General features: G+C 45.9%; 6 protein-coding genes and 1 long non-coding RNA gene across 14 annotated transcripts in view; 4 read left to right on the top strand and 3 right to left on the bottom strand.

Annotated features, from left to right (window-relative positions):
- Window positions 1–14,354: 14,354 nt before the first annotated feature.
- Window positions 14,355–27,277, bottom strand: orc1 (origin recognition complex, subunit 1). Of its 3 annotated transcripts, XR_009921974.1 has the most exons (19): window positions 27,068–27,277; window positions 26,230–26,357; window positions 25,418–25,590; window positions 24,659–25,109; window positions 24,160–24,442; window positions 23,573–23,680; window positions 22,887–22,949; window positions 22,484–22,591; window positions 21,828–22,086; window positions 21,062–21,168; window positions 20,550–20,651; window positions 20,290–20,461; window positions 20,024–20,131; window positions 19,457–19,606; window positions 15,721–15,840; window positions 15,481–15,635; window positions 15,314–15,401; window positions 14,697–14,990; window positions 14,355–14,490 (listed from the first exon to the last, which is right to left on the bottom strand). XR_009921974.1 is itself a non-coding variant. In XM_062396306.1 (18 exons), the coding sequence occupies exons 1-18, from the start codon at window positions 27,160–27,162 to the stop codon at window positions 14,796–14,798; spliced, it is 2,865 nt and encodes a 954-aa protein (XP_062252290.1). In that variant the 5' UTR covers window positions 27,163–27,277; the 3' UTR covers window positions 14,355–14,795. The 3 variants fall into 3 exon arrangements, 2 of the variants coding, with proteins under 2 accessions (XP_062252290.1, XP_062252291.1); XM_062396306.1 differs by having other exon boundaries at window positions 14,355–14,990; XM_062396307.1 differs by lacking the exon at window positions 23,573–23,680 and having other exon boundaries at window positions 14,355–14,990.
- Window positions 27,278–27,810: 533 nt separating this feature from the next.
- On the top strand, window positions 27,811–31,167 carry prpf38a (pre-mRNA processing factor 38A). Of its 3 annotated transcripts, none has more exons than XM_062395240.1 (10): window positions 27,811–28,021; window positions 28,832–28,991; window positions 29,509–29,630; window positions 29,743–29,828; window positions 29,904–30,014; window positions 30,197–30,312; window positions 30,417–30,443; window positions 30,534–30,628; window positions 30,807–30,855; window positions 30,973–31,167. In XM_062395240.1, the coding sequence occupies exons 1-10, from the start codon at window positions 27,892–27,894 to the stop codon at window positions 31,013–31,015; spliced, it is 939 nt and encodes a 312-aa protein (XP_062251224.1). In that variant the 5' UTR covers window positions 27,811–27,891; the 3' UTR covers window positions 31,016–31,167. The 3 variants fall into 3 exon arrangements, with proteins under 3 accessions (XP_062251224.1, XP_062251222.1, XP_062251223.1); XM_062395238.1 differs by having other exon boundaries at window positions 27,812–28,021; window positions 30,534–30,640; XM_062395239.1 differs by having other exon boundaries at window positions 27,813–28,021; window positions 30,200–30,312; window positions 30,534–30,640.
- Window positions 31,168–33,641: 2,474 nt separating this feature from the next.
- LOC133960767 (interferon-induced protein with tetratricopeptide repeats 1-like) lies at window positions 33,642–38,740 on the bottom strand. Its single transcript, XM_062395605.1, has 2 exons — window positions 38,736–38,740; window positions 33,642–35,406 (listed from the first exon to the last, which is right to left on the bottom strand). Exons 1-2 carry the CDS (start codon window positions 38,738–38,740, stop codon window positions 34,119–34,121), a joined length of 1,293 nt encoding a protein of 430 aa, XP_062251589.1. The 3' UTR covers window positions 33,642–34,118.
- A 2,217-nt stretch (window positions 38,741–40,957) lies between these two features.
- LOC133960555 (interferon-induced protein with tetratricopeptide repeats 1-like) lies at window positions 40,958–46,163 on the bottom strand. The gene is made up of 2 exons (XM_062395245.1): window positions 46,138–46,163; window positions 40,958–42,928 (listed from the first exon to the last, which is right to left on the bottom strand). Exons 1-2 carry the CDS (start codon window positions 46,140–46,142, stop codon window positions 41,632–41,634), a joined length of 1,302 nt encoding a protein of 433 aa, XP_062251229.1. The 5' UTR covers window positions 46,143–46,163; the 3' UTR covers window positions 40,958–41,631.
- Window positions 46,164–46,633: 470 nt separating this feature from the next.
- On the top strand, window positions 46,634–47,029 carry LOC133960556 (uncharacterized). Its single transcript, XR_009921930.1, has 2 exons — window positions 46,634–46,717; window positions 46,835–47,029. It is a non-coding gene; the product is annotated as an uncharacterized LOC133960556 (long non-coding RNA).
- A 1,807-nt stretch (window positions 47,030–48,836) lies between these two features.
- trmt1l (tRNA methyltransferase 1-like) lies at window positions 48,837–55,929 on the top strand. 4 transcript variants are annotated; one of them, XM_062395241.1, is made up of 16 exons: window positions 48,837–48,921; window positions 49,914–50,015; window positions 50,098–50,160; window positions 50,879–50,992; window positions 51,315–51,379; window positions 51,674–51,830; window positions 51,894–52,032; window positions 52,156–52,235; window positions 52,590–52,845; window positions 52,936–53,148; window positions 53,221–53,411; window positions 53,620–53,686; window positions 53,863–54,023; window positions 54,109–54,171; window positions 54,754–54,880; window positions 55,550–55,929. In XM_062395241.1, the coding sequence occupies exons 1-16, from the start codon at window positions 48,861–48,863 to the stop codon at window positions 55,731–55,733; spliced, it is 2,043 nt and encodes a 680-aa protein (XP_062251225.1). In that variant the 5' UTR covers window positions 48,837–48,860; the 3' UTR covers window positions 55,734–55,929. The 4 variants fall into 4 exon arrangements, with proteins under 4 accessions (XP_062251225.1, XP_062251226.1, XP_062251228.1 ...); XM_062395242.1 differs by having other exon boundaries at window positions 51,912–52,032; XM_062395244.1 differs by lacking the exon at window positions 48,837–48,921 and adding an exon at window positions 49,102–49,119.
- A 1,406-nt stretch (window positions 55,930–57,335) lies between these two features.
- niban1a (niban apoptosis regulator 1a) overlaps window positions 57,336–69,549 on the top strand; it is a 15,766-nt gene continuing 3,552 nt past the window's right edge. The window contains exons 1-9 of the mRNA XM_062396305.1: window positions 57,336–57,449; window positions 65,466–65,596; window positions 65,754–65,882; window positions 66,000–66,114; window positions 66,349–66,513; window positions 66,928–67,043; window positions 68,221–68,325; window positions 68,500–68,662; window positions 68,835–69,019. Coding sequence (XP_062252289.1) covers window positions 57,395–57,449; window positions 65,466–65,596; window positions 65,754–65,882; window positions 66,000–66,114; window positions 66,349–66,513; window positions 66,928–67,043; window positions 68,221–68,325; window positions 68,500–68,662; window positions 68,835–69,019 — 1,164 coding nt within the window. The 5' untranslated portion in view covers window positions 57,336–57,394. The remainder of the gene's footprint in view (window positions 57,450–65,465; window positions 65,597–65,753; window positions 65,883–65,999; window positions 66,115–66,348; window positions 66,514–66,927; window positions 67,044–68,220; window positions 68,326–68,499; window positions 68,663–68,834; window positions 69,020–69,549) is intronic.

Consider the following 69,549-nt stretch of genomic DNA (forward strand, 5'->3'; position numbering starts at 1 on the left):
ATATTAAAGTCACCAACAATAATAATTTTATCGGTCTTTAGGACTAAGTTTGATAAAAACTCAGGGAATTCCTTTAAAAATTCAGTATAAGCCCTGGGAGCACGGTAAACTACGGCAAATATGATTGGCTGTTGGTGGTTCCTTGATTGGCGTGGAAGACTAAGAACCAGACATTCAAATGACTTGTAGCTGAGTTTAGGTTTAGGATTAATTGATAGACTGGAGTTAAAAATAGCAGCAACTCCACCTCCTCGCCCAATTTCTCTAGGAACCTGTGAATTGATATGACTGGGGCGAGTAGATTCATTTAGACTGACATAATCATCAGGATGCAGCCACGTCTCAGTGAGGGACAATAAATCTATGTTGTAATCAGAGACTATTTCATTAACTAAAAGAGCCTTTTTTTCCAGTGATCTAATGTTTAAAAGACCACATTTAAAAGTCTGGGTTTCCTGTATTGTTTCAGAGGTTGTTTTAATTTGTATTAAATTTTTGTGTGGAGTTCTCGCTCTGTTATTGTTTAATTTCAATAATTTAATCGGACGGTGAACAGACACAATCTCTATGGGGTTTTGTGACTGATCCAGAGGGAGCGCAGAGAAGTGTTTAGCACTGCAGCTCTGCTTCCTGGTCCCAACTATGGGTTGTCATGTTATAGACTTAGTAATATTCCTAGATAAGAGAGCTGCTCCATCCCAAGTGGGATGGACGCCGTCTCTCCTAACAAGACCAGGTTTTCTCAAAAAAGTTAGCCAATTATCTATAAAGCCCACGCCGTTTACAGGACACCACCTCGACAGCCAGCGGTTAAAAGACAACATGCGGCTAAACATGTCATCACCTGTTGTGTTAGGGAGCGGGCCAGAGAAAACTACTGTGTCCGACATCGTTTTAGCAAAAGCACACACCGACTCAACATTCAATTTAGTGACCTCCGACATACGAAGCCGGGAGTCGTTGCTGCCGACGTGAATTACGATTTTATTGTATTTACCTTTTTTAGATTTAGCCATTAACTTAAGTTTAGATTCGATGTCGCCGGCTCTGGCCCCTGGGATACAATTAACTATGGTCGCTGGTGTCGCTAACCTGACGTTTCTCAGAACCGAGTCGCCAATAATCAGAGTTTGTTTATCAGCGGGTGCCTCGCTGAGTGGAGAGAATCTATTTGAAACGTGAGCTGGTGGCTCTTTAATCGTGGGCTTTCTAAGTCTAGCACTATGCCCCCTCTGGAACGTCACCCAGCTGCCCTGGGCTCCCGGCTGCACGGGACTAGTCTGGGGACTGCTCGTTAAGGCTAAGCTACGTGCTAAGCTAGGTGGCTCCGCGGCTAGCGGGAGCCGGCTAACTACAGCTAACGGAGTTTCTAAGCTGCTGAGCCGAGCTTCTAAGTCGCTAAGCCTCGCCTCCATCGCTATCAACACACTACATTTATTACATGTACCACTACTGTTAAGGGAGGCAGAGGAGTAGGTAAACATTAGACACTCGGAGCAAGAGAGAGCAGTAGAGCAACAGGGAGAGAGAGAAGACATCGCTGCTATAGAGCTACGAGGGTGAGCTCAGACAGAACACAGAATCACTAAGCACGATAGAATAAGGGTTGGTATGTGCGAGTGTTTAACTACAGACCGGTGATTTTAGCCGTAGTGCTACAGGGAATCAGTTGTGTTTAGCAGCGGAGCTAATTCGCAGAGCGACCACCACCAGTGGCAAGAAAACAGGAAATGACGCAGCACCTATATGAATCCTATACTTTTCATTTCCCTGCTGTTCTCCTGGAGTTGACAATCGGAGATCTCTCCAACTTTACCAGGGCCGGCCCTGATTAAAACACCAGTAGGAACCATTGTGTCTGTTGATGGTTCAGTTATACAGGCATACTGGGATAGTTCAGTTAAACCAGTGCATCAGAGTTTTACCAGTGAGATCCGTTCCTCCTTTGCAGCAGAATCGTACATTTCATATCCTCGTCCTTGTCTCTCGTCTCCTAACCTGTCCACTTCAGTCTGTCTTCATGTCTTAACCCTGTGGACTTGACCTCTGACCCAAGACCCAAGTGGACAGTTGATAACTCATAAGACTGCAGATTAATAATCATCCTCTACTTATGTGACTGAACTTCTCCTGAACTGTCTCCAGGGCTCATGTCTTCTTCGTCTGTTTCAGACCTTGTAGCTGGTTTCATTTGGTGACATCACGTCCTTGTGAAGCTGTGTCCCTGACTGAAGTGTCTGTGACCTTGTGATTGGTTTTCAGGAGTTTCTGCTCTGTGGGTGTTTCAGCTTCCTCTGGTTTCCTCACATCCAAACTATAGCGTCATGTGACGCTGTGAAGATCGTAACTTCAGTGTTTGTGTGTAGTTCTTTCACCTTGTGTTTAACATGGAACGGGACATGTGACAGTGTTGATGTGTGAGGTGACATCACAAGGTTTTTGTTGTCTTTACACTCTCACTTATCTTCATTCTTTGTGGAGGATATATATAAATATATATATAAACAGCTGAGGAGAAAATAAACAGTAGTGCAAATATGCAAATATGTCACGGATGCAAATACGTCACGGCCCGGTTCTCAGAGGCGGCATGCAGTACGAGGGCTCATACCGCCTCATAGGAACTCAATGAGCCTGATGTCCCATCGTGCCATCGTCGCGTTTGAATGACGTGAGGGAAGTGGGGTCAGTGGACACGTGGCAAAAGCCACGTGTCCACTGACATTTTATTTCAAGACTCCAACCCGAAGAGTCCAGACCTGAGGATCCAGTAGAGAGATGTGTGTTGCTGGATGGATCCTTCTAGGTACGTTCACAAACCTCAGGTGCTGCACACATGAACTTTCACTGATCACACAACTGTCACATACTCTTTAAACATTGAGGATCACACTAACACACTAACACACTAACACACACGTTCTCATCAATGTTGTTCATATCATTATGTGTCTGGCTGGCAGAGGAACATGTAGCAGCATCATTCAGTGGATGATTTATTGTTATTAATCATTTTTAAGTATTGGTTAAAGATGTGAAATGGATTGAGGTGAAGTGTCTGGAACCTGCAGCTTCCTCTTTCCTCTTTCTATGTGAGGGTGAAGAACAGAGGAGGTCACAGAATGATCTATTAAAATAAGATTTGATTGAGCTGCATTTCTGTTGCTGTTACACATTCAGACAATGAGACTGTGTTGAGTCAGTGAGCTGAAGAACAGGAACCAGTTCAACTCCACTCTGTGACTGGCTGGCAGGTTTCCTCACTGGGAGGCCGACGTCTGTCAGAACTGGAACTAGAACATTTAACAGCTTTGTGGTGAACACTGGTGAAATTAAGCACTTTATTTTAAGATGACTTTTTTAAAAGCTCTTTATTTTTTAGGCAAACATTGTTTTATTTATTATTAAATTAAATTTTATACATTTTATTATTAGAGTCAGCTTCAGTTCAGTGTGAACATTAATAAAAATCATTATTGAAATGCTATTGAATTATACATACCTTATTATATTTGTTATTTGTCTGTATTTGACTTCATGATATTGACACAACTGCTAGGCTGCTTCAGGATGACTTTTATGAGAGATTGTTAAACTTGAATTTACAGTGTTTTAATATTCCTCCAGAAACTGACTTCAGTTTTACTTTGGTTTTCATTTATTTTGTTGGTCGACAGTGTAGATTGATATATAACCTCTTCTTGAATGGAACATGCTCTTGTTCAAATTTTATTTTGGAGAGATATGTGACTGTAAAAGACAAATTAGAAGATTATTAAATAACTACAAAAAGTTTAAAAAAAATTTATTTGATAAATTCCTTATTATACAATTCGAGTAATAAAAAAAATCTTTGGATTAATCGAGTAATAGAAATATTATCATTAGATTAATGAATAGAATAATAATAGATAGCTGCAGCCCTACATTCATACGACTGTGTTGAAATGTGCTGAGGACATTGGACTTATCCCCCGTGGCGTGGAAACAGCGTATGGACGTGAGGTGGCCGGTCTGGTGACTGGTGTGAAGAGAACCATCTCACCCTCAACACGGACAAGACCGAGGCCGTGATGGTGGACGAGAGAAAGGAGAGGACTCATCGGCCACTGCTCATCCGTGGACTCCAGGTGGAGCAGCTCCGAAGGAACCAAAGATCCTCAAAAACTTTTACAGCTGCATCATTGAGGGCATCTTGACCAGCTGCATCAGTGAGTGGTGTGGGAGCACCACTGCAATGGACGCCTGCAGAGAGAAGACTCAACGATGACCTGATTAGGTAACGGTGGTCAAAGGTGGAGGTCGCTGTGAGGAACACCTCCAGGGAATCAAACGTGTTCACTTGGACTCAGGACCAGATTACAATATGGTGGTCAAGAGTCGAAGGTTGACCTCATCAATACCTCAGGAACAAACATTCATGGACGATGAGAATCTGAAGGTCAAACACATTAATAATCATCCTGAACTTCTCCTGAACTGTCTCCAGGGCTCATGTCTTCTTCGTCTGTTTCAGACCTTGTAGCTGGTTTCATTTGGTGACATCACGTTCTTGTGAAGCTGTGTCCCTGACTGAATTGTCTGTGACCTTGTGATTGGTTTTCAGGAGTTGCTGCTCTGGTGATGTCTCAGCTTCTTCTGGTTTCCTCACATCTGAACTGTAGCGTCACAAAGCAGCTGGATGGATCCTTCAAGTACGAGCTGTCTGAGCCACCCGACCCCAGCTGTGATTTCAGCTGGGCGGACGTCCATGTGAGTCCTGCACATCAGTGACAGTCTTTAACAAGCTCCGACCCATTTTGACCTTTTGACCTTCACTCAGTTTGTTTAGAACACTCTGCTAAAAACAAAGCTGATTCAACAGTTCGGCAATAAATCAACTTTCTTAAATCCACTGGATATGATAGAAACCATCATCTAATGTGACTTTTTGAAGTTTTCATATTGGTCTCATTAACAGATTATTCCACAGAGTTTTAGAGCCACGCTGTTGATTGGTCTGTGTGTGTGTTTCAGAAGAAAGTCATCGCCAACCACCTAGACATAAATGAGACTCTGGTGCAGGATCTGACCAACCAGTCCATCACCATGAAGACCTGCTCCGACCTCCTGCTCCACACAGCAGACTGCTCAGGGGTAAAGAACAGCTTTAATATCAGAATCACATTCCTCAGATCGAGAGGACGGGTTGTAGGAGCAAGTCAATGAGACACGACTCTCTTTAACTTTACACTGTCCCTTGTCTTCTTGTCCAGGTGATGACCAACTGCCCAGGTGAGAAATACTGGAACAGTTAATAAACAGTCTAATCTTTAACATATGAACAGATTAATCAGATTTCTCTGTTTGACAGTGAACTGTACTCGTCTCTTGGAGCAGAGAGAAAATAAAACAAGAGGTGAGTAGAGAGAGTTTCAGTTCACGGTTATGGTAGAACCACACCAGGTGTGATTGAGATAATGAAGAGAATAATTCACACCTTCATAGACATCAGTCCTCTGAAAGTCACAATAATTCATGAATTTCCACTTTGTCCAGATCCAGTGAACCCCGACTCAATCTCCCTCACTGTCGACTGGCTTGAGAGGGTTGGACTCTGTGTCTTCGCTGGCCTTGCTCTCATCACTGTCATCACTGGTGCTGTGTTCATCTATAAACAGAGATGTGTGAGGCAGACAGAGACAGTTTCATATTCTGCTCCTAGTGAAACGGTCAACTTGAATCTATAATCATCAATGACTGACATGTTCAAATTGAACTGAAAAGTGTTATTGACTTCAATAAACTATTTTTTTAAAGAAAAAAATGTATAAAAATGTAACAAAAGAAAAATATAATTTCCTGCTTCACCTCATTTTATTTGATGTTTTGTGTCATTATTTACGAGTTTTATCAAAGAGGAAAAGTCAACAACCTATTCTGTGTCAACACCCTTTAAGGGCTGTAATGGAACCTTTTACCATTATACCACACTAAATATCATCTCTGCTTATGCATACTATTTCTGCTCGTGAAACTGTTCAGATGACATTAGAGCCACAAATCTGACTGGATGTGTCTCCCACCACCAGGAGCTTGAAGAGGCCTTCAGCATGAGACTGTGTCTTATCTCTCCTGTGTTAGCATCTCTACACTGGCTTCTGGTTAAATCTAGAATAGAATTCTCCTCCTCACCTTCAAGGCCCTGAATAATACTGACGCCATTTTACCTTAAAGAGCTGTTAGTACCTTATCAACCCACTAGACCCTGAAGTCTTTAAAAGTAGAGGAGGAGCCAGAGCTTTCAGCATCAAGCTCCTCGGCTGTGGAATAATCTACCACCTTCAGTTCAGGAGGCAGTCACCATCTGTTCGTTTAAGAGTAGACTCAAAACCTTCCTCTTTGATAAAGCTTATAGTTAGAGCTAATTAGTGCAGCAGAACGTTACTTGTTCTATGTTTTAAAATAAGAAGCGTTTAGTCTAAAAAGACATAGAGGTACTGATGTCTGATCTACTGGGTGGTCCACATGGTTTTCATCATTCTACCATACAAACCAGTAGCCAGTCAGATGACTGTGGACTATAGTGGATCTGGTCTGGATGGTGGATCATGATCTTGCTGGTTGCTGACCAGAGACTATGATGCATCAGGACTGATTGACATATAGTGTTGAAGTTATCCTTCAAGATGTCTACCCTCATCAATGCTGCTAACAACTTTAATCTGATGATGTCTCCTTCACTTGACCTCTGTTGACTTGTGTCCGTCCTGGGAGACGGGTCCTCACATGTGTCTCTGAGGTTTCTGTGTATTTGTACCTGTTATATGGTTTTTAGTAGTTTGTCCTGACTCTTGTTGAGGGTGAAGGACAGAGGACGTCTCACCATGTTAAAGCTCTATGAGACAAACTGTGATTTGTGAATATGGGCTATACAAATAACATTTGATTGATTGATCTCCTGGGATGTTACCTACCACACACACACACACAATAAATACAAAAGAGCTTCACATTAAAGATGGACTTTTATTACATATTCAAGTATGAAAACACAAACAAATGATCACTCATACATTTAAAAAAACAAACAGATCTCTCAGTTTAAATAAGATTGAAAGCCGGACATCACAAACCCTCCCATCTAAAATAAGATGAAGTAAAAGAAAACACCATCACATGTAAACAACACGAGTCGGTGCTCGAGTCCTGGAAGCACTTCAAACACCAGACTGATTCTAGGTCAGTTTCAAATGATAAAAACAACTGATTTAAGTTGGTCTCAGTTCAGGCTGGATCTGGATCTGGATCTGGATCTGGATCTGGATCTGGATCTGGATCAGCCACCCTCACCTTTGTCATTATTCATATCAGGGACATCATTCTCGTGCAGCACCAAGCTGCTGTCCCATCGTCCTGACTCATGTTATGACCCCCCCCCCCACACACACACCCCCCACTGTTATATACAATGATTATATAGACTCACATCGAAGCATCCATAGAATTTAAAATGTGTAACTCACTTCAGAGATGAACCTCTGGCCTCATGACTCACATCCACATCCTGCTCCTCCTCACTGTGACCAGGAGAGGGAGCTGTAGCTTCACGTGTGAGTAAACTTCTCTGTGTGTGTCTGTGACAATCTGTGCAGTGGTTTTTGTCTAGTCATGACATTGCATTAATAATTAACACTAAGTCTGTCTCAGACCTTGTAGCTGTGAAGATCGTAACTTCAGTGTTTGTGTCTAGTTCGTTCACCTCGTCTTTAACCTTGGAACGGGACACGTGACAGTGTTGATGCGTGAGGTTACGTCACGTGGTTTAAGAGAGAGGGCTTCCCCGGGGATTCCCTCCGGTGCTGTTCCGGTGTTCCAGTTTAACTGGCGATATGTTCACCTTGTTCCAGATGTTGACGGTCGGGACATTACTGATTCGACACAACGAGAGGAAGCACTGTCAGCTTCTGGCCTGATGACGATCTCATTACGTCACCGAGCCGCTGAGATCTGCATATTGCGTCAGATAAATGTCTCGTTCTTGGACATCTGTGTCACAAAATAACCTTATACGCTGATGATGTTCTAATTCTTCTGACCGAACCTGAAACATCTGTACCAGGTCTTATTGATGTGATTGACAGATTCAGTTGTTTTTCTGGTTATAAGATCAACCTGGCTAAATCAGAGGCTATGCCCCTTGGTACCCTTTCAACAATACCAACTACTGTACCCTCATTTCCTTTTAAATGGTCTCCCAATGGGTTTGTATACTTAGGAATCTTCATCACACCATCCTTTGATCAATTATATAAAGCCAACTTTGCACCCTTATTTTGTCAAATTAAGCAGGACCTAGAGCGATGGATGTCACTTCCTGTTTCCTGGCTAGGACGCATTGCCCTGGTCAAAATGAATGTGCTGCCAATATCAATGGATATTGAGACAGCATTATCTCAGTGCAGACTAAGTGATCTATTATTTTTTAATACATTTAAAGAAATTAAAGCTTTCTGTGCAAACCCTGTAACAATCAACACTCTAAAAGCATGGCGGCTTGTCCTCCGTCTTGAGGGAAGATCAAATATAACATCCACTTTCACCCCGGTAATTAATAATCCTGCTTTTCCCCCAGGTTCTTCGGACCCTGGTTTTCGACAATGGTCTAATAAGAATATTAAATCCCTCAGTGACCTATTGTCAGATGATAAGCTTATGTCATTTGAACAGCTTACTAACAAATACAAATTGTCCAAACAAGATTTCTTTCGCTTTTTGCAAATACGTCATTATATCACTCATAGCACAACTCTTATTGATCATCCTGAAATATCTGCTGTTGGGAGGATTCTGTTTCATCAACAATTGAAAGTGTCTCTGAGCTCATTTTACCATGAACTTAATGGTTTTTCTACTACTGGTGCGCAGGGGGTCAGAGGTGTGTGGGAGAGGGAGTTGTCTGTGACCATAGATGAAGACAAGTGGGATACCATTTGGTCTCTTGCAAGAAAGATTTCAATTTGCACTCGGACAAGAGAAATACAACTTAAGATTTTACACAGATTACATATTTCCTCTCACCGCAGGCATTTCTTCAACCGCTCTCTCTCCCCACTGTGTCTCAAGTGTAAACTGATGTGGGAACTTTAACTCATTGTTTCTGGTCTTGTCATAAACTTCAAAGTTATTGGGTTGAAGTTATAAGTGAATTAGAGAGAATTTTTCATATTAGTATAGGAATGGACCCCACATCCCTGATTCTAGGTCTCCCAAGGGACTGTTTGAAAACAGCAGTCAACAAAAGATTGTATAATATTCTGACGTTTGCAGCTAGGAAAGATATTCTTTTGCAGTGGATCAGTGACAAGAGCCCGTATGTCTGTGGTTGGCGCAAAATCATTTTTGAACTGATCCCTTTAGAATATCTTACCAACGTCAAACATCACCGTGTAGATCAGTTCTACAGAGTGTGGCGCCCATTTTTGGACTATATCGGTCCAGACCTTTCCTCCACCCTATTAAAAGGACTGCTGTGGACTTGAACGTCATTCGTGTACTGTGAGATTCACCACCTCTTACATCATGCCACATGTTCATCCTTCATGTAAGAGCTGTCATGTATGTTTAGTTTTGTGTCTAGTTTTGTAGACACTGTTTGTTTGTTGAATGGAAACAAAAAACTGCAACAAAAACAATGAAGAGAAAAAAATGGATTGATTTGTCAGATGTATATCACCAGATGTGCTTTGAGGTAACTTCCAGTTAATCTGGTGAAAGTCCGAACACAGAATAAACTGTAAACTTAAAACCAGGCTTCACAATCTGACGCTCCTCTTCACAGGAGACACATGGAGTTATGAAGAACACACACACGTGACCAGCTCCACGCAAAGTGCTTGTGTATGTCGCTGGTGATCATTACAACGCGCACACACCAAACCACAGGTACATGAAAACATCCCCCACATCAACAGGCGGAAGCTCGAGCGGTGTTTTAATGAGTCAAGTTGGTGAACCTGCTTCTAGTGGAGGTGTGGCGCGTCACGTGACCTCCTGTCGCTGCTGGTTGAGGTCAGCGGACGTGATTTTAAAAGTTGTTCTCGATGATCAGGTTCGTTCATCTGATGAAAACAAACGCTCGTCACAGAACGGGTGTTTGTTTTTCTTAGTTCCTGTAATACAAGTGTTGTTTATCTGTGTGAAATCAACACATGATCTGTCCGAAGTGTGTCGAGTGTGTTGTCAACATGACACACGTGTGTCGAGGCAAATCTGGAACACTAACTGAACGTCACCATTGTCTAACAACGTGTTGTGTATTTCTTGTCTTCTGGCAGGTGCTGCGTGCTTTGTTGGAGCTGTGTCAGTCGAAGGAGAAAATAAAGTTCCCTGTGTAATTATGACAACTCATAAATTATAATAGTGATAAATGATAATAAAACTATTTATTTTTTGTTGTATTAGCACAAACACTGTGGTGTTGTGATACAGGCGATTGTTATATAAAATAAATCCCACCACGGGAATCGAACTGCTGTGGTCCACATTTAACGTGGTACCAATGGAACTGCCCACTAGGCCACTGATCCGGGGGATTTCCAGAGTCACCTTTTGTTTTTGTGCTGACTGTGAGCCTCTGCACTTCTTATCATGGGTTATTGATTCAGAGAACACGGCCAGGTTAACATGTGACAGTTTCCCGGAAACCTCGGAGTTGTCATTCATCCTTCACACATCTGGACCCCGCTGCGCGTGTGTGCCTCCGACACGCACCACATCATGAGAAACTGCGGGATCCAGTTTCTCTAGTTCGCCTGCTTATATTAGTGGGCGTTTCGTGTGCGCGTTGATATCATGGCTCTGGTGGCATCGGGGTGAAATGACTCCACCTTCGAGGCTCTAACCGGCTCAGTCGCACCGCACCGACGGCCTCCCGGGGTCGGGTTCAGTGCGAGCGCTTCACTTCGGGACATTTTTTTTCAAGAAGAGTCCGGAGCAGAGATGTTTGGTGCTGGATGGATCCTTCTAGGTACGTTCACGAACTGGACTTTCACTGATCACACAACTGTCACATACTCTTTAAACATTGAGGATCATAACACACTAACACACACGTTCTCATCGATGTTGTACATAGAGGTGTTAAAGTAATGCGGAGCAGTACACAAGTCGCTCTTCCGCCGGAGCCCGGGGTCGGAACCCGCCGCTCTGCAGTGGCTCCATGTGCAGTGTTGTGCATGTCGCGCGCAGTGAACTTTACGATCAGTTTTGATATGTTGAAGGTGCACGTGAGGGAACGTCATCCACTCTGCAGCATCTACTGCAGTGAGACCGACTTGCGCCTTGAACTATGTTTTTTTTTTAACTCAGTAACGGATGTAATATCCAATGTAGCGAAGTACAGTACTTCAGTCAAAATCTACATAAGTACAAGTAAAATTACCCATTTCAAAAACTACTCAAAAAACGACTCAATTACAGTAACTTGAGTAAATGTAATTCGTTACTTTACACCTCTGGACATATCATTATTTGGCTGGGAGAGGAACATGTAGCAGCATCATTCAGTGGATGTTTATTGTTATTAATAAAAGTATTTGTTAAAGATGTGAAATGGATTGAGGTGAAGTGTCTGGAACCTGCAGCTTCCTCTTTCCTCTTTCTATGTGAAGGTGAAGAACAGAGGAGGTCACAGAATGATCTATTAAAATAAGATTTGATTGAGCTGCATTTCTGTTGCTGTTACACATTCAGACAATGAGACTGGGTTGAGTCAGTGAGCTGAAGAACAGGAACCAGTTCAACTCCACTCTGTGACTGGCTGGCAGGTTTCCTCACTGGGAGGTCGACGTCTGTCAGAACTGGAACTAGAACATTTAACAGCTTTGTGGTGAACACTGGTGAAATTAATCACCCTATTTTAAGATGACTTTTTTAAAAGCTCATATATATATATATATATATTTGTGGCTCTGCTCCTGCAGTTTCCTGGTTGAGGATCAGTAAAGGTGGTTTTTATTGATCCATGGATTTTTGAGCTTGATACTTCAGCTATTGATGGAAACATATTTGGGACAAACATTCAGTTTGACTCAGTGATGAGCTGATTAGGTAACGGTGGTCAAAGGTGGAGGTCGCTGTGAGGAACACCTCCAGGGAATCAAACGTGAGACAAATGTTCCCTTGGACTCAGGACCGGATTACAATATGGTGACTGAAGTGTCTGTGACCTTGTGATTGGTTTTCAGGAGGTGCTCTGGTGGTGTCTCAGCTTCTTCTGGTTTCCTCACATCTGAACTGTAGCGTCACACAGCAGCTGGATGGATCCTTCCTGTACGAGCTGCCTGAGCCACACGCCTCCAGCTGTGACACCAGCTGGGAGGACGTCCATGTGAGTCCTGCACATCAGTGAGCTCCGACACATTTTGACCTTTCGACCTTCACTCAGTTTGTTTAGAACACTCAGCTGAAAACAAAGCTGATTCAACGGTTCTGCAATAAATCAACTTTCTTAAATCCACTGGATATGATAGAAACCATCATCTAATGTGACATTTTAGTTTGGGTCCATCTGTTAACATGGAGGAGGCTTATGAGCTACACCACAGTCAGCCACCAGGGGGAAATAGAGATCTTGCCGTCCATCTTTATTAACATTGAAGTTTTCATATTGGTCTCATTAACAGATTATTCCACAGAGTTTTAGAGCCACGCTGTTGATTGGTCTGTGTGTGTGTTTCAGAAGAAAGTCATCGCTCTCAACTCTGATAGAGATGAGACTCTGGTGCAGGATCTGACCAACCAGTCCATCACCATGAAGACCTGCTCCGACCTCCTGCTCCACACAGCAGACTGCTCAGGGGTAAAGAACAGCTTTAATATCAGAATCACATTCCCACATTCCCCAGCAAGTCAATTCAAACTGTGTTAGAGCAGAACCAGTGGGTCACTCATGAGGATCCACAGTGTGCGACTGGAGCAGCTCACCAGCGCTCAAGTTGTTCTCCTCTGGTCTACCTGAGTGTGATGTTTGTCAGTCACTCAGACTGGGATCAGTCCTGCCACACGTGGATTCAGTGGGCGACCCGCTCTACCTCCTGAGCCACAGCCGCCCGCTGTGCAGTGAAACATGTCCAGACACGTTCACACGTGTCCTGCACGTCCTGCTCCTGGAGCTTTAGAACAGGTCTTGAGCTTCATCATTACTAATCAGAGACCATTCCACTGCCTCTGGGTTCACATGCAGACCTTTGTCCTCCGTCTCGTCTCTTCTACATGAGACACGACTCTCTAACTTTACACTGTCCCTTGTCTTCAGGTCCAGGTGATGACCAACTGCTCAGGTGAGAAATACAGGAACAGTTAATAAACAATCGTAACTTTAACATAAGAACTGATTTAATCAGATTTCTCTGTTTGACAGTGGACTGTACTCGTTTCTCGGTGCAGAGAGAAAATATAACAAGAGGTGAGTAGAGAGAGTTTCAGTTCACGGTTATGGTAGAACCACACCAGGTGTGATTGAGATAATGAAGAGAATAATTCACACCTTCATAGACATCAGTCCTCTGAAAGTCACAATAATTCATGAATATCCACTTTGTCCAGATCCAGTGAACCCCGAGTTGATCTGCTTCACTGTCGACCGGTGTGTGACTCCTGTGACGTTTGGACTCTGTGTCCTCGCTGTCGCTGCTGTTGCTGCTGTCATCACTGGTGTTGTGTGTCTGTTCATCTATAAACCGAGATGTGTGAGGCAGAAAGACACAGTTTCATATTCTGCTCCTAGTGAAACGGTCAAGATCGAACTTGAATCAATAATCATCTATGACTGACATGTCCAAATTGAACTGATAATGTTATCGACTTCAATAAGCTATTTATAGGGATATTCAATGAATATTTGGATATTTAAACATGAGGTGATTTCCTGCTTCACGTCTCTATTTGATGTTTTGTGTCATTATATATGAGTTTTATTAAAGAGGAAATGTCAACAACCTGTTCTGTGCCAAGTACACTTCAAGGGCACAGACATGTTTTAACATGTTTCTCTGGCGGGTCTGGTGCACCTCCGTCAGGCCAAAAGCAATAACCATAAATATATTGTATTTTTGCATAACTTATAATAAAGTTTTTAATGACTGAAGATACTTTCTGCTGATTGATTTGTTTAGTCGAGAGGAATCAGAAATAAGCTGTAAAGTTTTAAATCTTGTGGATTGTGTTCCTTGAAGCTGCATGAGTCAGACATGTTGTGATTGGCTGAGAGATCCAGAGAGGGGGGGGGGGGGGGGGGTTCGTCCACACAGCAACAGGAAGGGAGGAAACCGCAGCGAAGGGGAAGAGCAACAGTGAGTAAATAAAAAAAGGGCTTCAGATTAAAAAATGACTTTTATTACATTTACAAGTATGGAAACACAAACAAATTATCACTTTTGTAATATTTAAAAAAAAAACATCTCACGGTTTAAATAAGATTGAAAGCGGGGACATCACAAACTCTCCCATCTAAAAAAAGATGAAGTAAAAAGTCAGATTCACTAAGAAAACACCATCACATGTAAACAACACGGGTCGGTGCTCGAGTCCTGGAAACACTTCAAACACCAGACTGATTCTGGGTCAGTTTCAAACGATAAAAACAACTGATTTCAGTTGGTCTCAGTTCAGGCTGGATCTGGATCTAGATCTGGATCTGGATCAGCCACCCTCACCTTTGTCATTATTCATATCAGTGACATCATTCACGTGCAGCACCAAGCTGCTGTCCCACATGTCTCCTGAGGTTCAGTCCTCCTGACCAGGTGTGTCCTTCAGTCGGCCTTCAGGGCGTAGAGCACGTCGTCCTGACTCGCGTTCAGGCGGACCCGCTGCAGGACTCCCAGGCGACTGGGCTCCAGCAGCAGCAGCCGGCAGGCCCCCAGACGCTGGCACACGGCCAGGCCCTCGGACACGCCCACGGGCTGCAGCCCCTCCACCCGGCACAGAGCCTGGTGCTGCACAAACACCTGAGGGCGGAGCAGCTGGTCACTCGGGAGGTTCCACATACCACCACTAGAAACCAGTTTAACATCTACACCAGCTGAAGTAATTTTAACAGATTTAAATTTCCAACAAACAAATCAGATGATTTTTATCGTCCAACTAATAAATCATTCGAATAAACTGTTTTATAATCGACAGAGTAGAAATAAAGAGGTTTCCTTCAGCAGGTTAATAAAGACTCTGAAGAACATGTGAAGAACATGTGAAGAACAGGAAGACATTCTGTCACATGTGACTCGTCTGTGTCTCCACGTATCTTCACTCTTCTTCATGTGTTGGATCTGACCTGTTGGAACGTGGCCTCCTCCAGTCCCAGCCGACGGAACTCGGTGATGACGGCCCTGAGGAACAGCTGCTCCTGCACGGACGCACACCTGGAAGCACACATAGGTCACTTCCTGTCATTAAAGCTCCTTTTACATCTTAGTCATGTGACCAGAGTGAGAATCCTACTTGATGGCGGTGATGTAGGCGGAGGAGAACATCTCATTGAGCGCCTCCATCACGTGGCTCATCCCCACCAGGGCGGCGGCAGAGAGCTCACAGATCTCCGTGGCCCGGCGGCAGATGTCCAGACAGCGGCGTGCGTCACCGGACAGCGCGGCCACCTGCCGGAGGAGAGGACGGCTGTGAGTGGACAGGCCTGAGACTGATCTGGGGTCAGGCGAGAGGACCGCCGGGCGCTTCACCTACCTTCCTGGACACGAGCTGCAGAGCGTCCTGCTCGAACGCCTTCACCTTGTTCAGCCGGGACATGATGATCTGCTGCAGCTGCTTGAAGCTGTACGGCTGGAAGGACATCCGCGTCAAGCCCTGGAGACACACACCCGGGACAAGGTCCGATTGTCCATCAGATCAAACTTCACCAAAGAGATCAACTTCACAAATAAAGAGATAAATGTACGTAAAGTGAATCCCTGTGAGACAAGAGCTCCGGTGTGAAATCCGTCTGTGAACCGAAACAACTGGAGACAGAAACATGTTGTTGTGTTCGGATTCAAACCTCGACATCATCCAAACAAGCATTTCAGCTCAGTATCAGAAATCATCTGAATTCAGACCAACACACCAACATCACATGACCGTGCACCTACACTGGTCATTTCATGGAAACAGGAAGTAGACCATCACAGACTCCAGCAGTGCTGATGTAGAGTCTGCATCTCTCCCAGAGGATCTGAACCCTTTTTATGCTTTGAGAGTAACTCCCCGGCTGCGGAGATCGAAGAGGCCCAGGAGGACCGCTGCCCCCCCCCCCACATCAGCAAAACGAAGGAGCTGATCGTGGACTACAGGAAGAAGAGAGGAGAAGAACACGCCCCTCTCCATCAATGGGGCCACGGTGGAGCGAGTCAGCAGCTTCAAGTTCCTCGGGGTCCACATCACTGATGACCTGACCTGGACCCATCACACAGACTCCATCAGGAAGACGTTCAGGCTGAGGCTCTTCTTCCTCCGCAGGCTGCGGAAGCTCCACATGGACTCCAGGATACAGGTGCACCATGGAGAGCATCCTGACTGGATGCATCACCGCCTGGTACGGCAGCTGCACCGCCCTGAACCGTAAGCCTCCACAGAGGGTGGTGACGTCTGCCCAGCACATCACCAGGACGGAGCTACCATCCATAGAGGACCTCTACACCCAGCGGTGGAGGAAGAAGAGCAGTCGGATCATTAAAGACCCCTTTCACCACAGCCATAAACATTTTTGCCTGCTGCCGTCTGGCGACGCTACCGCAGCATCCGGGCCGGCAGCACCAGGCTCAGAGACAGTTTCATCCCCCAGGACATAAGACCTTTAAACTCCTCTCCGTGACATATTTGCACTATTTTGTTTTATTTTCTCTTCAGCTGTTTATATATATATTTAGATATATATACTTTATTTTCTATTTTAAAATTCTATTTTATACTATTTCTATTTTATAGGTTGTAATTCCTTGAGCATTGTAAGAAGAGAGCCTGAGACTCAAGCATTTCACTGCCAGCGACTGCTTCATGTTATTGTTGTGCAGTTGACAATAAAAGTCTTGCATCTTGATTGTGAAGTAGGTTGCTTAATAACGGAAACTCCCCTGAAGGAGGTGAAAAGGGGGGGAGGGGAGGTGGAACCGATGAGGTGGAACTGCTACTGACAGGAAGTGTTAGCAACGCTTTGTGTTCACGGCTGGTGGTCGAGTCAGGAGACTGATGAGAACCAATCAGGTCTCAGTTTCAAACTAAACGATAACAGCATCATTGAGTCATGTGGACAGGGATGCTCTAAGCCCTCCATGTGGGAGGAGCCTGAGACGCACGAGTACTGTTGAATGTAGAGTTAAAGGTTTTTGAGATATTTATGATTCTTGGTGAAACAAGTGGGACACGTTTGTTGGTCCAGAGTCCAGAGGCTGAGCACCAGACACTGGAGCCGATGGGGAAACAAAGGGTTGTAAACTTTTGGAGGGAAAACATTCTCCAGCAGGCCTAAGAATCTCCCCCTGGTGGTTGGAAAATGTCCTGAAGAAATGTTCCAAGCCCCGCCCACTGAGGTCCAACTCTGACACTCAATTGGCTTAAAGCCAGCATCATCCTATGACCAGCACCTCAAGAAGGCAGGACCTCTCAGGTAGAATAAAATCACTGAGACATCAATAATCGCTGCTCTTTTTCTCCCTGCTGAGGACTTCGACCAGGGCCCTTCGGGGTCTCACAGATGTTCCAGCTCTAATGGGGGCAACATCTACAAACGTTTGTTTTATTTCCATTTTGTTTTATTTTTTTAATCAGTCGACGTCTTACTTTGATAGACTATTTTTGTTTTTAACTTGATAAAAGGCCGTGCACAGGAACTCGCTCGCTGGCCGAGCTCAGAGACTTTCTTTCCAAATCCACAGCTGAGTCACCGCTGTTCATTCCCTGCAGAAGAGACGAAGCAGAATTCTGTTCCAAGAGCAAGAGAATTCGCTCTTTTCGGTCCAGCGCTGACCTCCGTTGCAACCACGAGACCCACCGGAGCACCGCTTTAGAGGCCAGGACTTCACTGATTTGTTTTCCAGGAATCCGCCCGTTCGCACGCATCCTGAGGCTTAACGAGAGATTCACTGGACTTCCGGAAAACCCGAGCCCCACGCGCAAGCAACACCGCGGAGGTCACAGTAAGAGGCTTTATTGTCTGGGCAGAGACTAGTTTAAATAGTTAGCGTGTCATTTGTTTGATTGTATGTTTGTTTGTAGTTCGCTGATCTGTTTTTAGCCGTGCTACACGGCGGGCCGAGACGACACATCCGGTTCCTTTGTTTACTGTGTTTTTGAGAAGAGCGCGGTACCGAGCCGGCGCTTCCTTTTAACGTGTTACCGTCAGAGATATTGTGCGGAGATTTACATCTGTTAAAAGATAAATCTCACGTAACTGGACTGCCTGCTTTGCTAGTAGTTGTCTCTGACGATGTTTTGAGAGCTTTCCTGATCTCTCTCTCTCTCTTTTCTCCTAAACCTGTTTTTACACACGAAAGAAATCCCTTTGTCTTAAAGATCCCCTTTGTTAAGGTCAGTGACCAGCAGCCATTTTGCTTTTTGCAACGTGGCTTCACTTAGGTAACCTCCATCTTGAAAGTACGTGAATGTAAGATCACCTTGAATTCGGCCAGAGGTTGTCACCACGTGACCTCGTAATTACGCCATAGCCACTCCCCCTTTTCTTTCTTACACACACGCACACACACACACACACACAGAGAGACATAGACAGGCAGACACACACACGACCACACACACACACATAGATACCCCGTATCACATGCCAGGTCTTAATTGTGATAAGTGCTGCTGCTGTTGTTACCATCTTTGAAATATTGGAGTTTGTTAAATGAAGAATCATTGAAATAACATTAACTTTATTTCCCCTTTTTAATAAATACTTTTGTAATTAAAGTATTTGTATTTCTGTGATTATTTGTGCATATGTATGTGAATACAGCTGGATTACTACAGCCTGTGCTCGAACTTAAAACCCATCATTGTTTATTATATAATCATAAATATTGAGATTATTAATATAACTTATATCATTGAGACTGATATTTAAAGATTGAATTGTTGGTCCCTGTAACCAGGGTGGTGCCCCGCGACAATAAGCAATGATTACAGATTGTATTATTCTTAATTGATAATTTTATTGTTTTCATTAATTATTTTAACTATTATTAATTGATAACCGTATCATTTCTAATTAATTGTGTTACTATTCTTAATTAACAGCTTTATAATTTTTAATTATTTTTGATAAATAATTGTTATTTTATTAATCATATTTCATGATTATTAATAATTAGTCAACGTCAAATCTACTCCTACTATTGCACAACACGTTATAAGGACTGATACTGGTCCAGCGTCTTGTCCCACCGGACACGTCTCAGGGACCTGATCCAGAGTGTGTTCTCCTCACCAGTCTGCTGGCCACCCGGTTGATCATGATCCTCTCCGGCAGGTCCATGGTGTTGGCGATGGTCAGCACCACCAGGCGGGCGTGGCGCCGCGTGGGCCAGTCGAACAGGTTGTACATCACGTTCTGCTTCCGCGTCCACAACAGGTCCAACTGCAGGAGGACACACACAGATACAACTTTGACTGACGCACAAGACAAAACACAACCAAATAACTTATATTGATCGTTTAAATCACAACAGGATCATACAAGTGTGTGAACAGTGATCGATCGGTTTCTAACACATCCTTACACTCTTTGTGCGATTTGTTTGTAGACTTGATTGAACATTGATTGATTGTTAAGAGTTCACTGGTTTCAACTGGAGACTTATTAATCAAACAAACGGGAGCAGTTCATTTGCTGGGACGGATCCACTGAGTTCTGTCGAGTGGGAATGTGGCAGCAGGAAAGTGTGTGAGTCTGAATAAGTGTGTGTGTGTGTGTTTGTTTTCCTGGTGAGGAAGGCGCATGAAACAATGAGAATGAAGATTTATCACTTGTGTAACTTCATGTAAAGGTTGTGACCTCGTCCACCAGCAGCACAGTGGTCTCCTTCCTGGGCGCTGGGTTACTGAACCTCCTCTCCAGCAGGGCGGCAGCGTGGTCGGCCGTCGCCTTCTGACCCGTCAGTTTCTGGAAGAGAGAGAGAGAGTCGGTGTCTGTGCTGTGGGATTCATTTAACTGACACGATTAAGAGCAACAGTCCTGGTCGAGTTTCAAGTCCATAAAACTGAATATCTCCAGGACACATTCACCTGAATGTCCAACCTACTCGTCCAACTCGTCCTCACCTGCAGGATCTGGACGTAGGCCTGATGAGGATCAGTCATCTTCATCCCGTTGATCTCGATGAAGTGGAACGGAGGGATCTCGTCCACCTCGGCGGCGTGCTGCAGACAGCGCATCACCTCGTGCACCGTGGCCGTCTTCCCTGTGCCCGGCACGCCTGAGATATACATGCACCTGAAAGGCAGCGCACAACAGGTCAGTCTGAACCAGCGGGGCGGCTGATTGGCTGTGAGAGCGTCACACGGCTCGGGCCTGGTCTCACCCTCCGGTGCCGTCGGAGATCTTGCTCTCCACGAAGCTGTAGATGTCCTGAAACTCCTGCTCCCTGCAGGGGAGAGACTCCGGCACCGAGGACACGTGCAGCCTGGAGACAAACACACAACAACATGTAACACACGTTCAGAGTAAAACAAACACACACAGAGACAACGAGGCTTTCTGCCCCCTGGTGGCCGGCTGCAGCTCTTATCAAACTGATGTTCATGTTTCTGATAAGTTTGATTTAAATTATTTATTTAATGATATATAAACATGACTCGTGATTTGTTGAGCGTGTGTGTGGGCGGGATCATTACTGACAAATGATTTCAAAAGCACAAGATGGAGCCGTTTGCATCAGAGATATCTAAGTTGAATTGAATTCAACAGAAGGAGGAAACGTATCATCCATCTCATCACTGATTGTCTTTGTTGTTAAATTTGTACGAAGCTTAGACTTCAGAAGTGTGCGTCGATGAAACAGACAGTTGTGTTGGAGCTGGACTCTCCTCTCACCTCGCTCTGGCCTCCTCCAGGACATTACCAGGACATCGGGCGGGCAGTGACCTGCTGGGGATGCTGGGAGTGGCGTGACGGGGGGTCCGTGGCGTGCCGGGTGTGATCTGTTGAGAGGGACGTAAAAACATCAAGAGACATTTTAGAAACTGATTCCAGTCCAGGCTGGACCCCGGGAAGGAGCTGGTCTCTCTTTAAAGATGTTAATTGTTTCTTTTTTTCTTCAGGCTCAGTTTTTACACACGTTCAGTTATTGTTTATCACTCTATTGTATTTTATTTTAAAACAATCAACCAATTATCATCAAGAATCAACCGATCAATGAGAAAAAGTATTTGACATTGAAGTTTGGGAAGAAACATGTTTAATTCAGTTTTAAATAAATAATGTTTGACTTAAAGTCAAGAAACACCAGAGACATCGTTTGTAGGACACATGTCCGGCCCCTCCTCCCCAACGAGCCAATCCCCTGCTTCATGTGACACGTATAAAACCTCCTGTGGACAAACTTAGTCTTTTAAACTCTGTTTTGGGCCGAAGGCTGCGATGGACAGACAAGTGTCCCGGGTGAACCCCGTCTCTCACTCCCAGCGACCCTCAAAGGACAAGTGGACGCTGCACTGTCTATCGCCAAGAACGGACCAATACGATATATAAAGGTTACGATTTAATATATAACAAGAATGTGGAAAAGATCATATATATAGTATAAAAGAAAACACTAACATATGCATCACAGCAGCGATTGATCCGTCTGCACTCGTACCTTCTTGTTGGGAGTTTTACGCGGCGTCCTGTTAGAGACGTGAGTTTTCCTCTTGGAACGAGGAGTGAGAGAACCGGCTGCATTGCGTCGGCTCCTCTTCCCTACAGTTTCCTCATCACTATCCAGGCCTTCCTCCTCCTCCTCCTCCTCCTCCTCCTCCTCCTCCTCACTGCTGCTCTGCAGCTCCTTCTTCGATGGGACGAACTCGTCCTCTTCTTCTCCGTCTGAGTCAGAGAGCCGATGGTTGTCTAGAAGATTCCTGAACAAACAGGAAACAAATGAAATTTAACACCTGAGGTTTTCCAGATAAAATGTGAACAATGGTGTGAAATCTGATTTGATGGGTGACAAAGAATCACCAGAGTGAAAAAGACCCACTGAACACATTCCAGTACGTACAAAGTTCAACACGTACAATAATATAAAACTCAGCAACAGTAAATCCTCACGAATCAGAAGCTGAGAAAATAAAGATTTTGGTATTATCTTTGATAAACGAATCCTTGACTCTGCTCTCTGATATTAATTTGACAGTGGACAGATGATTGGACTTCACCAGGTTTCCATTTCAACTGAACTAGAAAGTGAGACTGGATCAAACGTCCCCCTGTCAGGAGACAGCAGCTCCGACCTGGAGGACGGGGACAGTCACTCACAGCTGCTTCCTGATGCGAGAGGACACCAGCTGGGCCGACTTCCTCTTGGAGCTCCTCGGCGTGAGGGCGTGAGGCAGCATGGGAGAGTTCTCGTTGTCCACCTCTGCCCTGGAGACATCAGACATTTACAGAGTCATGGTGGAGAAATGAAACATCTGAAGACGGACGTCCCGTTCGCTGGTGCCACCTTAAGAAATAATGTTTTTATTGATTTTGTATTTATAATAGATCTTCAGTGCTTTTATCATCTACCATGTTCAATTGACTTACATAGTTTGATTTTAGAGACATGAACATTTGAAGATTCTGGAGGAAGAGGTTTTAAAGAACGGCTTCTCAAACAGATAATGTTAAAATATGAATTTCCCACTTCTGTAAGTAAACATGATGACATCACACTCACAGAGCAGCGAGAGCAGGTTCCCTCGGGGTTTTCGCTTCTTTCTTTCGAGATGGCGTCGCAGCCCTGAGGACGAGAACAGTTCATTCAGAATCAGATCCAGTGATGACATCAGATGTGATGTCGCTTCCCCCCCTTCACCCTGAAGTGATGAGTCCCTGGAAACTGAGACTGAATCCAAACCACCACGTTTACGATCTTCATCTATGTTCATGAACACCACATCGTTGAGCATCGGGGGGGCCAACACTTCCATGTAAGAGTCCGTCCACACCGACACGTTTTAAAACTCCTGATCGCTGCTGTGGTTCAGTTCTCCTCCTCTGAATCAGAGACTTGTGTAAACTGGTCGTGTTTTAGTTTGAAGACTCTTGGGTTTGTGTTTTAATCTGGACGAACACAAACTGAGACTTTAGTAAACGATGACACACAACTTATATTTCTGATTGGTTCTCATCAGTCACATGACTCACATGACTAACAGGTTGTTAAAACGCATCAGTGTGGGCGGAGCCTGAGTTAAAGCCTGTGCTCCCACTACACCTGCATGTGAATATATAAATATTAAATATCAATATATGTATAAATATTATATAAATGGTGAATGCAGGGTTTTAACCAGGCAGCAGAATATGCTCAAACACACAACAGTTGTGCGTCAGCCACCAGCCCTTCAGGGTCGGACTCACTTCTGCCCCCTGGTGGACATGTCTCTCCTCGGAGTGGCATTTCTTCTTCGTGGTGTTTTGAGGGAGCCGGTGAGAAACTCTGCCTCCATCACATCACGCTGCTGAGGACTGAGAGGCACCAACGTGTCTGTGGTTTACTTGCTGTCAATCTGGTTTAATCCAGTTTAAATAAACCAGTGCAAAGCTGTTTTTCTTTGGTTTAGACCATTTTAAGTTCACAGTTTAACTATATCTCTCTTTTAAAACTATAAACCAATTTAAGTACATTTTCCTTTGAATTAAACTAGTAAGCTAAGGTTTACAAAATCTTAAGCCCAAGTAATCCAGTTGGTATTATTTTAAAACCAGTTTTAACCAGTTACACTGGATTGCATCACTTAAGACCTGCTTTTCTCTTGACAGATAATTCTTGAACTTGAAAATAATCCACAAAGTCTGATCTTTTAAGTCTTAAGAATAAGAGATGGTGATGTTATATGAATATAATAATGTGGGTGAACAACACATTAGAAACACAGCAACACAAACTGAGTATAAAGTAGAGTCCTCCTTCAGTTAGGTGTGTGTGTTTGTGGTGAGAGGCCGACCTGGTGGAGTCTTCTCTCGCAGACGATGGTGGACTGTCAGAAGGCTTCAGGTGGTCCTCGCCGGCCGGGTCTCCAAGGGTCTTCCTGAAGGGGGTGAGTCGGTGGGCGAGGGGGACGAGTCGATGGGTGAGGGGGGGGACGGGGGCTCTGTGGGACTTGCTGAGAGGGGTGAGGCTGTGGGCCTGAGGAGGAGAGGACGAGAGCCTCTGTGCCAACATCACAGACTCCAGGTCCTCGTCCAGCAGATGGTCCACCAGGTCTTCACGCGTCATCTTCTCCGGACCTGACAACGACAAGCAAACAGTCAGAGGAAAAACCCGGAGGAGTGGAGAGCGGCCATCAACTGGATTAATTAAACTGGTTCCAAAGACGCTTCTCCCAGCTGCATGTTGTCGTCTCTGTTTTACTGTTTGTTTTACTGGTCTGCAGAAACAAACCAGTTGTAATGACCTGAAATCTACTGATTCCCAGGAGCGACTCTATCATATGAAACACTCACTGTTGAGCTGCAGCTTCTTGCGGACGCCCGGCGTCGAGGCGGAGGAGCACCTCCTCTTGGCGCTCAGACACTTGGAGGCCGACAGTTTGGAGGTGGAGTGCAGCGACTCGGCCTCGGCAGCGCTGGCCTTGCCGGCGCTCATGGTGGCCCTTCTGTATCTCACGTCTCCTGAGGAGGCTCTGTGCATGATGGAAGGGTCCGGTGTGGGCAGGGCGCGTCGGGAGGGGCCTCGAGACGCTGGAGCTGCCGCGGGCGGGGACCGGGGGGGCGAGGGGGGCAAGGAGGGTTTGGGAAAGGGGGGAGGAGAGGATGCCGGCGTGGGTTCAGACGCAGACTCCACCACAGCAGACTCCACCAGCTTGAAGGTCTTGGAGTCCCAGGACAGCTTCACAAACAGAGTGTCCTTATCGTCAGAGTCGGGGAACGGCGCCGCTCCGTCCAGGTGCTTCACCTTCGAGGGACAAGGACTCAGGGTCAGGTCACACAATCAGAAACTGTTCTTCTGTTCAGGATTTAAAAGTCTGTCCATGAGATCTCTGCTGTGAGGCCGAATGAGATTCAGCTCGAGTTGTCCTGCAGGACCAGGCCCGACTATTTGCTACACATCTCCCCCCCCACCCTGTCCCTGCTTCATGTTAGTGCTGTCCAATCAGGAAAAGGCTCATCTTAAGCTCCGCAGCAGATTAGAGAGGATGTTCCTTTCATTCATATTATTAAAATAAAGGAGAAGTAAACCACCAGTTGAAATCCCTCCTTTACCTGCACAGGTCTGAGGATGGACTCAGCGTTGACCTCGTCGTCACAGCTGCGACCCTGATAGTAGAAGATCTCCTGAGGGTGAGGCTCCCTGCCCAGCAGCTTCAGTTTGCTCGGAGGCACTTCGGACACACGAGCAAACCACTGGACCACCGCCTTCTTCTGCTTCCCGCTCTCTGGAACACACCAGACACTCGTCTTTACGCTGCGTTCACGTCACATCAGAGTTTTCTGACACCCTCAACATCCAAGTCTGATTAAAACTGTCAGAATCATTTGACCATCGCCAGCTTCCTGTCATCTTTAGTGTTCATTAAGGGAATTAGTTTTCACACAGCTTTTCTGGCCTTTATGCCACTGGTGCAGCAGTCCAGGAATCTCCCCGAGCACTTACATACATGTACATACATTCTTCATTATCAGTATTACCCTCATCTGTTCATAATCTGTATATGTATTCATACACTACAGTATTTGTTCAGCTGCTGCTACCTGGTGCTGTACATGTATGTCTGTATTACTTCAATGTACTGGATCCTTTAATCATTCAGTATGAATCTGCCTTCTAACAGTGTTCACCGTCCCTTTACAGTCACATTCACTTCTCTTACTTTATCATCTCAGTCTACTGCACAGATTTCCACTGATGTCTTGTTCTGACTGAATCAGGTGGTTTAGAATTACATGTATTATAAATAATCTGTTAGTCCCAACATCATCCAGACACACGTGGACGTCCATCGTTTGCTTTTTCTGGGATAAGAACACACAAACTTATATTTCTGATTCAGACTTGAACATCTTGTCGGACTCACCGTCACCGAAGAGCCGGACGACTTTGGCCACGTACGGGTTGTCTTCGTCCTCGCCCTCTATGAGGATGTGCTGGCCGGCGTTAATGATGGTGGTCCTCGGGAGGCCGTCCACACTGATGGACAAAGAGCTGAGACAACACGGGGAAACGAACAATCACACTGGGTCCAGCTCCTTCACTGGTTCTCACAGCTGCTGACCTGACGTCCTCTGGAAGTCTCTCACTGGTCTCAAAAGTCTGAAGGTTTGATTTGTTCAAACCTCGACTGTAATATAATGTCATACGTAAGGTCAAGAATGGAATTGACGTGTTTTACCCACATCGACTGTGATGTGATGACACTGACACGTGTGTAACGTGAGGGCTTGACCTGGAGCAGTGGGATCACTCTTATTGTGAAGGAACAGGATGGAGACGGATCACGTTCTGAGCAGCACTTTCATGTTCTGTCACATGTCATCACATCGACTACACACACTTCCTGCTTCCCACCCTCATGTGACTGCTCTCACCAATAAGAAGAAGACATGACACTTCACCACGAGACGTCACTACACACCGAACCTTTAACTTTCAGCCTTACAGGTGTTTATATGCAGCCAAGTTGAAAACCAGCAGATAATTAATTAAAGTTACTGAAGGAGTAAATGTTCTCAGAGGAGAAGCTGGAAACAGACTTTTATAATCAAACTGTTAAACTCTGACAGATTATCTGTTGACAGAATGAATCAATAACTATGAGGTAATAAACAAACATGATATCTGGGTTATGTTTCAGTTCTCTACTGAACAAACACCATGAGACGTATTCAAGTGAAACAGGAGAGTTTGGTTCTCACCCATATTCGAAGGTCTTCAGCTTCCTGTTGAATCGCAGCGGTTTCCCGCGCCAGGTGTAAACCCTGCGGACTCTGAGTCGGGTGAAATACTTCATCGCGTTTCCTGCGACGCAACAACACGAAACACCGAAATAAACACAACGACACGAAACACCGAAATAAACACAACGACACACACTCCGCAGAACTTTCACTCTCCACCGCAGCGGACAGCAGTTCGCGCCAAAATTGCGTAATTTCCGCTTTGTAACCAGCGACTTCCTCCAACTGGTGCCACCTGCTGCCTCGGAGTGGGAGCGTCACACTAATGATGTTCAGGTTAAAGAAAGATTTAGTGACTGTTAAGTTGAAAGTTGATTTATGTTTATGTTAATTTACAAACATGTGGTTTTAATGTTTGAAAGTGACGTTTTTGTACACATCTAAATATTTCATAAGAACAGGAGTAAGGTGCTGAATCGGCTTCTGGAGTTGTCTCACCTTTACCCGAGTTTATTGGTATTATAATCAGTGTTAGTATTATTATCAGTATTAGTATTTGCATCAGTATAACTATTATTACAACTATTATTATCAGTGTCAGTATTAGCATCAGTATAAATATTATATAAGTATTATTATCAGTATCATTTCCATTGATCAAACCCAAAGGTTTTAATGTGATAATGAACAAATCCTACTCGTTGACTTCCGGAGACAGGACCGACGTCAACCCCTGCACTCTTATTGTGAAGGGAAATCAGCCGGAAGCTGCCTGGTTTTTCACCCGGAAGTTAGCTTGCATGTCGGGGTTGTGTTCGTGGTAGAAGCTACTTTTCTCCTCGATGGCGAACAGAACCGTGAAGGATGCGAACAGCATCCACGGGACGAACCCGCAGTACCTGGTGGAGAAGATCATCCGGACCCGAATCTACGAGTCCAAGTACTGGAAGGAGGAATGCTTCGGCCTCACCGGTCAGTAGCATGTTAGCATGTTAGCATGTTAGCCAGGGAGCTAACTTTAGCGGAGGCTAACGTTGATAACCAGAGGATTTCACTTTTCTCTTCCTCATTTAAAATCACTCAGTTAACCGGAGATCGTCAAGTTAACACTGGTTTAGTGAAGGAATAAACCGAACGAGCCTCAACTCAACTGGCGACACGTCACTGTGGTGGAGATATTATAATACTAATATGTGAATAAAACCAGGTAAACCTCAGGTCACGTGTCACCGTTAGTTAGTCATTTTTAATTCTTTAGATATTTGTTCTGTAAAAGAGAAGAGAACTTTAAAAGTGAACATTTTGGTTCCTCGCTGCTCGAAGTGAGATCTCATACCTGCTTTGTTTATACTGCCACTTATTAAAGTTAACAAATATTAGCTTTTAATATTTGATGAAACTAACAGAAGCATTGAATCTGTAACTAATGATTCATTTATACTTAAATAACCCGTTGATGACTTTGATAGATGTTGATTTTAAAACATATAAAAGCAGCACGATAATAAACTTTATCAGTAGAGTTATTGTTTATAAACGGTCATTTCAGTCCTTCCTTGTCTTAAACACTCGTTCTGGCAGGAACTCTGGTTTGATGCATGTAGAAATTGTTTATTCTTTGTTTTACCAGATAAAGATCTAGAAAGTTATAAAACAACAAACCCCAGTGTCCACTTGTCTGATAGTAAAGTTTGATAGTAAAGTGTTGTGTGCAGCCGCTCTGTGTCGCCCTCTGTCCTGATTGAACCCGACTCTGATCGGCTCATGTCCTCACTTCCACAGCCGAGCTGGTCGTGGACAAAGCCATGGAGCTGAAGTTCGTTGGAGGAGTTTATGGAGGAAACATCAAGCCCACCCCCTTCCTCTGCCTCGCACTGAAGATGCTGCAGATTCAGCCGGAGAAAGACATCATCGTGGAGTTCATAAAAAACGAGGATTTCAAGTAAGAGCCAAGAAGTTCTGTCAGACGTGGTTTGGGAGTCAGTCAAACAGAACCTGGACGAACGTGCTCACACGGTCCAACTCTTAACGTTCAGGAAGGTTCATCAGTTTGTTGTGGTCCCGTCATCTTTTCCTTTTGTCAGCTACCTCTGTGGGATCCCTCAGGTCCTGGTCAGTCGTGGACTTAACTTCATTCAGATGTTACCATCAGTCCAGTAGCTTCAGTAGAGTCACATGGACTCGTGTGGTTGACTTGGAGCAAATGGATTTCAGCAGATGACTCGATATCACAAACACAAGTTGGATGAATGAAGTCTAGTTTGCTGCATCCAGGCTCACGTGCAGTCCTGAGTTCTTACCTGAGTCACAAATGAGTGGCTGTTTGTCACAACGACAGACTTGGTTTCCATGATTCTCAAAGACTTTTGCCATATAATCCATATATTATCCTAATCGACGTCAGCCTCCTCATTCTGTGCCCTGGGTTTGTCTGCTCCTCCTCTCCCGTGTTTCACTAGATATGTTCGTCTCCTCGGAGCCATGTACATGAGGCTGACGGGCACTGCAGCGGACTGTTACAAGTACCTGGAGCCTTTGTACAACGACTACAGAAAGATCAAGAGTCAGAACAGGAACGGAGGTGAGTCGTGAACGTGGCTGAACGGCTCCTCTGGAAAACATGTCACTGTGCCTCTGATCTATTTAATATAAGATGAAATAATTCCAGCATCGTTTCGTGTTCTTCTTTTCAGAGTTTGAGTTGATGCACGTTGACGAGTTTATCGACGCGCTTCTTCACGAAGAGAGGATGTGTGACATCATCCTGCCCCGGCTTCAGGTGCGACTACATCACGTTTATACGCTCAGCTTGTTTCCTAGGCCAGCACCACTAATGTGTGTGTGTGTGTAACAGAGGAGACAAGTCCTCGAGGAGGCGGAGATGTTGGACCCACGCATCAGCGCTCTGGAGGAAGACCTGGATGAAGTGGAGACCAGTGATGAAGAAGATGAGGAAGAAGACAAGGTGAAAAAAGTTTATTAAAGCAAAACAATGTCTCTTTAACTGAGCAGCAGCGCCCCCTGCAGCCACACGCAGGGATTCATTCTGTCTGGCTCTGTTTCCGAGTGATGAAGTGGTTGACATGTTCAGGCAGTAGAACAGTGTGTCTGGTTATAGTGGCCCACATTTTAAAACTGGTTTCCCAGCAGCAGCAGCAGGAGAGACTCCAGACCCCTGAACCTCACAGACGGAGTTACCGGGACAGTGACCGGCCTCGTCGCTCCCCGTCACCTCGCTACAGACGCAGCCGCTCGCCCAGACGGTGGGTCTTTGGATTGTTGCTCACTTTACTGAGGGTTCATCACTTCCATATGGAAAGAAAATGTCCTGAATCAAATCCTTTGCTTTTCCCTTTTTCTTCCTCAGGAGGAGCAGATCTCCGAAGAGGAGGAGGTATGTTTGTTTTGGATGAAATTCGTTGTCACATTTTAAACAGTGTTTTGTGTCTCAGGCTCTTTGAGTGACTCTGCTGTGTGTTGTCAGCCCGTCACCGCGGAGAGAGCGCCATCGCAGCAAGAGCCCCCCCCGCAGACACCGCAGCCGGTCCCGGGAGCGGCGTCACCGCTCCAAATCCCCAGGTCAGAAAACAGGTATGAGCCCCACTGCCCGTCTGTAGGGAACTGTCATTGATTTGTGATGTAATGGGATTCAATGATGTTTGGTCATGGACTTTAACACAGAGGAAACCATCTGGTAATAAAGAGCTGAGTCACTTGATGATATGTGATCATGGTTGTTCTCTTGGTTGTGAACCAGGTCACCACAGGAGCCACCGACATCGCAGCCACTCCAAGTCTCCAGAGAGGTAAGAGGGTTCAGATCATCAGGGTCTCCTCCAGTCTGGTTCATTGTCTGTGATAAAGTGTGAATCACTCTTTTAAATATTTGCACTAAACAAGATTTTGTGTGTTTCTCGTCACAGGAGTTCAAAAAAGAGCCACAAGAAGAGTCGGAGAAACGAGTGACCTCCTTTGTACTGTACATCTTTTTCTTTTTCCATCGGAGCCTCGTATGAAACGTGACTTCTGTTTTTATGGTCGTGTCGTTCTGAGTCTGTGAAGCTTTTGTTTCAAACCTTTTCTGTTGATTGAGTTAATAAAGATTCTGATCGATTGGTCCTGAGTCTGTGGAGGTTTTGATTCCCGAGTCCGACCAGAGGGATTTTCATTCCGTCTCATGAACGTTCATTTGGAGGTCAAAGGTCTCAGATGAAACTAATTCTTCTCTTGTGAACGTGTTATCTGAAGAAACGCCTCATGACTCAAAGATAAACTGATCAGAGGTCAGAGGTCACGGTGACATGTCATGAATGGAATATAAACACTTGGAGGTTCTGACACTGCACAGGTTGGCGTCTCTAAGCCACGCCTCCTGATGGTGAACTCCTCCTTTATGCTTTTGAGTTCAAACAGAACGTTTGTCTTCACTTCTTTTTAAAATATTCACTTTTACTGTATTTTAATGGCTCATTCAAATAATTAGGAAAATGTTCATCTCTTAAAAAACTTCAGCCGTTTCAAATGTTTCTGATTAGTATCGTGTCTGAACTCTCAAGTGCTCCTCTACTCCAATAAACTACAACACCGCCCCACAAGGCGTCAGCCGCCTCAAGGCTTGTTTATGAAACACAAATCTGAACTGTCATGGTAGGGAGACTTCCCCCTGCGGCTGTCAGAGGAGGAGCTGCTCGTCACTTCCTGACTCCAGTGACAAGACGCTGGAACGACGCCTGTGCACCATCGAGGAAGAACCAAGTAATGTTCATGAAGAATCATGAATGAAATGACCTCACCTCCTCTCGTCTCCTGTGACTCTGCAGCTGTGTGACGTCTGACTGCGGAGCGGCGTTATATGGAGCTCGCGACGCGACGCGCACTTTCACTTTCACTTTCAGACACTTAACTTTCATTTGTGTGTAAAAGACAGAATGATCAACATGACCTGAAGGAACCTTGGTGTCACTCGACAGTCGACTCCCTCACTGCCAACATTAGATTAGATTACAGGACACAAAGTCCACACATCCTCCAGCTCACACTAAAAACACACACCTTCAGACGTCACCTTGAATAAAGTTTAAACTAACCAGTTAGTAGCACTTACACATCACATGTCACTCACATGTTGCACTTTGTAGTTTGTCTTTCCTGAAGAAATTGTTCTTTCTTGATTTTTGTTATTCTGGTTTGTTCCTTCATGGTTGATGCTTATTGTGAGTCGCTTTGGATAAGAGCTTCAGCTCAATGCAATGTAATGTAATTTAAATGTAAACTGACACACACACACACACACACACAAACGCACACTTAACTTTCAATTGTTCCAAGGGAAGTGAGGGACTTCCGGACCCTGAGGGTCCAAAGTCTGGACCCTATGATTGCAAGAGTGAGGACGGGAAACTGGGACATTTCTACCAACATGGTCCAGAGACTTTGCTGTTCCTCATAATGGGTCATTCAGTGTCGACAGAATTAAACTCCTCAGAGAAAGACCAATAAAAAGGTCACAATGTGGAAAGACAGAAGATAATAAGAGATGTGGGGAAAATATATAGAATGTAGGGACAGAAAACAAACGTTTAGACAGAAAAAAGATTAAAAATGATAAAATAAAAGAGATTAAAGGAATCAAAGTTTATGTGACAATAAACTTTGATTTGATTTAGAAAGTTGGAAAGAAATGACATAGATCTCTGTATCGTCCATTTACAGGTTGTGGCGGAGAGAGAGAACTCTTACTGCTGAGTGAAAAACAGGAAGTGAGGGGGGAGCGGGCGGAGGGAAGACGACTTACCTATCCACAGAGGTGCAGAAAAAGGGAGGTGAAACACACACACATCCTTGTCTTTGTGATATTGTGAGGTCACAAGACTACACCATGCATTGTGGGATCCACCTTTTCTGTCGGGTGTACAGAACTTAGAAGAACCAGGCTGGACCCTGAAGTGGTCCTTAACCGGAATGTCACTTCAAATGATCACTCAGACAAAATAGAGTTCCCAACCGGACTAGGAACCCCCTCCTGAGGACGTGTCAGGTACTTAGTGTTGTGCAATAGTGCTTAAAAAGAGTTACCATAGATAGGTGTGCCTTTAGGCAAACAATACATTTGGTTATCAAAATAAAATATAAAACATTAATATTTAAAATATTAATATGAGATAATAACTTTAGTTGGATAAAGTTCTCGCAGGGCACCACCCTTCAAAGAAGGGAAAAGAGCCAATTTATTGATTAAGATCAGTCTCATTCAGATCTAGTTCGATTAGCAGTATCAATATTTATTAATCAAAATTATATAATGAACTGTGACCGTTATGGACTTCTTGACAGTGTAGCGGTTGGCAATTCACTTATGCAACGATAATGAAAGAACATATGTGAAAGAAAACATTTATTATGAATATAATAAAGTATAGAAACACAATTTACTAACAACGTATTAACTTAACAATTAAAATTCAATATAAGAAATACACTTTACAGAGTTTAATTTTCAACATTTGTTAGTAAATTTAATACAGAGTGTGTTCTGTTTAATAAACTTTACCAACAAGCTGTTTCTTAAAGGAGCGAGCAAACGTTTCCTCCACATCAGAAACACATGATGACTGCAGCCAGTTTCCACTTAATATGATTTATAGAATATGTTTCAATGTTGTCTTCCTCTAATAATAATGTATGAATCTCTCAGACCTGAAATCTGCTGTTACATATGCATCACTATTATTAACCTCAATATTACAACCACTCTGAAAACAATTGAACAGGTATTCTATAGATATAGAAATATATTGAAGACTTTTTAATACGTTTATATTATCACCACCACCAGAACATTCTCAAGCTACATGTCGTTAAACTCAAACGTTTCCTCACGTTGAAAAACCAACTCCACGACTTCTCCCTGTCAGTCACTGTGATCTGACTCCGTACGAATACAAGCTGAATTAAAATGTGATCATCAGTGTTCACAACAGCTGAATCTATAAATCTAAATGGATTTACTTTCCCTGAATTAGATGAATGCAAATAGATTCAGATTGTGTGTGGATGATATTTGGTGGATTTATTTCTGAGAGTCTTTCAGTCTGGACAGAAACCTGTTGACTTCTTGGTTGTATCTGATCTTCTCCAGAGCCTGGATGCTGCTCTCCTGATGGAAGGACTTGATTGGTATCTCCACCGCCTTCATGTGATACTGGATTGACTTCTTAAGCTGCTGTTGATTGAAGCGCAGATGTTTTGCGTAGATGGTGAAGAAGACTTGTTGTTCAGCAGGGTCAAGATCCTCTTCGAGCAGCTCCTTGTAGATCTTCTCAGATTTGGCCTTGGTGTTCTCTGACTTTGCAGAAATATTTGCGAGGTCTATTCTCATCATAAATGAGGAATCAGGATAAAGAGAAATCAACTCCTCATGGGCACGGATCCCTTTCTCTATCAAGCTCTGACTTGAGCGACTGTCCTTCTCCCAGATCTTCCACTTGTAGCAGAGTGCAGCACATCTTTTCAGATAACGTTCATCCGGATGTAGCTTCAGAGCCTCTTCTACCAAAGCCACAGCCTTGTCTGAGGAGGTGAAGGTTCTGTAAAACCACAGCAAAGGTTTGATTCCACTGTAGCTGCTGACGGGGTTTCTCAGAACCTTTGTAGCTAACTCACGTGCTCCACTCTGGTCTATTTGTCCTTTCTTAGCGAGTTGCTGGAGGTAAACAGCAGCAAGGAACAGGTTATCTGGATCCTGCTCTTTGGCTTTTCTCAGCTTCTCCATGATGTCTTCCTCGAACCCTGTTCCGCTGTGTTTGGACATGTTAACTAACGCTAACACGTGGCTGGTCTGCCACTCCACCACGTCCGGCTGCATCCGGATGGCTCTCTGGAAGTAATCATCTGCCAGAAGCATCTGTTCTCCACTGAACTTCATCAGAGTCCAGGCTTTCTCAGCACAGATCTCCGGGTGCAGCTCGTCCTGCGATGGATCTTCAGTCATCAGGACGTCGATCTTTGAGAGACAAGCCCGACTCTCTGCTAGTTCTCCCTGGTGATGGTGCAGCCAGGCCTGGTTCCCGTAGGTCACCACCAGCCAGGGACCCTCCTCTGCTCCTCTCATCCGCCTGAAGGCCTCCTCGGCTCTGCTGAAGAAACTCCTGGCTTCTTCAATGGACCCCAGCTGGAAGTGGACGAACCCCTGCAGGTTGTAAATGTGTCCCAGCCACTTGCATCCTTCCTCTGTGCCGATGTCCTGCATCATGTCCTTGATTCTCAAAAGTTTGTTCCTGCCGGGCTCCAGATCCCAGTTGAAGTGGCACTGCAGCGCCCCCAGTCTGCCCTCCAGGGGTATTTCACTCTGAGAAGCACTGATGGAAGATTAATTATAAAAATTAAAACACATTGTAATGTAAAATTCCCCTGATCAATGTCTTCCTACTGTTTTGACTGTTTTCTGTGCACTCTTTTTGTAACAGTGATGCCTGACAGCAGACGGTCCTGTCTGTTCTCTGTTTTGTTTCCTGTTTATCACATTGTATAAAAACCTTTCTTGTTAACATCTCGTGGTTGCACTCTGAGCCATGTGGCTGTGTAACCCTCTGCAGAGCTAATAATTAAACTCTAAGACAACTCCGTCTGAAAAAACTCATTATTTCTCCTGATAATTTTCCACGAAAAACTTGGCGTCACGAACAGGATCCTTGAATTGTAGATGTGCACGATTTCATACACTTAATTAATAAGGATGGGAAACCAGGGAAGTGAGGGACTTCCAGACCCAGAGGGTCCAAAGTGTGGACCCTATGATTGCAAGAGTGAGGATGGGAAAGTGTGACATCTCTACCAATATGGTCAAGAGACTTTGCTGTTCCTCATAATGCGGCCTCTCCTCAACGCCTGCTTTCCTCCTCCTCAATGACAAAAGCCTCCTCGATATGATGCAGTGACAAGACCAGACTCTACCAAGCAACGAAGAGTCCGTCGCTGACTGTCTGACTCGTCTGACTGTCCTGTTTGACCAGCACAGTGGCACCTCAACTGGTTGACCAACCGGGTGCTTCTGAAACACATCTGAAACAGGCCTTCCTGAATAGTCTGCTTCCTCCACTACTGGCAAAAAGTTCAACAGCTCCAGAAAGGACAGCTAACCACGATGCCGATTGCGTCAACACCGGTGAGGCCCCGTAGTCAAGATGGCGCCGAAAGCAGAGACAACAACTTCACTTTACAAGGAAGAGAAGGGCGCGGCCATGGGCGAGGCTTCCCTCGACGCCTCCCACTTTGCAGAGAAGAGTGTTTCATCTGCAGACAAAAAGGACATTGTGCAAAGGACTGCCCCCAGCAGCGAGAAGACACAAACACACAAACACACAAACAATGTTAAATTAATTAATTCTTTTAAGAACATGCCTCAACTCGAACTGTGTGCTAATGGCAGTGTTGCCACAGTTACTTTGAAAAAGTTACTTTACAGATTACTTGATTTTAAAAGTAACTTAGTTACTTTACAGATTACTTGATTTTAAAAGTAACTAAGTTAGATTACAAGTTACTTTATTAGTTACATTCAGCAACTGCCGATAACTCCCCTGCCGCCTCAACATAAAAATTACAACTGATTTTGCCAACACTCACTTTAATATAAACTGCCGGAGGAGCCCCCCCGCGCGAACGGAGGGTTCCCCCAGCGGGCGCCGTAGCTGAGGTGATCCCGAGAAGGAACCGACACGCGTCCAGAGTCGCTGCCGCCAACCGCCGTACCCGGTCCCCTCCAACCGGTCCCTGCCTTCCGCACCGTCGACAGACTTTGCCCCGCGGACCAGGAGAAAAAAAAAGCCCCCGCACCAGAGATGCTATGAGGCGGCGGGGACGAGAACCCCCCCCCCCCCCAAAAAAAAAATTGAGGAATGCCGCACACCGAGCCTCCGGCGGCGTGGAGAAGAGGGCGACGGGGCGACTTCTCCCCCAGCCGCAGCACGTGCCAAGCGGTTTAACCACAAATACCAAAATAGTAACTGACTTGGAAATGTAACTTTAATCTGATTACTGGTTTAGAAATAGTAACGCTTTAGATTACTCGTTACTGAAAAAACTGGTCAGATGCCAGTAACGTGTTACTAAGTAAAGCATTACTGGCATCACTGGCTAACGGTCACAAACTCAATTTCATGGTCGACTCTGGTGCAGGTTATTCTGTTGTATGATGTCTGATTTACCCACATCTCCTTAAATGAGTGTTGCTTTATTTGCTCTCATGGCTCAACCGTTACAGTCAAGGGAAATTTAACAAAACCTCTCCCGTGCACGGTTAACAAACTTCCCATAAGGTTTGAGCATGATTCTCTGTTGTCTCGTTTATGAATCTCTGTTTTAGCTTTTTCCCGATGATTCTCTGAATGTGTCAATTATTGTTCGGTTGTAGACTCCGGCACCTACGCCAGGATCATGTTTGTGTCATTCAACACCATCACCCCAGCTCTTCTCTAGGACAAGCTGACACAGCTGAGCGTGCCTGAGCCCACCTGCAGGTGGATCACCAACTTCCTGACCGACAGGAAGCAGCGCGTGAGGCTGGGGAAGCTTGTCTCTGACACCCGGACCATCAGCACTGGAGCCCCGCAGGGTTGTGTGCTCTCTGCTCTCCTCTTCTCCCTCTACACCAACAACTGCACCTCCAGCCATCCCTCTATCAAACTCCTGAAGTTAGCTGAAGACACAATTGATAATGGATTAATTTCCAATGGGGACGAGGCTGCCTACAGAGAGGAAGTAAACAGCCTGGCTTCCTGGTGCAGCCAGAACCACCTGGAGCTGAACGCTTTGAAAACTGTAGAGATGGTAGCAGACTTCAGGAGGAGCTCAGCCCAAACCGCCCCCCTCACCATGTGCAACTCCCCAGTTAAAACAGTTGTGTCATCGCAAAGGACCTGAGGTGGATGGAGAACATCACCTCCACCATCAAGAAAGTGATGGTTGAGTTCTACACAGCCATCATTGAGTCCATCCTCACCTCATCTATCACCGTCTGGTTCTGATTCTGACAACAAACCCTATTTGCCAAAACATTTCTTTCCTCATTATGATAACTTAACTCATGGTAAAGATCACATATCTAAAGTGGGGATGTCATCTGTGATCACGGAACATTGGTTTACGAAAGGTTTCTCCACCTTTGCTCAAAACATTGTCCGGCATGAGTAATCTGCGCCACACACAAGGTTGGCCGGCCAGTGGCTGTAATCAGCCAGGCAGCACACCCACCACACACTCAACCTTTGATAAATATCAAACCCTGGGCTGATGTCAGTATCAGGGAGTAATACATTTATAATATCAACTTATCAAATACAGCCGACGTATACATTTAAAAATGATTCTTAAGATGATGTTATCAAACCATTTTGACAAAGTTTTACCATAAACGTTATTATAAAGAATTCTAAATGAAATGAAATCGCAAATGCAACCGAATGGATAGAACGTTCAAATCTTTTCTGCACCGTTTATCATGTGAAATAAAAGTTTTCATATCAACATAATCACAGACACAGATATGTCTGTGAAAGTCAGTGCTGCTTTAATTCACAATATTCGTATTAATAAGGTCAATACACAATATGATGTGATGAAACAAACACTGTCACTGACTTAAAGGATCATTAGTGTTCATGAAGAATCATGAATGAAATGAACTCACCTCATCTCGTCTCCTCTGACTCTGCAGCTGTGAACGTCTGACAGCGGAGCGGCGTTATATGGAGCTCACGAGGCGCTTGGAGGTTCTGACGCTGCACAGGTTGGTGTTTCTAAGCCACGCCTCCTGATGGTGACTCCTCCTTTATGCTTTTGAGTTCAATCATCAGAACGTTCACAACATTTCTGCTGCTGTTTGTCTTTACTTCTTTTTAAAATATTCACTTTTACTGTATTTTAGTCTCTCATTCAAATAAATGGGGAAAATGTTCATCTCTTAAAAAACGTCAGCGGTTTCAAAAGTTTTTGATTAGTTTCGTTACTCAAAAAAAGATCGGTACACAGCGCCCACTTGGGGACGGAGTGGTAAAGTCTCTGTCAATTTGTCTCTTGTGTGTTTTCAGAGCTTTTCTGATCACTCCTTGCATGTCCCTCTCTCTCTCTCTCTTTTTCTCTCTCCCTCTTCTCCTCAACCTGCCGTCACACACCTTCCGACCTGCATCCACACATTTCACGTAGACATATAAATATCTTCTGATACTTTAAAAGAGCGTGGTCGCATCTCTGATGGATCAGAGCTTGTTCTAAACTTCCATTGTTTAAAGGGGACATATTATGCCCATTTCACCACAGTTGATATGGCTCCTTGGCGTCTTAATGAAATGTCTGTAACATATTTTGGTCAAAATACCACAAGGATCATTTAAAACAGCCCTCCTCAGATTGACCTGTTTTGAGTGCCCCGCCCCCGTCACCCCCGGTGAGCCTGGCTGCGAGAGCCCCAGCTCCCCAGTGCAGCCCCGCAGTGGGAGCAGTGGGAGATTGAGCCAACGTTTAGAGGAGTCCCAGGGGTCCCTTGTTTATGCGGCCACTTACATGTCTGAAGGGTAGCAGCAGCGAGCTAACTCTAGCTGGGGGGAGCTCGGCTAGCGTTAGCTCGCTCGTCCAAGGCTATGTAGCGAGACTCCCTACATGGGCATGGTGTGACTATGACGTTTATTTAGGTCGAATCCCATTTGATGCACTACTGCATATCGTTTCTGAAATAGAGGAACCACAACAAAAACATTTTGGGGACATGACAGATACCAAATTAACGTGTAGAAGCACTACACAAGAGGAATTTTCATAACATGTCCCCTTTAAAACTCATGGTTCTAGCTTCAACCACGAGGCAGATCAGAATTTCTTTGTCCTAAATTCCCTTTGTTTAACTCACGTGACCTACCGCCATCTTGACTTCGGCCTCATGGCGTCATCAACATAATCCTCCATTTTGAATCACATGAGTGTACCACCATTTTGAATTCGGCCAGACTACGTCACCACGTGACTGTGTCATTACACCATTGCCACTCCCCCTTCTGTTTCTCCCATTCACACACACACACACACACACTTAGAGACACAGACAGGGACACACACACATCCACACACACACACCCACACACACACACACCGACACACCCACACACTTGGAGACACAAACAGGCACACACCCACACACCCACGCACACATACACACGTAGATATACCATCGGTATTACATGTGTGTTCTAAATTGTGATAAGTGCTGCTGCTGTTGTTGTCTTTGATATATTGAGTTTGATGGAATATTAATCATTGATTTACATTAATGTTATTATCTTTAAATAAATTCTAGTGTAATTAAAGTACCTGTTTCTGGTGATTATTCTTGCATATGTATGTAAATACAGCTGGATTACTATAGCCTGTGCTCAAACTTAAACCCATTTTTCATGATTATTAATAATTAGCCAACATCAAGTCTACTACTACTGCACAACAGTTTCGTGTCTGTGTATGAACTCTGATCTGCTGTTAGAGGAATGTTTCTACTAACGAAGCTGCGTTTCATTCTGCAGATGAATTTGTGTTCGTTCACTGATTCACTGACAAATGACACAAACAGGTTTCCTGCTGATTCAGCTCCTGTTCAGGTTCTTCATCAGCTCGGCCTTTTCTACTTACAGAAAGTGATTTACAGCAAATGATTCTGAAATCGTGGATGTGAGAGATAAAGTGTAAACCAGCACTTTTTAAAATCCAAACCTAGGATTTAACCTTTGGACAAATGAAGTTCTCTTGTTTAATATTGACAGCAGCAACTTTGAGAAGTTGTGGATTTATCATAGATTTCTTTCAGGGAAACACGAGACACAATTAAAGACAAGTGTTTAATAGTATTAGTACAGGTGAAATACTCTGTGTACGCAAACCTGTTCATATATTCAGGTTATACTACAAATTAACAATTAACATTCAATTTAAGAAATACACTTTATAGATTTCAATTTTCATCACTCAAAATATTAGTAAATATAATACAGAGTCTGTTCTGTTGTTTAATAAACTTTACAAACAAGCTGTGTCTTAAAGGAGCGAGCAAACGTTCCCTCCACATCAGAAACACATGATGACTGCAGCCAGTTTCCACTTAATATGATTTATAGAATATGTTTCAATGTTGTCTTCCTCTAATTATAATGTATGAATCTCTAAGACCTGAAACCTGCTGTTACATATGCATTACTAATGTTAACCTCAATATTACAACCACTCTGAAAACAATTCAACAGGTATTCTACAGATATAGAAATATATTGAAGACTTTTTAATACGTTTATATTATCACCACCACCAGAACATTCTCAAGCTACATGTCGTTAAACTCAAACGTTTCCTCACGTTGAAAAACCAACTCCACGACTTCTCCCTGTCAGTCACTGTGATCTGACTCCGTACGAATACAAGCTGAATTAAAATGTGATCATCAGTGTTCACAACAGCTGAATCTATAAATCTACGTGGATTTACTTTGCCCTGAATTAGATGAATGCAAAGTGATTCAGATTGTGTGTGGATGATATTTGGTGGATTTATTTCTGAGACTCTCTCAGTCTGGACAGAAACCTGTCGACTTCTTGGTTCCCCTTTCTGTGTCTGATCTTCTCCAGAGCCTGGATGCTGCTCTCCTGATAGAAGGACTTGATTGGTATCTCCACCGCCTTCATGTGATACATGATTGACATGTTAGACTGCTGTTGATTGAAGAACAGATGTTTTGCGTAGATGGTGAAGAAGACTTGTTGTTCAGCAGGTTCCAGATCCTCTTCGAGCAGCTGCTGGAAGATCTTCTCAGATTTGGCCTTTTTCTTCTCTGACCTTGCATACATATTTGCGAGTTGTATTCTCTTCATAAATGAAGTATCAGGATAAATAGAAATCAAATCTTTATGGGCACGGATCCCTTTCTTTATCAGGCTTGGACTTGGGCGACTGTTCTTCTCCCAGATCTTCCATCTGTAGCAGAGTGCAGCACATCTTTTCAGATAACGTTCGTCCGGATGTAGCTTCAGAGTCTCTTCTGCCAAAGCCACAGCCTCGTCTATGGAGGTGAAGGTTCTGTAAAACCACAGCAAAGGTCTGATTCCACTGTAGCTGCTGACAGGGTTTCTCAGAACCTTTGTGGCTAACTCACATGCTCCACTCTGGTCTATTTGTCCTTTCTTAGCGAGTTGCAGGAGGTAAATGGCAGCGAGGTACAGGTTCTCTGGATCCTGCTCCTTGGCTTTTCTCAGCTTCTCCATGATGTCTTCCTCGACCCCTGTTGCGTTGCGTTTGGACATGTTAACTAACAATATCACGTGGCTGGTCTGCCACTCCACCACATCCGGCTGCATCCGGATGGCTCTCTGGAAGTAATCATCTGCCAGAAGATTCTGTTCTCTGCTGAACTTCATCAGAGTCCAGGCTTTCTCAGCGCAGATCTCCGGGTGCAGCTCGTCCTGCGATGGATCTTCAGTCATCAGGCCGTCGATCTTTGACAGACAAGCCCGACTCTCTGCTAGTTCTCCCTGGTGATGGTGCAGCCAGGCCTGGTTCCCGTAGGTCACCACCAGCCAGGGACCCTCCTCTGCTCCTCTCATCCGCCTGAAGGCCTCCTCGGCTCTGCTGAAGAAACTCCTAGCTTCTTCAATGGACCCCAGCTGGAAGTGGACGAACCCCTGCAGGTTGTAAATGTGTCCTCGCCACATGTGTCCGTCCTCTGTGCCGATGTCCTGCAGCGTGTCCTTGATTCTCAAAAGTTTGTTCCTGCCGGGCTCCAGATCCCAGGTGAAGTGGCACTGCAGCGCCCCCAGTCTGCCCTCCAGGGGTATTTCACTCTGAGCAGCACTGATGGGAGATTAAATATAAACATTAAAACACATCATCAGTTGTTTGATATCAAATGTTCTGACTAAAGGATCATTCATCATTAAAATAACAATGACTCAAATTCCTGATTTTACTTTAGTTATAATTATCATTAAGACGAATTGTCTTTTAAACTATTTCATGTCTCATTAGTTTTAGTGCTGCCTTGTTTGACTTCTGTATCTGGCTTTTGAAAAGTTCTCTATAAATAATAATGTTGGGACATGGTTTTTGTGAAACCAAAGTTCGGCCCCATGTTCTGGAGCAAGCCTCCCGAACTCAGTCTCCAAGGATGCAGCAGGTCCTTTTGTTCAAGACCACTTCACAATGATGTCTGAAAAACCTCAAGGGTCAACTCCTATAGGTCACTCTGGCCCATGAACTGTGAGGTCACCAGGCCAATAAAACCCATTGTCTGCCCCAATTCTTCCTCTTTTCCACAACCCTCCAAGGACAGCAGGCGGTCAGCCCTTTTTCTCCTGCATTCACCGAGGGGGGGACTGGGCTGCTCCAGCTCAAATCTTCTCTTCCCAACAACCGGAGGTCAGAGGTGCAGCTTCCAACTCATCTCTTCAAGGAAACCTCCGTACATCTCAAGCTTTAACAATCTCCTAGCAGCAACTAGATGTCCTGCAGCTACAATACTGGTGCCTAAACCGATATTTGAAACGACGCTTGACGACATTTAAGAATGGCTTTCTTTTTTTATCCCAAATATATGAACTGAATAAAGTAGATTATAAATAAATACAAAACACATTTTAACAAGCCGACCCAGAGCCGGTCCCGGTGCACCACCACGGAGGAAATGTGCCCGACGGGGGCCAGCCAGCGCCGAGGAGAGGTCTGGCGAGGAGATCCTCCCACACCTGCACGGAAGCCCTGACGCACGCGTTACGCGGGCAGCGCGGAGACAAGAGCTTGTCCACCGGCAGCTGCGCCCGACTCATGCGGGGGCCCGACGCGAGGCGCCCCTTCCCGTGAAGGAAGGAGTGGAAGTGTGAGGAGGCGGGAGGAAATAAGACCTCAGTCTTCAATTGGCTCAGGCACCGAAATGAAGCACCGAAATCTGCGCTGCAATTCGGTCTGGGTAGGTACCGATTGTATTGGAACTGGTTCTCGGTACCAAACCCTACTGCTAACTGAACTTCTTTCCTTCTTTTCCTCAGACTGGTAACAAAATCTGGGCTTAATAATTGTTCTACGCTAAGCAAGACGGTTTATTTGATCTGTGTGGTGTTTATGAGTTTGATATTTGTTGTGATATTGTGTTTCTAAGTTAATGTTAGTCACGCTCTCCACAGGATCTCTCTGACCCTTTCAGTCTCTGACTTAACAATTTTACACAGACACACGCATATCTCCTCACCTTATTAGCTCAGACCCCCGCTACATGGTGTAAAACACATTCTGAAGGAGAGGGGGGGGGGGTGACCTACCATCTTAGGAGCCCACAGGAAGGTGTTACTCTTTTGGTCAACCACCATTTTGAGAGACCTTAATTTAAATAAACACACACAGACACATTCACATCTTTGTAATAGTTAGTACGTTTGCTAGTAATTTGTGTTTTTATACTTTATTATAGTCATAATAAATGTTTTTCTTTCACTAATGTTGCATAACTATTCACGTATGACTGCATTCCTGTACATGTAACTAATACTTTTGTCAAGTTTGCAGACGATACTACGGTGATTGGCCTCATCAGCAACAACGATGAGTCGGCCTACAGAGAAGAGGTCCAGCACCTGGCGGCGTGGTGCACCGACAACAACCTGGCTCTCAACACCAAGAAGACCAAAGAGCTCATCATGGACCTCAGGAAGAAAGGTGGCACACACACCCCCATCCATATCAACGGGACGGAGGTCGAGCGTGTCACCAGCTTCAAGTTCCTGGGTGTCCACATCTCTGAGGACCTCTCTTGGACCCTCAACACCTCAACCCTGGTCAAGAAAGCTCACCAGCGTCTCCTCTTCCTGAGGAGACTGAGGACGGCTCATCTGTCTCCTCAGATTCTGGTGAATTTCTACCGCTGCACCATCGAGAGCATCCTCACCAACTGCATCTCAGTGTGGTATGGCAGCTGCTCTGCTGCGGACCGGAAGTCACTGCAGAGTGAAAACTGCCCAACGCATCACCAGGTCCTCACTCCCCACCATCGCAGCTGTCCAGGGCAAGAGACGTCTGCGGAGAGCGCGCAGCATCGTCAAGGACAGCTCTCCCCCCAGCCACAGACTGTTTGCCCTCCTCCCCTCTGGGAGGCGCTACAGGGTCCTGGTCCCGGACTAGCAGGTTCAGGAACAGCTTCATCACTGCAGCTGTCACCCTGATGAACTCTGCACCGCAGTGACAGCAGCAGCCCCCCCGTTCCCACACCCTCTTCCAACCACTGAACACTTGAACACTTGCACTACACTGCTACTTTTCTTTACTACTGTATTATCCTGCCTATAGTATATTCATATTTATATATTTTTGCATATTTATCTTGCTTAAAGTTATTATATCATACAAAAGCTGTTAATACTATTTCCTTTAATACTGCTCATAGTTCTTATATCAGATATATCAGATCTAATCTACTAATTAGATCTAAATGGCTATCTTTTCCTTTCCTTTGAGAGTGTTGCCCGAGACAGCTTTAACCAACTAAAGTTATGATCTAATATTGATATTTTAAATATTAATGTTTTATATTTTATTTTGATAACAAAATTTATTGAATGCCTAAAGGCACACTATTCTATGGTATCACTTTTTAAGCATTATTGCACAACAACAATGATAAATATCAGACCCTGGGCTGATGTCAGTATCAGGGAGTAATTCATTTATAATATCAAATTATTAATTACAGCCGATGTATACATTGAAAAATGATTCTTAAGATGATGTTATCAAACCATTTTGACCAAGTTTAACCATCAACTTTATTATAAAGAATTATAAATAAAAGGAAAACACAAATGCAAATCTTTTCTGCACCGTTTATCGTGTGGAATAAAAGTTTTAATATCAACATTATCACAGACACAGATATATCTGTGAATGTCAGTGCTGCTTTAATTCACAATATTCTTATTAATAAGGTCAATACACAAGATGATGTGATGAAACAAACACTGTCACTGACTTAAAGGATCATTAATGTTCATGAAGAATCATGAATGAAATGAACTCACCTCATCTCGTCTCCTCTGACTCTGCAGCTGTGAACGTCTGACAGCGGAGCGGCGTTATATGGAGCTCATGAGGCGAACTTTGATTAGTGATGTAACGTGGATTCAATGATGTTTGGTCATGGACTTTAACACAGAGGAAACCATCTTGTAATAAAGAGCTGAGTGGACTTGATGATATTAAGATTAAGATTAAGATCCATTTATTCGTCCCAAACACATGCACAGACATGCACATGCACACTCATGCAGGTAGGGAAATGTAACCTCTGCTTTTGACCCATCTGGTGCAGGACACACAGAGCAGTGAGCGATCGGGGAGCAGATGTTGGGGGAGTAAGGTGCCTTGCTCAGGGGCACTAGACAGGGTAGGGAGACTCTTGGATTTTTGGACAGATCAATCCAGGTTTGTCTTTTGTTGTTTCTCCTTGGAGTCGAACCAGAGACCTTCTCTGCCCATAGTCCAAGTTTCTGCCACTAGACCACCGCCTCTCGAGATATGTGATCATGGTTGTCTTCTTGGTTGTGAACCAGGTCACCACAGGAGCCACCGACATCGCAGCCACTCCAAGTCTCCAGAGAGGTGAGAGGGTTCAGATCATCAGGGTCTCCTCCAGTCTGGTTCATTATCTGTGATAAAGTGTGAATCACTCTTTTAAATATTTGCACTAAACAAGATTTTGTGTGTTTCTCGTCACAGGAGTTCAAAAAAGAGCCACAAGAAGAGTCGGAGAAACGAGTGACCTCCTTTTTACTGAACATCTTTTTCTTTTTCCATTGGAGCCTCGTATGAAACGTGACTTCTGTTTTTATGATCGTGTCGTTCTGAGTCTGTGAAGCTTTTGTTTCAAACCTTTTCTGTTGATTGAGTTAATAAAGATTCTGATCGATTGGTCCTGAGTCTGTGGAGGTTTTGATTCCCGAGTCCGACCAGAGGGATTTTCATTCCGTCTCATGAACGTTCACTTGGAGGTCAAAGGTCTCAGATGAAACTAATTCTTCTCTTGTGAACGTGTTATCAGAAGAAACGCCTCATGATTCATAGATAAACTGATCAGAGGTCAGAGGTCACAGTGACATGTCATGAATGGAATATAAACACTTGGAGGTTCTGACACTGCACAGGTTGGTTTTTCTAAGCCACGCCTCCTGATGGTGAACTCCTCCTTTATGCTTTTGAGTTCAAACATCAGAACGTTCAGGAGATTTCTGCTGTTTGTCTTCACTTCTTTTTAAAATATTCAACTTTTACTGTATTTTGTTCGCTCTTTCAAAGTTTGTACTTTGGTTCTCCCTTGATGGTGCGCAGGCGTAGTCCTACGCCTCCTGGCACTGAAATCAGGAAACAACGAGGAGCCCCTCCCAGTCACGCTTGACTCTCCCTGGGTCAAAAGCAGAGGTTACATTTCCCTACCTGCATGAGTGTGCCTTTGCATGTCTGTGCATGTGTTTGGGACGAATAAATGCATCTTAATCTTAATCTTACTAAGTCCTGCCAGTCGTAGTCCACTGACCGAAAGCTTATGGACATGCCCCAGACTTCCAAATATGAATACTACCAGCTTACATGTATAGCCTAGGTCTCTCATTTTAAATGGGCTGGTATTTGGTCAACTTGTCAAGGAAGGCTATGTCCATATAGAGGTCATAGACACAGGCTGCCTCAAGGACTACTCCCTCCCTTTGAACCTTGTCCAAGAAAACAACATCAGGGGAGTTAGGGATGTTACAGAACACATCAACACAACTGTTAAACCAATCTGCCATTATACAAGAGTGTTTGTACAGTGACACACTTAACTTTCATTTGTCTGTAAAAGAAACTGAATCACACACACTCACTCACTCCCTCACACACACACACACACACACACACACACACACACACACACACACACACACACACACACACACACACACACACGCACACATATACACACACGCTACACTTAACTTTAATTTGTCTGTAAAAGAAACTGACTCAAACACACACACACACACACACACGCACACGAACACACACGAACACACACACACAAACACACACACACACACACACACATGAACACACACACACACACACACACGCTAAACTTAACTTTAATTTGTCTTTAAAAGAAACTGACTCACACACACTCACACACTCACTCACTCATACACACACTCACACACTCACTCACTCACACACACACACACGTACACGCACACAAACGCACACACGCACACACACACTACACTTAACTTTCATTTGTCTGTAAGTGAAACTGACACACACACACAAACACACAAACACATACACGCATACATAAACACTCAGAGACACTTAAAGACACACAACAAATTTAACACAACAATATATATTAAGGAAAAATGCCACCTGCTTCCACCTACTGGTGTAGATTGATAGATGATGATGATGACGATGACTATTTTTACTAGTATTATTTATTCTTATGATTTTTTATATTTTGTTAATTATGATAATTTCTGATCAACAATTCAAATATATATACATTTCAAAAGTTTGCAGTTTACTTAGGAAAGATCGTTTCCGGCATATGTTTAGCTATAGTTGATTTCCCACCCGAGTTGGGCAAAGTTCCGCCCCTTCTTAGCCTCTGATTGGTTGATGTTATGATTTCCGCAAGTTTGATCAATCACAGCTCTTCTTCTCCTACAGAGAGCCAATCACAGGCGGGTGAGGGCGGGCGTTACTTCAGATCGTAATGGCGGAGCTGAAGGAGGCGGAAGCTGCTCCGCGTTACCAGGAGGACGCAGAAATCACACGTAAGCACACTGCGCAGTGCGCTCTAACTTTACTCCGGAGCGGGAACTGCGCATTGCTTCGTTAGTTATTCTTAGTTTGTTCCGAATTCACGAAGAACTTCAGTTTCTAACGGCTGAAGGAAAACAGGGCCTCAGCACGGAGCTCCGCCACAGGGCCCAAACACTCATCAGCCACCTGGTCGTGGTGACCAGTCAAAGGTTCGATTCCCCGCAGAGGTTGACGTTTGTCCACAGCGTCGCCTACTTCGTGGACAGTTTTGGTGTCTCATGGTGGAGCTGCACCACAGGTCCACACAGTGTCCGGCTGTTATTAGTTATTATATGTGGTCTCATGGTGGAGCTGCACCACAGGACCACATAGTGTCCGGTTGTTATCGGTTTCTCTATGTGGCCTCGTGGTGGAGCTGCACCACACGACCATACTATGTCTGGTTCTTATTGGTGAACTACATTTGGTCTCATGGTGGAGCAGCACCACAGGACCACACAATGTCCAGTTGTTATCGGTTTCTCTATGTGGCCTCGTGGTGGAGCTGCACCACAGGACCATACTATGTCTGGTTCTTATGGGTGATTTACATTTGGTCTCATGGTGGAGCTGCACCACAGGACCACTCAGTGTCCAGTTGTTATGGGTGATCTACACGTGGCCTCATGGTGGAGCTGCACCACAGGACCACACTATGTCTGGTTGTTATGGATGATTTACATTTGGTCTCATGGTGGAGCTGCACCACAGGACCAAACAGTGTCCGGTTATTATTAGTTATTATATGTGGTCTCATGGTGGAGCTGAACCACAGGACCACACTGTGTATTGTTGTCATGGGGGATCTACACGTGGCCTCACGGTGGAGCTGCACCACAGGACTGGTTGTTATCTGTGATTTACTGACAGTCTTTGATTTGATGTGTGAATCAAAGAACCGGGAGACGACCTCCTCTACCGGATCCAGGTTGATGGATTGTGAAAGTGTTTTTTCTGCCTGTAGGGGGCGATGGTGCAGCTGCAGTCGGGGCCCAAGCAGCCACTCGCTCAGCGGAGGACCAGGCGGCTGACGACCACGATGCCAAACCCTCCACCACCACCTCGGGTGACTCATCACAAGCTGCTGTTTGATGATCAGTTCACAGTTTTGTAACCGCTCAGGTAAACATCATGCTTTCTACTGACAGAGAGACACGTGTCCATCCAGACCCAGCTGGACGGCCTGGAGATGCTGGTGGACCTCAACGGAGGTGAGTCCACCTCCTCAGGCTCTTCAGCCCTAAACCAGGACCAGTTGAAGGATCAGCTGCTCCCAGTGTCAACGACCACAAGGAAATATCTCTGAGTCTTGTTGAGCTGATTATACAGGAAGAGACATTTAAGATGTCAAATGTGATGAAACCACAGCAGTTGTGTGTTTGTACCCAACAAACACAGATGAGTTTTATCACAGAGACTAACAAACAACATTTATTGATTTACCATTCTCTTCAACAGGGTTTGGTTGGATGTTCAGGCTCATGTTATAAAGTGAACAACCTGAGTTGTGCCTCTGAACTAATGCAACACACATCAACAACAAATCATAAATGTGCAGCAGCGACATTAAGACAGAGAATAAGGTGAAATAAAGTTTCATCCTGACTCCAGGTCTGCAGCTCAACCAGTTCAGGCCGGTGACTGGGCCCCAGGCCGGTGACTGGGCCCCAGGCCTCGTGGATGAGGTCAGCAACTGTGTTATTTAAAAAAGAATCATGTTCCAATCTTCTTATTGCAAAGAGGATTGGGATTCAACTGACGATGTTGTTAGTCAGGTACAAATAGTGAAGCTCCCTAAAGACAAATAAGACTTCTTCAAAGTTTGACTCCAGAGAGAAGAGTCAAAGTGAGGAACTCTTCTTCTCTCTGATCAATCCACAAAATAATCTGCGACTGAAACTTGAATGATTTTGTGTTTCCACTCGTCAGCGGGACGCAAGTCGTGTCCTCTGTGTCCGGAGGAGAAGTTCAAAGCTTGTTACAGCCACAAGCTGCGTCGCCACCTGCAGAACCTCCACTGGAAGGTCTACGCTGAGTTTGAAGGTAGGAAGCAGAAGCTCTCTGAGGCTGGTGATGTGACCACAACAGAACCTGAGGTGCTTTCAGAGGTTCTGTGTGTGAGAACAAATGTCTGAGTGTCTCTGGACCTGCTCCTGCAGCCTCCCCCCTCGCCTGGATGGTCCCACAGGTTCCTGCTGAAATGTTTGTTGTTAAATGCTCTAAATTTGTTTTATGAGATACATGGAACCTTTAGTGCTTTTCTTGTTTTCATAGATTTAAATTTGAATAATGAGCTCAAACAGTCAGAATAACACGTTGATATGTGGGCCTCAGTGTGATGGTTGACCTCTGACCTATTCCTCAGGCCAGAGGATGTGTATCTGCCACCTGCCCTGCAGGAACCTGAAGCCCGGCCTGACTGGAGATCAGGTGAGATGAGACGGATCAGGTTAAAGCTGCAGGATCGGTTTCCTCTCTGTGGTGTTCTGATGTGAACGCCTCAAACTGTCCTCTGCTCATTTCTTCTTAAATCCTCATTAGCATTCAAAGATTTTTCATGATTATGAAAATAGATATTCTGGAGCTGCACATTTAGAAAGAACCCAGTGATGAATTCAAGTCTGTGTGAAGCAGAAAATACAAATCTAAAACCCAAAACAGTCATTTAAAGACACACGTGTTCATTTAGTGTTGATTTGAGTTCGAGTCCCGTTGTGCGTCCAGGCGTCAGGACGCCACGTGGCCCACTACCACTGTGTGGTCTGCTCCGTCACCATCGCCCGCAAGACCGACATGATCAGCCACCTGAAGCGCCACGTCAACAAGGGCGAGACGGAGGCCAGCTACAGCGGCTGCTCCGACCTGCCTCTCCAAGAGCCCGGTAAATAACACGTATGTAAAACACTGTATGTATGATCAGTGGCTGTATGTAAAGTGTATGAAGACCTGTGTGTGTCAGCAGCTCCCTCTGGTCAGGCCTTTGAAATCATGAAAGAACTCGGAACGAACGTGCAGCTCCTCCCCAACCACACCACCCCCCAGAAGAGCGACACCTACTTCAACCGCAAGATGAAGGCCAACAGGTGAGGGGGGGGGGGGGGAGATGGAGTAAAGATGGAGTCTTCCCTCTCCCGTGTCTGTGCGCAGCTTGTCCTTTATGCCTGGACCCTGTGGGTTGTGATGTTGTGTGTCTGTGGCTGTTCCAGGCAGCTGGTGTTCTGTGCGCTGGCCGTTCTGGCCGAGGAGAGGAACCCGCTGGAGTGTCTGGACGCGTTCGGAGCCACAGGTGAGACGCCGTCACAAAGAGACTCCCCGAGACATCGGGCTCTTCTCACAGCTTCTACGATTCTGTCACTAGTTTGAATCACATGACGAGACGACAGGCGGTCCTCTGCCACCCGGCTCACTGTCAACACACCTGGGGGGGGGGGGGTATGATGTGTGTGAAGGTTTGACTACTGAACTAATATTGTTATTATTTATTAGTTGTGTTTGTCTGAGGCTCTCAAATCCCTAAAGACTGATTTCTTGGTGTAACCTTGACTGTGAAAGGCCGACGCCCACTAACGTTCAGTTTCACCTCATCTGCTGTGAAGAAGGTTAACCTCCATCTTGTGTCTGCCCCCCCGCCGGCCCTCAGGGATCATGGGGCTCCAGTGGGCCAAGCACCTGCGTCAGGCCGTCAAAGTGACCATAACGGACATCAGCGACATCTGCGTCAAAATGATCAAAGAGAACTGTGAGCTGAACCACATCCGAGTGGAGGGGGGGGCGCGAGGGCCCCGGGGGCCCGAGGGGGGCGGCAGCGAGGAGGAGGAGGGGACGCCCATCGCCACGGTGGAGGTCGCCAAGATGGATGCCAACGTCATCATGCACCTTCGGCCCTTTGACTACATGTGAGATATGATCCAATGTAAAGTCAATAATTAAACATGTGATTGATTCTCCGGACAATGTGACACGTCAGTCATTTGTAATGCGTTCAGTCACCTGGACCCGTTCGGCACGGCGGTGAACTACCTGGACGCCGCCTTCAGGAACGTCCGGAACCTGGGCATCGTGTCGGTGACGTCCACGGACACCGGCTCGCTGTACGCCAAGGCTCCCGACGTCACGCTGCGGCACTACAGCAGCCACATCGTGCGCACCGAGTACTACAAGGAGCTGGCTGCTCGCATCGTGGTGGCCACCGCGGCACGGTAAGACCTCCGTCCTCGCGTCCTGACACTGAGGCCGAGGACAGAACTCAGTCCTGGTTCCCGTGTGCGCAGGGCGGCGGCTCGCTGCAACAAAGGCATCGAGGTGCTGCTGGCGGTGGCGCTGGAGCACTTCGTCCTGGTGGTGGTGAGGGTCCTCAGGGGCCCCATGCAGGCCGACGAGTCCGCCAGGAAGCTGCGGAAGCTGGTCCACTGTCAGTGGTGCGAGGAGAGGGTCTTCCTCAAACTGGGGAACATGGTGGACGGTGAGTAAACGCATCAGAACACGGCACAAAGGTTCAGTCCCACTCACGGATGAAGTGATTACATTTGTGAGGTCAGAGGTCAGAGGTCAGAGGTCACCATGGTCTGAGAACATTTAGTTTCCCTCTTAACGTGATGTCTCAAGTCCGCAGCTGATCACATGACAAAATATACACAACTCTAAATCCTGTCCTGACTCGTCTCCTCCAGAAACGCTGCCCTGCAACTGTCATGGAAGTCTGCCTGGGAAGACGGCTGTGTACCTGGGACCGCTGTGGTACACAACAGACACACAACACACCGACACACATCGACATCAACACACAGACACACATCGACATCAACACACAGACACTCAACAACATCAACACACAGAGAAACAACATCAACTAATGTTTGTAGTCAATCATGAGTTGTGTGTGTGTGTGTGTGTGTGTGTGTGTCTGTGTGTAGGGCTGGTCCTCTGTTTAACACAGGCTTCCTGAGGAGGATGCTCTCGGCGGCGGTGCAGCACAGTATGGACGACATCCAGCCGCTCGTCAAAACTCTGATCTGCGAGTCCGACTGCACGTCCCTCAAGTCTCTGATGCACGGACCGTCCGCCTTCAACCAGGGTACAACTCGCTGTGTGTGTCTGTGTGTGTGTGTGTGTGTGTGCGCTGCAGCACGTGTTGACAGGATGTTGTGTTTCCTCTGCAGTGGAGTGTGGAGTCGTGATCAAGACGTTACACAGCGGAGAGGAGTCGGGTCCTGATCAGTCCGGTGAGTCTTGGTACTGATCTTCTCTCTGAGCTCCACATGAAGTGTCTCCATGTCCACGCCGTCCCTCAACGTCTCCCGTCCTCTCGCTCCTGATGTGTCCAAACTGAAAAGTCTGAGGTCTGAACCAAACAACGTCTCCTCCACTTGAGTTCAGATCCCAATGGACCTTCCTCCAAATGCTCATGAGCTGTTTTCAGACATGAGCTGCGGGTAAAGTCAGAGGAACCGGGTCCAGAGTTTATCCAGAGATGTCTGAGTCTGTCACTTGTTAGAAGCCCCCCCCACCCCCACACACACACACACACACACACTTGCTCACAGTGAATCCAGTGGAGGATCCTGGACTGTAGCTCTACCTCTGTCCTCTAGGGGGCAGTGTGGCCCAGCCCTCAGCAGATGATGCTCTGCAGGTTTAAGGATTAACTTTAATTTCGTGTTTAATTAAATTTGAGTTTCCAACAGGAAAGAGAAATGTATCAGATTCCACCTGTTCTGTTAAGATGAATAATAACTGTGACTGGTTTGAACAGAGGGAGTCAGCTAGAAGGATCTTCACAGAGACTCTTCTTCGTTTCCCTGCAGGGAAGAGGAAGAGCGGCGAGGAGTCGGGGAACCTGGTGAAGAAGCTGAAGTCTGATGCGTCTCTGGAACATCCGCCGTTCTACTACAGCATCCACCGCCACAGCATCCGGGGCATGAACATGCCCAAGTGAGTACCTGACGCCCCCCCACACCGCCCTGCTGCCTCAGATCAGTCTGCAGCGCCACACGTGGATTCATCCGCTGCTGAAAATAGTCCCTGACGCTTGGTTCCTCCTACACTGAGCAGCTGCTTTAGGATATCTGCTGACGAGTGTCCTGGTATCTCAGAGCTCCTCCAGAGAACCTCTTTAGATCTGAGCACGTTCATTTGAAGAGTTCACTAGAGGACCTGGTTAGATGTTGAGGTCAAAGCTGAAGGTCAAGTTTAAAAACAAGGTCTGGACTCCGGAACAGAGAGAGACTGTTAACATGTTTCCTGCCACTAGATGGAGGCAAACAGCCACGAGGGGGAGATTCTAACATCTGTGACGTGCTCCACGTTTTATCAATCAATCAATCAATCAATCAATCAATCACTCTGTTAACTGTTCATTTCTCTTCTCTTCTTCTAAACAAACGTGTTCCACTAAGTCTCCAGAAGGAACCAGTGGAGTCGGAGCTCACTGTTGAGAGACGGACTCACAACTGTTGCTTTGGGCTCACATGTGGGATTCATGACAATAAGACAAATATAGAACAACAGCAGAATTATCCTAAAACATTTGATAGTAATAAATTCTGAAGCCAAGCATCAAACCTCTGAGTCACGTTGAGATGTTCCTGTTTTTGACGACAGGCTGAACAAGTTCCTTCTGTACCTGATGGAGGCCGGCTTCAGGGTGAGTCGGACCCACTTCGACCCGACGGGGATTCGAACCGACGCCAAGCTGGAGCAGTTCAAGTCTGTCCTCACGAAGTACAGCGTGCCTACGTACACCGGCACCACGCAGACGAGCGTGAGCACCGAGAAGACCACCTGAGGGTTCATCTCTGACAACCAGGTTCTGACTGCACTGACCAGAGACCACGGGATCACCAGGATTCAACGAGCAAAGAAACTCTATCTTCTATTTATTTTGCATTTCTCAGATTAATATGGTACAAGTTTGATTGTTTCTGGTTTATTGTGGTTTTATTTCTTTTGCCTTTTAAACAATAAAAATCTTTGTTCCCAGATGAATTGACTGATTCTTTAGCTGGTCAATCTTTTTCTGTGGGACGGAAACACACCAGAGGGAAGTGAAGGATTTAGTTAAAAATGATTTATGGTTAAAAAATCCCTCATCAATCAGAACTCTGTAATTGAAAACAGATATAGAAAAATTTACAAAAAGTCAAAATAGAAAGATTCATTCATACATTTTGTATTCAGTCATTACACGTTTTAAATCAATATAAACGGCTTAAACAATTAAGTCTAAACAGTGTTTGTGTTATATTTATTATTTATAAAGGCTCAGGCAGACGCATCATGTTTTTATATAACTGCTAATTCTATTATCTGAAATACAAATAAATCACACGGTCTAAATTAACTTGTAAACTATTCATATAAAAAACAAATATCTCAATTTTTATTGACACTAACACAATGTTGTGAACACAATTTCCATAAGGCTGATACAACTCTGAACGTTTTATGGTCACATGTAGAAACAGTGTAATTACAAAGCAATAGAAACTAAATCATCTTTACTGTTATCATTTAGATAATATGATTCTGGGAGTTGAAGGTGCATCATGGGAAATTTCATATTTATCTATTCACTTATTTTCTCAGTCTAATTTTCAATGTTGAAATAAAACGGAACATGTGGACGATCAGCCACGAACAGACGATACAGTCCAATTTACAATCAGATTAAATATCAATCAAAAGAATCAAAGCAGACAAGTTACATTAATCATCACAAACAAATGAAATATCTAAATGTAATGAATAATAACAATAACTAATAATTCTCCAAAGTAAAACAGTGTTGGTGGTAACGTCTCCGTGTACAAATGGAATTCAATCATCAAAGTTTGGGCGGTGACTTTAACTTCACTTTAAGAATGTGACATTTCCAGATTATAATTATGAGGTTGATCATGTGAGTCATAACCTTTTATTACATTTGGATTTAGTGATGACCTCTTTAGGCAGAGTGGATTATACACAAAAGATGAGCAGATCACGTTTATCATAACAATACGTAAACAAATACATAATATAATACAAGTAAATTATAGACATCACCACGTCTATTATCCCAAGACACTTCATAGTGATTATGATAAAGAAACAACTGTCATAATAATAATCCTCTATATCCTAATAACCGCTTTATTTTCTAAAGCATTTATCTAAACTAAGAAACAAAGTGCTTCACATGATACATGGAAAACCAATGAACAGAGGAATACAAATAAAAGGTTTAATGTTTGATAAAGTGTCTCGTCCGGTTGGGTGAAGAGAGAAGGGGGGGGGGGGGGGGGCACGATGGGAGTTTCTTCGTGAGCAGGGAGGAGGATGAAGGCGTGTCCCTCCTCCTCCTCCTCCTCCTCCTCCTCCTCCCCTCCTCCTCCTCCTCCTCCGATGAGCCGGGGCTTGTACCTGCGCGCTGACCCGACCTGAGGCTCGTCTCCCGGCTGCAGCACCATGGGGATCTCCGCCTCCAGTCTGCTGGACGACCACAGGTCCACCTTCATCACAGGTAACACGCGAGTCTTCATCGGACCGAGCGCGCTTTGACGCAGCGAGCGAACTCTTCATCTTCTTCTTCATCCTCGAACTTCCTGCTCCGCTTCACGAGCACCGATCCGGGGTCGGTGGGAAGCCGCGGAGCGATCCGAGGAGCCGGGGGACGTTTGTCCCGCTGACTCTGAACCAGGTGTCTCGTCCATTTCCGCGTTCCAAACCTGTCCCTTCGCGTCGGTCTCCCTCCGCAGGGAGAAGCTGGGGAACTTGTTCCAGACAAACCTGTTGGACTGGTTCTCTGGTGTCTGTCCACAGGGAGAAGTAGAGACATGTCCTGCTGGAGTAAGTCTCTGTGAAAAGGTCCCTCCAGCCTGTCCTGTCCTGCAGGGGACACTGTCCTCTGGCTCCTCTATTGTGTCCTCTGAGTTATCTGTGGCTTCCTCTTGTTCTCTGTGGTGTCCTCTGGTCTTCTGTGGTCTCCAATGGTCTTCTATGGTGTCCTCTGTGGTGTCCTCTGGTCCACTGTGGTGTCCTCTGTGGGCTGGGTGTGTCAGGGTGGATCTGAGCAGGGGACAATTGTGTTTCTGTAACTGCAGGTGGGACAGTTCACAGAAACTGAAAACTGTCCTCATGTACTCAGCACTATGATGGGGGGGGGGGGGGTTCAGTGGTATCTGAATGTGTCTCACATGTGAAGCTCAGAGGACACATGTTGAGACTGGACTTTGAAGGTCCCAGCTTGGAGACATGTTGTGTGTCTCTGTTGTCACCAGCTCATTCCATTCTCTTGTCTCTGCTGCAACTTTTTTTTGTCAGGCTGAGTTTCCAGTTAAATCAACACAACAACACAATCTGAGGTGAGAACTCAGTTGTGGTTCTTCAGAGACTCAGGAGGAGCCGGTTTGATGAGGAGCCGGTTTGATGAGGAGCCGGTTTGATGAGGAACAGGTTCGATTCCCTCGCCGCGCCCTGAACAGCTGGTCTGTGAGCTCATCAGCTCGAGGAGTGAGTCAGTGGAGGGGATAAGAACCTGAGTTCTCCTCTGAGGCTCAGGGAGGAAACTGTGAAATGCTCAAAATGTAGAGTTCAGCTCTGAAAGCCTGGACCACGTCCTGGGGGGAGTGGCCAATTGGCTGCTGAGGGCCGAGTCCTCTTATCTGTCCTCTTCCAGATCGTCATGGAAGAGCAGCTGGAGACAGACAGACATTGCAATTATGAAAATTAGGCTTTGAGAATATTTGCAGCCTTTGTTTTGATACAAGCGTCCTGACCCTGTTGTTGGTGTCCCGTCCCTCTGGTTGGTGTCCTGACCCTCTGGTTGGTGTCCTGACCCTCTGGTTGGCGTCCAGTCCCTCTGGTTGGTGTCCTGACCCTCTGGTTGGTGTCCTGACCCTCAGGTTGGTGTCCTGACCCTCTGGTTGGTGTCCCGTCCCTCTGGTTGGTGTCCTGACCCTCTGGTTGGTGTCCCGTCCCTCTGGTTGGTGTCCCGACCCTCTGGTTGGTGTCCTGACCCTCTGGTTGGTGTCCCGTCCCTCTGGTTGGTGTCCCGACCCTCTGGTTGGTGTCCCGACCCTCTGGTTGGTGTCCCGACCCTCAGGTTGGTGTCCCGACCCTCAGGTTGGTGTCCCGACCCTCAGGTTGGTGTCCTGACCCTCTGGTTGGTGTCCTGACCCTCAGGTTGGTGTCCTGACCCTCTGGTTGGTGTCCTGACCCTCAGGTTGGTGTCCTGACCCTCAGGTTGGTGTCCTGACCCTCTGGTTGGTGTCCTGACCCTCTGGTTGGTGTCCTGACCCTCAGGTTGGTGTCCTGACCCTCAGGTTGGTGTCCTGACCCTCTGGTTGGTGTCCTGACCCTCTGGTTGGTGTCCTGACCCTCTGGTTGGTGTCCTGACCCTCAGGTTGGTGTCCTGACCCTCTGGTTGGTGTCCTGACCCTCAGGTTGGAGTCCTGACCCTCTGGTTGGCGTCCCGTCCCTCTGGTTGGTGTCCTGACCCTCGGGTTGGCTTCCCGTCACATGAACAACCCGGGGTCACGCTCCACTAAGAGCAGCTGCTGTAAACACACAACACGAAGGTGACAAAGCCTCGATGGAAGACAAAGAGCGACCTGGACTGCAGCGGTGAGCGTGTGGACCAGTCCGGAGGTTTGAGTCCTCAGGACGTCAGTGGAGCTCAAACCGAAGTTAATCAAGTTAATACCTGTCCCACTTTAGGCGTCTTCAGACAATCAAATATTCAGAGCTGATCTGTCCCCCGTCTCATCTGTTCAGTACATGAGACACGTGTCTGCTGCTGATGCTGGTTGCGTTGCCTCTGCTGTTGCCATGGTGACAAGACAGTCTTACACAGGTCCACTGAGGTGGAGACTGGAGGAGACGTCCTATGTTTGTGAGGACACGTCTGCAGGACACGTATGTGAGGACATGTTTGTCTCGTCAGTTTTTCCTGGCTGCTGCTGCGTAGAAGAGGGCGAAGTCAGAGTCTGGTGCCAGAGCAGTGACAACATGCACCCGTCCCCCATGATGCAAACATCCCTGTGTGTGTGTGTGTGTGTGTGTGTGTTTGTGTGTGTCTGTCTGTGTGTGTGTGTTTAGGGCAGAGTTTGAATATTGGCTGGCTGGTCACAGGGCTGGGTCGGATGCGGCCGGTTGGACGAAGCGATCCCGTGACTCACGAGTCTCTGGACGCTCTGATGCAGTTTCTCTGCCTGATGTCATTTGTTTTGTCGGGTGATTCAGAACGAGGTCATGTTCCTTTTATTTCTAACTCTGACTCGAACTCATGATGGAAAACAGCTGCAAAGTGTCGGGAATCGAACCTTGGTCACTGGAACTTGGCTGTTGGTTCCTGTTCATCCAGTTGAGAGAGAGAGTACTGTGATGTGACTCTAATCTGCAGCTCCGACTAATGACTCCACCAGGTGTGTGTGAGGGGGGGGGCTCTGAGAGGCTCTGAGACTCTGGATCCTTTGAGTCCATGAACAGACTGAGTCTGAACACCCCCCCCCCCCCCTCATCCTCAGCCTGCAGTAAGAGACTTGTGTTTGCCTGATCCAGTTCAAACTGATATAAAATCCAGAGCAGTCCTGATAGAAGCTCAGATTCTGTCTCCTGCCTCAGCACAGTGTGCACTGATGATGTCATTCCTCTTATGTGTGGTGCAGGACGTGGTCACAACAGGTGGTGGCGCTAGAGAGTGGCAGGAGAGGATCATATAAATCAGTTCCCATCAGATCGGTTGTGTTGATTTAGCAAAATGTGAGGAGAGATTTGTCTGTTTATTTAATTTAAACAGGGTTTCAGTGTTTCCTGGTTCGTTGCTTCTGAACCTTGAGGCTGAGCAGGTTTCATTAAGACCTCTTCATCCTCCAGCTCCTCTGGAAGACGTCCTCGAATGCGTTGAAGGATTTAAATCATCTCTTTCTCACTGAATATGTAAAAGGCATTAATGCACTTCATCTGCAGTCAGAGGATTTCACTGCAGGACTAATGTTTGGTTAATGGCTGAATCTGTTGTGTCTTTGTTTCTTCATGTTGTGTTACTCGGCCTCCAGCTGCCGTTACACAATCCCTCAGATATTCAGAGGAGCTGAGAAACTCTGAGACTTTCACTTGTGAGTCCGTCGCTCTGCACAAAGAGAGGAAGCTGCTGCTCGGCTGCAGAAGCACCTGTTGTTTACTCCGACTCACCAGTCCATTCAACACAATGCAAATGCAGCAGCACCCACGTTTCCCCCCCGAGCTGAGGTCCAGTATTTCTGTCACTAAACCGTCGACTGAGAGAAATCAAGAGAAACAGGAAATACAGAAATATAATAATAGACAGAATCATAACTCAATAAACTGTGTAGTTCTCCAGATAGAGGACCAGAACAGGAGCATGCAGTAGAACCAGATTCTGGCTGGAAGGAACATTTCAGCCTTTAATTCTGTTCTGTTCTTTGTGTTCAGCCCAGAACCTGGAAACCAGTGGAACCTGTAGCTTGGCACTCAGTCAAAAATGTCTCGAAGGGAACGATGTGTTTGAAACTAGGCTGCTTGCTGGAACTATTCACTGATCGGTGATCAGTTAGCAGAGGCAGCTGAGGTGTGTTGTCAGGCCTCACGTGGACTGAAGCTGGTCAGGTCACTGGGTCTGTCTGTGTCACAGACAGACGAGTTAACAGACTCAGGATCAGTGATGTGAAGCAGCCGCTCTGCTTTAATAGTGTAACGTCAGTGGAAGTGAAATCCCAGTCGATCCTGTCGTCTCTCTGACGGAGATGTTTACGTAACCTGTCAAAGTGCAGCTCCGTCCTAATGGACATTTGTCTCTGTCCCTCTCTCTCTTGTGTTGTCACATCCACTTTCCTGATCTCTGAAAACCTCCGACGCTCATTTGAATGAAACCTTCCAGGGTTGAGTCATAGGTCATGGGGGGGGGGGCTCAACATACACAAACACTCATTTGTCGGCCTTGTCGTGACTTGTTGAGCGTCAAAGATGTTTCCTGACCAACGACAGATTCCTCTCTGGATGTCTATGTTCATATATGTTAAAAATGACATTAACTTTACACGGAAACGATCATTCTTCTGAAAATAACTTTTTGAATTAACTGTGACGTTTATCAGTGAATGACGCTGTAGAGACTTTAAACACCAGCAGTGTCTCTACAGAGACATGTGTGTTTGCATGTTGGTGTGTAAGACAATTCTATGACATGTGAGGACACGTCTGTTCTCCTCGACCACAGGGACCCTCTCATTCTCTCATAGGAAACACACACATACACACGTGTGTGCTCATATGTTAGTGAGGACTCAATGACATCTAGGCCCTTCTCGAACCTTAACCATCCAAACTAAATACCTAAACCTAATTCTCACCCTATAACAAGTCTGAACCCTCAAACAGCCCAAGTGTCCTCACAAAGAAAAGAGTACAGGAACACACACACACAAACCAACAACCCAACACACATGTGTACGTGCACACGTAGAGACAAGGAACGTCCTGGTGCTGAAGTATGTTTCACAACAAAATGATGAGATGTGTTGGAGCTCGATCCTCGTTCACAGGGAAACATCAGAAACATCTCGGTGCCTCTGAACTGGAGGAACCGACTCTACAGAGTAACACTGCTCTGTGGACCAGTTGGAAGCTGGTCTACAGAGTAACACTGCTCTGTGGACCAGTTGAAACCGACTCTACAGAGTGACTCTGCTCTGTGGACCAGTTGGAAGCTGGTCTACAGAGTAACACTGCTCTGTGGACCAGTTGAAACCGACTCTACAGAGTAACACTGCTCTGTGGACCAGTTGAAACCGACTCTACAGAGTGACTTTGCTCTGTGGACCAGTTGGAAGCTGGTCTACAGAGTAACACTGCTCTGTGGACCAGTTGAAAGCTGGTCTACAGAGTAACACTGCTCTGTGGACCGGTTGAAAGCTGGTCTACAGAGTAACACTGCTCTGTGGACCGGTTGGAAGCTGGTCTACAGAGTAACACTGCTCTGTGGACTAGTTGAAACCGACTCTACAGAGTGGCTTTGCTCTGTGGACCAGTTGAAAGCTGGTCTACAGAGTAACACTGCTCTGTGGACCAGTTGGAAGCTGGTCTACAGAGTAACACTGCTCTGTGGACCAGTTGAAACCGACTCTACAGAGTGACTCTGCTCTGTGGACCAGTTGGAAGCTGGATCTTCTCTGCTGATCAACCTGCAGGTTCACAGGTGGATCACTGCAGCTGAGCTGGAGACACTTTCTGTTTCTTAAGCCTCAACCCTGGATTAGTGGTCAGGTGTGGCTCCTCAGGTGGAACACCTCAACACGCTGTGCTGCAGGATCTGCAGCGTTTGTACCAACACCAAGAAGAAACACATTTTATTGTGTTAGTTTCACAGTTTATAACACAACATGTTGTGAGGCGTTGGAACTCTGGTGAACCGCGGACACACACATCTTCTCTAGAATGAACAAAGAAACACCAGAGACGATGTATGAAGTGAAGAACTCAGACGTTATGATGTAAACGTCAGGGAAGTTGAATCTTGAGTGAAGTGAAGAGAACGAACAGATTGAGGCTGAAGAGCTGAGCAGAGTCTCAGGAGCTCGAGCTGCTGAGAACTGGTCCAGGATCTGAGAGAAGCAACCTGCTGCTCTGATGATCTCCACTGACTCACTGCTTCTGATTTATTCATCTGCGAGGTGGACGCTCTACTTTACATACAAAAGTGTTTTTCTATTGAAGCTCTATAGTAAACAAATGAGCCACTTCCAGTTCAGCAGGAGCTGTTCGACTGGTTTGCTCTGGAAAGAGTCCAGTTTACTGTGGAGGACGAACTCGATGGTGTCAGCAGAGGAAAGCTTGAAAGTCTTCAAGGTTTCTGACCCACAACCCGAGCTGTTTGGATCGGGTCTCTGATGGGTCGCATGGTGACCGCTCTCTGCCTCTGTCCAGAGACAGAAGACACGTTAAGAATCCCTGGTTCTCCATCACTTGGACACAACTCATCTTCTCTTTAATCAGTTATTCATGAATATTACATTAAGACACACTGAGGAGATTTAACTTGAGACCTTCTGTCCTCTTTGAATTTTTTATTTATTTGTTCACGAAGCACATCTTCAGCAGCAGGATCTGTTTCCATAGCAATGAGAGGCTGCCGCCCAGAGAGATAATCAACAACAACAACATCAACAACAACATCAACATCAACTCAACCCATAAGCAGGGAGAGACGATGAGCTGCTTCCCCCTGCTCGGCCTGTTCATCCGTTAAGTGGAGGATGTGGCTCAGTAGACGTTTGTGGATATTGAGTTTTGGAAGCTGCTGAGTTAATGATCATGGAAAGGTTCCCCTGGTGTCTCTGCTGGATGGGAGCCGGGAGGGAGACACTGAGTCTGAGTCTGTTTGCTGAGCTTTGTCTGGTTTTTCCTAAGTAACTGAATCCCTGTGCGTCGGGGGGAGGGGGGGGGGGGGGGGGGGGGACTCAGACGTTTCTGTTTCCTCTCTGTCATGATGCAAATGTTCTGCCAGCGCACAGCCCGACCAATCACAGGAGAGACCGAGGGGAGCAGGAAGTGAGAGAGATCCAGCTTTGTCAGACTTGGACAGAGACGGGGAATCTGATTGGATGGAGAAACTGTTGGTGAGCTCGGGAGTCAAACAGAGATCCTCCTCTGGATCCGATCAGAACCACAAAGATGAAGTTCAGTGTGTCTGATTCATCTCAGAGTCAGAGGAGCTTCGTGTTCCTCTGGTCATGTTCATTGTCTCCAACGTTAAATCAGTCGTCTGCTGATTCGTGTTTCATCTCTGACGTCACACGTGTAGAATCTGCACTCGTGGAACAATGTGTTTGAAAAAGCCTTGGGTCGTGTTTCCTGCTTTCACCTGTGACAACACGTCTCAGCAGCCGGCCCCTCCCTCAGCTCCGCCCTGAAACCTGAGGCCCAGGTGGTCTGTGAGGAGCCGACTCAACACGCAACATGTTACACACAACACGCAACATGTTACATGCAACACCTCTGCTCCATCCTCATGGTTTTCACTCAGAACCATGCGTTCGGACTCAAGCAGCCTCTGTGTGGTTCTCTAACTGCACTCGCTCTGATATGTTGTCGCTTGCACTCAGATTTCCTGAGCTCCAGCTTCAACTCTTCTCCTCACACTGCTTCTGACTGCAGAATGACACGTGTAGTGCTATCGTGGTCCCACCCGACACACCTGCTCGACCAATCACGAGTCTCAGCTGCCAATCATGACGTCTCTGCCTGTTTTTTATATTCAACTAATTAAAACCTAAATTACAAACTTAAAACGACAGAAACCATCTTTGAAAAACATTTATTTAACGCCTACTTAGAGTTTTTAGTCTGGTCCATTTCCCATCTGCTAACATGGAGGAGGTATACTGCATCCAGCCACCAGGGGGCGATCCTGATGCTTCGGCTTCTCTTTATGTGGTTGGTCTGATCTCTAAAAGTACACCAGTTAATGTGATGCCTTGACTCTTTGTGTGTGTCTGTGTGTGTGTGTGTGTGTGTGTAGGCCAGGCTGAGGCTGAGCTGAAGGAGTTCAGTCCGTACTACAGGAAGCAGTTCTCCGTGGCTCGGTTGTCTCAGGTGGAAGACGAGCTGGAGCAGCAGAAGGCGTCAACGACTCAGCTGCTCAGACAGAGGGTAAGACTGAGAGTCCAGATCCTGGACCAGCAGAATCTCCCTTAACCCTCTGAACCAATAAACCTTGTTATGAGCGGCTGCTGGTCCAGGATCATCTGGACTCGGACGCTCAAGAGGACATCACATGACTAACTGTTCTGCTCCTGGTGCTGAGCAGGAGGCTCCTGAGGCGGGGGAGGTTCTGTACGAGGAGGAAGTCCTTTACTTTGACGACGCCAGGAAGTGGAGGGAGAGGTACGTGGTGGTGAGAGCCAACTACTGCCTGGAGTGTCACGAGAGCCTGGAGGTGAGCCCCCCCCCCCCCCCCCCACCAGTACTCATCACCCAAACAACACAAGGGCAAAGTTAGCTCAGATTGTTTTCATCCTCTTCCTCCTCTTCCTCTTCCTCCTCCTCTTCTCAGACTTTTGTCAAAGGAGTTGCTCCGCGACAGAAGCTGCTGCCCACAGGGGGCACTGTTCTGACCACAGAGGAGAGGTACATGTCCATGGTGGACAAGTGTTTTCCTGACAAGACCAGTGAGTAATCATTAAGTGTATAGATTAATCAATGTAAGCACTGAGACTTCAATGCACAGTTTGTAACTTTCTGCCACAAGTCAAACCAGTCAAACCAGTAAGAGTCTGTGAACGGGGAGCAGCAGTGAGGGATGATGGGAGTTGTAGTCTTCTCCTGGTTCAGATTTGTCCGAGCCGTCCGAGCTTCTCTTCCTCAGCCTCCTCTGGACCTGACGAGTCGTCTTTGTGTTTCAGGCGTGAAGGAGGACTTTGCTCCGCCCCTGTCGGGGATGCCGGGTCAGTTCCCAGTTTACCTGCGTCTGCCGTACAGGAGAGACTCGTACTTCTGCTTCAGGCAGCAGGCGAAGCAGGAAGCCTTCCTGTCCATCCTGTCCGACTGCATCAGACACCAGAACCAAGGTAACACACCTTCAACACCTTCCTCTGCTGCTACACAACAACGCCTTCTGGATAACGCTGGAAATATTACTTCTTTATCATCTTTTATGTGAAACACTACTTCAGTGAAATAGAACCAACAAAGCAGAATCCTCAAGCAACCAAATCCCCCCCGATCCAGATCTTCACCAACATTCTGTTTCTGAAATGACTTCCTGAGCCGCTCCACATCCGGAGCTGTAGTGTGATCCTGCTTGAGGACGAGCTGATGATCACCTCCCAGCTCCTTCCTCGGGGGTGAGGAGGAGCTCTCGGGCCTCCTGCAGGGAGTTGAGATCCTCTGCAGGTTCAGTAGTTACCGCAGAGTGAGGCTCTCACATGTAAACTGCTCTGGTTCCACTGTGACCTGGTTCTCCTGTGTTCCCTTGCTGTCAGACTTCCTGAAGAAGAAGACGTGTGAGGTCCAGGCCTTCCTCAAAGCCATGCAGCTCTACAGACAGGACAAGGGGCGGTACGAGGGGTGGGACATGCTGATAGGAAGTGATGTCAGGGTACGTACACAGCATCTGAAGAACCAGCTCTACCCCAGTCTCTCTCTCTCTCTCTTCACCCTCCTCTGCATCTGCCCTCGTTTCTCTTGCTCATGAACTCCAGCTCGGAGACAATTAGAGACCTGATGAAGCAGATTTTGTGGTGGAGCTGAGGCAGCTTCATCAACGCTCCTTTGTTTCCTCATAACGAGCTGGAAGGAAGTCTGTGTTGTGAAGTTAATTTGTTGGAAGCTTCCTGTTGTTCCTGCTCCTAACACACGTGCAGTAAACACACATTCTAACGTGCACCCGCTGGTGCTCACTCTCACACACACACACACTCTCACACACACACACACACACACACACACACACACACACACACTCATGAGTCAGAGCTGAGAGATGAATGGAATGAACGAAATGCAGCAGAAACTAAATAAACACTTTCACTGTGTCTTATAACCACAGCTGCAACATCATAAATCAGTTGTCCTGACAGTGTGTGTCTGTGTGTGTGTACCTGTCTTTCTATAGCTGTGAGCACCACAAACAGGAACAACATCACAAAGAATCTCACAGTTACAACATCGTATTAGATAGGGAGGCTTTAGAGATTCCAAGAGCTCCAACTCCTCTGCAGCGATGACAAGAGAAATCAAATGAGTACACAATGAAACACAACGTGTGGAGGAGGCTCAGAGACGCAGGTGAACCAGGGACAAATGATTGGCACAGCTCGGGTTAGTTGGCAAATCATCTCCCCCTGGATTCAAAAGGCAGCAGCTGAGGGGGAGAGGGAGAGACGCACACACACACACACACACACACAAGAGGAGAGACACAAGGAGTAGACACACGTCCGAGCTGAGCTGATACCAGAAGCAGAAACTGTTGGACAACTTGTTTTGTTGAGTTTCTGTTAATGTTCTTCAATAAAGCAGCTGAAAAGCAAATGGTGGCTCTCTGGCTGGGCTGTGACCCTGTGACCCCATGACCCCGTGACCTTGTCAAGTGCCTCAGACACAATAAGCTGAAAGTTGTTCTGAGCAGGTTGTGCTGGTCGGAGCAGAATCCTGTTAGTTCTTTTGTCTCATCAAACACATTCACCTCTCTGTACTGAAGCTTCAGGTTCTTCAGGTTCTCGACTCTCGAGATAGAAGCTTCTCTGATGAAAGCTTCCGTTGTATTTTTTCAGGTGATGTCGAATGTGGTGATGGAGCAGCTGCTCCCGTCCCTGGAGAAAGACTTGCTGCCTGGTCTCAAAGCCAAGAAGACGGAGAAGAAGAGAGTTTGGTTCGCTGTGAGTCAAACTGTCGAGACTTCCTTCACCTCCTTGTTCTCCTCCTCCTGCCTCATCTCCGCCTCTTCGTCATCTTCTTCTGAATAATTTAATATTCACACATCAGTTAAATCTCACCTGTAGACCTTAATGTTTGAAGTGATTGACTGACTTGTCCCTGTTTCCTGGACGCAGACGGTGGAGGCGGCCTACGTCCTGGTCCAGGAGCATCTTCTGAAGGGACTGTCGGTGCTGAAGGAGGAATGTCGGACGTCGGTGCGGCAGCAGGAAGTTCTGATCCACTCCGACATGGACCAGATCCTCAGCTCCAGGCGTCAGCTGGGGGAGAAAGTCCAAGGTAAAGTTCAGACTGATACTCGGAGCTGTCAGACACAGGACGAGCTGCATTCCTCTGTGATTCCTGAGAATGAAACTGCCTCTGGGGGGGTGGCAGTGACCTGAGGGGCTGACAGGGGGCGCCACCTGACAGCAGAGTCTCACCCGGGGAAATGTTTGACTTCCTCCTGCAGCCAAAGTGTCGGAGGCGGCGGAGAAGCTGTGCTCGGAGTCGGTCCAGCCGTACCTGGGCTCCGTCCTGGAGGAGCTGATGGAGCCAATCAGCTCGGGGTTCCAGGAGGGACGGCAGCTGAGCGAGAACATGATGGACAGGTGTCAGGACGTCCTGCTGGGAGAAGACAAAGAGGAACTGAAGAGGGTTTGTTCAGATTGATCCTGCTCTGGTTTGACACTGAAAACCAAATCTGACTTATTCATAAAAATAACACAACTGAGATTTAACAGTTTGATCTGAGACATGTGTTTTCCTTTTCTTTCAAAGACAGACAGACAGATAGAGACACAGACAGATGGACAGACAGACAGACAGAGAGAGAGACAGACATACAGACAGAGAGAGAGAGAGAGAGAGACAGAGAGAGACAGACCCACAGACAGACACACAGATAGAGAGAGACACAGACAGATGGACAGACAGACAGACAGAGAGAGAGACAGACATACAGACAGAGAGAGACACAGACAGACGGACAGACAGACAGACAGATAGAGACACAGACATACAGACAGAGAGAGAGAGAGAGAGAGACAGAGAGAGACAGACCCACAGACAGACACACAGATAGAGAGAGAGACAGATGGACAGACAGACAGACAGACAGACAGACAGACAGACAGAGAGAGAGACAGACATACAGACAGAGAGAGAGAGAGAGAGAGACAGAGAGA

Source organism: Platichthys flesus, chromosome 9, assembly GCF_949316205.1.
Source record: "Platichthys flesus chromosome 9, fPlaFle2.1, whole genome shotgun sequence".
Classification (NCBI taxonomy): Eukaryota; Metazoa; Chordata; class Actinopteri; order Pleuronectiformes; family Pleuronectidae; genus Platichthys; species Platichthys flesus.

Coding starts and splice junctions, on each gene's coding strand:
- orc1 (XM_062396306.1), bottom strand. CDS start 27,162: ATGAAGTATTTCACCCGACTCAGAGTCCGCAGGGTTTACACCTGGCGC. Junction 25,591..26,229: donor CGTCCGGCTCTTCGGTGACG/GTGAGTCCGACA, acceptor GGTGTGTTCCAG/AGAGCGGGAAGCAGAAGAAG. Junction 15,841..19,456: donor ACCGGGTGGCCAGCAGACTG/GTGAGGAGAACA, acceptor GTGTGTCTCCAG/GGCTTGACGCGGATGTCCTT.
- trmt1l (XM_062395241.1), top strand. CDS start 48,861: ATGGCGGAGCTGAAGGAGGCGGAAGCTGCTCCGCGTTACCAGGAGGAC. Junction 50,161..50,878: donor GCTGGTGGACCTCAACGGAG/GTGAGTCCACCT, acceptor TCCACTCGTCAG/CGGGACGCAAGTCGTGTCCT. Junction 52,033..52,155: donor CGCAAGATGAAGGCCAACAG/GTGAGGGGGGGG, acceptor TGGCTGTTCCAG/GCAGCTGGTGTTCTGTGCGC.
- prpf38a (XM_062395238.1), top strand. CDS start 27,892: ATGGCGAACAGAACCGTGAAGGATGCGAACAGCATCCACGGGACGAAC. Junction 30,015..30,196: donor AAGATGAGGAAGAAGACAAG/GTGAAAAAAGTT, acceptor CTGGTTTCCCAG/CAGCAGCAGCAGGAGAGACT. Junction 30,856..30,972: donor CACTCCAAGTCTCCAGAGAG/GTAAGAGGGTTC, acceptor TTCTCGTCACAG/GAGTTCAAAAAAGAGCCACA.